This window comes from Rhipicephalus microplus, chromosome 9, assembly GCF_043290135.1.
Source record: "Rhipicephalus microplus isolate Deutch F79 chromosome 9, USDA_Rmic, whole genome shotgun sequence".
Classification (NCBI taxonomy): domain Eukaryota; kingdom Metazoa; phylum Arthropoda; class Arachnida; order Ixodida; family Ixodidae; genus Rhipicephalus; species Rhipicephalus microplus.
Genome location: NC_134708.1, coordinates 80,242,777 through 80,314,865, shown reverse-complemented (window position 1 = coordinate 80,314,865; position 72,089 = coordinate 80,242,777). Strand labels below are relative to the sequence as shown.

At 45.2% G+C, this 72,089-nt stretch overlaps 1 protein-coding gene across 1 annotated transcript; it reads left to right on the top strand.

Annotated features, from left to right (window-relative positions):
• The first annotated feature begins 34,921 nt into the window (after nucleotides 1-34,921).
• LOC119164701 (uncharacterized) lies at nucleotides 34,922-59,033 on the top strand. The gene is made up of 5 exons (XM_037416916.2): nucleotides 34,922-35,102; nucleotides 45,262-45,403; nucleotides 54,534-54,673; nucleotides 56,676-56,781; nucleotides 58,537-59,033. Exons 1-5 carry the CDS (start codon nucleotides 35,048-35,050, stop codon nucleotides 58,895-58,897), a joined length of 804 nt encoding a protein of 267 aa, XP_037272813.2. The 5' UTR covers nucleotides 34,922-35,047; the 3' UTR covers nucleotides 58,898-59,033.
• Nucleotides 59,034-72,089: the final 13,056 nt, after the last annotated feature.

Here is a 72,089-nt window from a genome sequence, read left to right as displayed (position 1 = left end):
CAGTGCATTATCGCCATCTCCGTAGAGTACGCTACAATACAGTCAACGAACCATCACCATGTAGTAAACGTAAAAGAAATGAAAACTCTTCTTAACATCCCGCTACTTGCCATTCGCCGGAAGCAAACTCCCATTTCACTTGTTCATAAAATATAATATCACAACGCCAATCTTCGATCACTGTTCGTTCACCCGCCGCCATTCACATCTGCTCGTAGGGATCCCTGTCACAAAGTGAAGGTCCCGTTTTCTAAAATTGCCGCGTGCACACAATCATTTTTTACCAAAACCTCAGTCGATTGGAATAGTCTACCGTGCTCTGTAGTGAACATAAGCGACCAATTTTTTTTGAAACGCGCTCTTGTGAACATGATCTAAAAATGAAAAGTTCTGCCATTTTTTCTTTTAACTTTGTACTCTTCTTGTTTGGTGCTATGAGCTCATGCCTTTGCACTTTTTCCTATTATCGGTATAATGCCTTATGTACTCAATCGAGTGATACGTTCTGTGTAAGCAGTTTCAATTGATGTTATTTTTTACTTACTGTATTTATTGTGCGTTGTTGCTGCCCGAGCTTGATTGATTGTTGATGCATTTTATTGTTTCGTCCTTCTCTCATCGTACTTGTTCCGCGTTTCATATAATACTGTCCTTGCCCCTCCCGTCTATAATGCACTGTAAGTACCTTGAAGTTGTATAAATAAATAAACAAAAATAAAAAAATGGGCAGACCCCTCATACAGTGGGAATCGATGACATGCGATGCACGAATGAAGAATGTCACTAAAATCAGCACGACGTGACGAGGTGGAGGTAAATTATGCCGTAAGTAACTTCTATGTGATGGCCCCGCCGTGGTGGTCTAGTGGCTAAGGTACTCGGCCGCTGACCCGCAGGTTGCGGGATCGAATCCCGGCTGCGGCGGCTGCATTTCCGATGGAGGCGGAAATATTGTAGGCCCGTGTGCTCAGATTTGGGTGCACGTTAAAGAATCCCACGTGGTCGAAATTTCTGGAGCCCTCCACTGCGGCGCCTCTCATAATCATAGGGTGGTTTTGGAACGTTAAGTCCCACATATCAATCAATTTCTATGTGATGACTAACAAGTTTGGACGTGTCATTTGCCTTCGTATTCTATTCACGTCACCTGATACCAAATTTGGTATATGTGGAGGTAGCGAAACGGTCGCGAGCGTGCAATGTTCTACATGACATGCATGTCTAGATTATCATGTTTGGACGTGTCATTAGGGTTAGTTGTCCATTCACATCACGTGATACCAAACTTCCTATAAGGGTAACTAGTGAAAAGGCTGCGAGCCCGCTATAAGCTTAGCATGTAGTCATGTTTAACGTGACACGCATAACATGATTATCATGTTCGGGCGCTTCATTTACCGTCATAGTCTAATCACGCCATGCAATACCGAATTCGGTATATGTGGAGCTAGCGAAACAGCGCTGAGTGCACGTAGCGTTGATGCGCGCGCACGCTGGGCGCAGCGACGCTACGCCAGCAGACTTCGAGTATTCTATAGTATGACGCTGGGTGCGACCAGCGTCTGTCGGCAAGGCCGGGCGGTAACCGGCGCAAAATACGACTCAATGCGTTTCGCGCCGACGACGTTTCCCAGACAGCACCGCGTCTGCCTAGCTCTGTGACGGAGGCATGCCGGGTGCGCTCAAACTCGCATGCGTCAATGCGTCAAGGCAACGCAGCGTGGCACGCGCCTGCGAGCATATGGCAGGCAGGTCGGGGCCTGACTTGGCATTGCGGCCATGACAAAAAAAATAAATAACTAATATTTGGCCCGAATCTACATGTTACACTCCAAATGTCGTCGAAAAACGGTAGTCTTGCGTCTGGAGAGAGTGAACAAAACGTTTATTTGATGTTCTGCGCAAGAAAATCGGTGAATGGTATTCTGAAGGCACTGCGTTAGAGTTCCTCGAGCGTGTAACGGAGGCGAACAAGCGCATCAAGGCACGTTAGACACGAGCGCCATCTGGTAGTTATCCTTGAAAACGAAGGCGTGCGCGACCGCGGAGAAAGATGCGCGCCAGTCTCTGGGGTGATAAGGTGTAGAATGCAAAGCGACGGGCAGGTGCCACCACCATGCCGTCGTAGCAAAGCGTTGGAAACACCTTCTTGAGCATCGCGTTGCACTGTCAGCGCAGCGCGTTAAACGCTACAGTACTTAGAGTTACTTGTGTGTGCCTCTTCTAGTATAAAGAAAGACATATAAAACAGACAGGCTGTTAAGGCACCTCGGATATGCGCAATATATGCGTTTTTAATTGACAATCGCACAACAATGAACGGTAAACCTTGAGCAATATTGGTGGGCGCTGCGGATTGGGTGGGCCGTTTGGTGCCGTTTGAAGTATCGTTAGGGCAGACAAACAGACAAATGTACAGACAGACAGACAGACAGACAGACAGACAGACAGACAGACAGACAGACAGACAGACAGACAGACAGACCAAAAATTTTCCGTCGAAGGTGCCCAAGAAAGACTATCATCATTAAAAATATTAAGCACAGGAAAGACTGAACCGTCAGTTCTCTTGAAGGCTGTACATGCATTATGGCTGTACAGCATTTCTTAGCGAACTTCAACGACTTCGCGTCTATCTATCTATCTATCTATCTATCTATCTATCTATCTATCTATCTATCTATCTATCTATCTATCTATCTATCTATCTATCTATCTATCTATCTATCTATCTATCTATCTATCTATCTATCTATCTATCTATCTATCTATCTATCTATCTATCTATCTATCTATCTATCTATCTATCTATCTATCTATCTATCTATCTATCTATCTATCTATCTATCTATCTATCTATCTATCTATCTATCTATCTATCTATCTATCTATCTATCTATCTATCTAGCCGCTTACGACATCTAGCTCTCCTGGCCGTTTCGATAATGGTATCGAAACCAAAATTGATATTGCATAACATGACTGTATGACGAGAATGACTGACTAGTCATTACAAGACAATCATGATATTATGTCATTAATGTCATGATTTACATTTAATGGTCTTCCTGCCCTTGCGGTGGTTTCGTTCACATGACATGCTGCAAAAGTGGTATGGTATGACATTACTGCATGGCGAAAACAAGCGACAGACCCTAACACGAAAATCATGACATGCCTGTCATGTAACAACATGAATACATGCCACGCTCATGATGTGCTCGCGGTCGTTTCACTAGCTTCGCATATACCAAATTGGGCATTATGGGACGTGAATAGATGACGAAGGTATGTGACTGGTGCAAACGTGATAAGCATGAGATGCGTGTCATATGACAACATGACTACATGCCCTACTCTTGATGCGCTGGCGGCCGTTTTGTTAGATTCACATATGCCCAAATCGGTATTACGTGACAGGAATGGATCATGAAGGTATATGACTGGGTCAAACATGGTAATCATGAGATGCGTGTCATGTAACCACATGAATACATGCTACACTCACGATGCATTCATGGCCGTTTCGCTAGCTTCACATGTACCAAACTCGGTATTACGTGACGCGAACGGACGACATAGGTAAATGACACATTCAAACATGACAATCATGACATGCGTGTCATGATACATGACTGCATGTCACATTGATGATGCGCTCGCGGCCGTTTCGCTAGCTTCACATATGCCAAATTTGGTATTACGTGACACGAATGGATCATGAAGGTATATGACTGGGTCAAACATGATAATCATGAGGTGCGTGTCATGTGAAAACATGACTACATGCCACAGTCAAAGTGCCAATACATTTAGACGTGACGCGGTGCGCGTGCTTTCCGGCGTTCATTTCGTCTCGTCACACCAGCGTTGCCACGCCAGGCGCCAGTCTTCTCATATACTGGCAGGCACGCGCCACGCTGCGTCGCTTTGACACATGAGCGTTTCAGCGCCTCCGGCGTACCTGCATCACGAAAAGAGGGAGACGCAGTGTTGTCTGGGTAACGCATCGGCGCGAAATGCAGCATGTCCCATTTCGTGCTGGTTGCCGTCAGGTCGCACCGACGGATGCTGGTCGTGCCTTGCGTTAGGCTATAGAGTGTCCGAATTTTCCTAACGTTGCGTCGCTGTGCGCAGCATGCGCGCGCGTCAATGCTACTACATTGGAGTATAACGGGCCATTCATGATGTGCTCACGGCCGTTTTGCTAGCTCCACACATACCAAATTTGGTGTTACTTGACGTCAATGGATGACGAAATATATGACTGGTGCAAACATGATAATCCTGACACGGGTGTTATGTAAAAAACGTGACAACATACTACGCTCATAGCGTGGATGCGGCCTTTTCGCTGACTACACATGTACTGAATTTGGCAATACGTTACGTGAATAGAAGACGAAGATAAACGACACATCCAAACATGATAATCACGACAGGGAAGTCATGAAGGGCGTCATTTAGCTTCGCCTAGTAACGTTGTGCTGATTTTGAAGTGACATATCAATCTTTCTTATTCGTGCTTCGCATACCATCGATTCCCCCTGTACGTGGCATTTGCCGTTTTTTTACCACATCTGTCAATATTTATTACTTACTGACAACGCTGGTTTTTTCGCTGCAACCACAGACAATTATAGGCCGTCATTTTTGGGACTTGTACTCGATGACGTCATAACTGTAAATAGAAGGACAGTCGGCCATTCCTTTAAATAGCAGCCGCGAGCAGCGATTTCGTTCTGTGGATCTTCTTACAACAAAATTGAGATCTAAAACCGGTGACACACTAAGTGCAGACTCACAAAGCACGTGTCTAAAAAAACATTTTTTTTTTGAAATTCATTCAAGTATATGGCTTTGACGCGCCTTAGGTCCTCGTTTTTGAGCAAGTACAGCCCCCAATCATATGGCCTTGACAGACTGAAAAGCGTGTCTGCGCCACGTGATTGAGAGGCTGTACGTGCGCAAGATTTTGTGGCATGTACTTGCGCGAAAAAGAGGACTTAACTTTGACTTAGTCAATCACTAGAGCCCGAGTGAGTCGAGTTTGGCCACTTTACCATACTGTGGGGCACTTCGGCTCGTATATGTATGTAATTGGTTCCAGTGGTACTCCGTCTTGCCATCGCACTCTCATATAGCATAAAAGAAAGGCACTTAAATGGCAGTAAAAAAACCCGAAGTCAAAAAATTGTTATAAATTGATAAGTACCATTTTGGCCATTCAGCAAATCGAAATAGTTTCCATGTGCAAGAACGACCTTTATCACCTAACATATCTGCAACAACTATGAAGGCAGGTAAAAGCTTAAGACAATGGTAGCAAACTGCGCCGCAGAGGACAAACATCTCAGAACGGCGTACTGAATGCACTAGTAATTGGGCAGGCAGAGGAGAGGTAGCAAGTGAAACATCAAGAAGTTCTGAGAGAGCACTTTAATGAACATTGTTGACGGTGCTGCAGTTATAAAATATCGAGATAGTTTGTACACATGGGAACAATTTCTTCCCAAACGGCGTGGCTTAAAACAGCACAGCTGAGATTTAAATATTTCTTACAATCTTAGCAGGAGGTTACCCAATACCTCAGGTACAACACATAAGAGTTCTGGGACTCCGAATATCCGAGAACGGACATAACGGGGAAGCAATAAAGTTCCTGGATAACAACACCCAACAAACCATTCGAATGATTCGAAGAATCGCCAACAAAAACTACGGCGTGAAAGAACACAACTTAGTGCAGCTCATCCAAGCCTTCGTCGTCAGCCGCATAGTGTATGTGACCCCATACCTCAAGTTGCAAGTGGCGGAAAAACAAAAGATAGAATGCATAATTAAAAAAGCATATAAGCAAGCCCTCGGATTACCGATCACCACGTCTAACGAAAAGTTCGAAGCGTTAGGAATGCATAACACGCTAGACGAACTTATTGAGGCTCATATGATAGCGCAATATGAACGACTCGCGCAAAGCAACACGGGAAGACACATCCTGCACAAACTTGCAATAACGTACGCTGGTCAAAGCGGCAATAAATACGATATCCCAAAAGAAACCAGAGAGCGCATCATAATACCTCCGTTACCCAGAAACATGCACCCCGAACATCACCGGGAGCGGAGGAATGCAAGAGCGAGAGCACTGCACAAGAAGTTTCAACATGACGCGGACGTGGTATATGTAGATGCAGCCGAATATACAGACGGTCGACACATGGCAATAGTCGCTTCAAATCAAGCGGGCCACCTGCTTGCTAGCGGCACCATTAAAACAGGAAATTCGGAAATCGCTGAAGAAACGGCCATAGCGCTGACGCTTGCGTCCACAAGGGCCAGCGTCGTAATCAGTGATTCTAAAACCGCGATTCATAACTTCGCTAACGGAAGGGTCTCGAAAGAGGCGTTAAGAATCTTAAATAACTTTCGCGGAGAGCGCGACGTTTATGTTATATGGACGCCCGCCCACTCCTCCCTCCCGGGCAATGAAACCGCACACACCCTAGCTCGAGAGTTAGCGAGCCGAGCAGGGGCAGGAATGACGCGGAGCCCGCGTGCGGAGAGAGACCGCATGTTCAGTTACAACGAAATTACCAAGCACTACAGATTAGGGAGGCAGCATTACCCGCCACCACACTCCTCATTAAATAAGCAGCAGGCGACAGCGTGGCGCCTATTACAAACAAACACGTTCCCAAACCCAATCGCTTATAATCATTGTTACCCGGACCTCTACTCAGACAGATGTAAACACTGCAATCAGCGGGCGGACCTCAAACACATTATCTGGGCTTGCCCCAACATCGTGAAGGGGCCAAACACATACATGAATACGGAGCAGTGGGAGACCGCGCTGCTAAGCTCAAGCATCGAGGACCAACTACAGGTCATCAGGCAAGCCGAAGATGCCGCTAGGGCCCAAGGACTCCTAGCTGCCATCTAAGGGAGGGGAGTCAACTCCTCTAACACTTGCCGTTTCAATAAAAGTTGTTTCTTTCTCTATAAATTGATATACGCTCTTTTGGTTAGTGAACATGCTGCCAGAATAATTTCGCAAAGACGTGCTATAATAAGGAAGTTACAGGCGTTAGAACACTGCTTTCAGCTGGTTTCAAATTCTCGCGCCGCTTCACCACCCTTCTACCTCCCAGAGAGAGAACGCATAGCCAGCCGGCCATCGTGACTGGTTTAGACCAATCGACAAGCTGCGTGCAAGTTCTAGTCGCCGATCAGCAATTTCGCGCCACTGCGCGTGAAAGGAGAATTGGTCAGGCGAAAGAATGGAGCGCGGGAATGCTTTTTAGAGATGGAGGCTCTGTGTGGCACGCAGCGCTGCAGTATTCGGAAAACGGGATCGCCGCGGTTAACTCTACGAACTGCCGAGCTTATTGGCGGGGAGGGGCTGAGCTTGTTGACTGGTACTTTAAAAACGTGAGTGACTCTGGCTATGCTCGGAAAGGTGAGATAACTCATACAAATAAAGATTTCGGATTGTAGCGGCAGAGAGGAAGACGTGACGACGGCCAACGTGGTCATGTCGTTGTGTCGCCACTTTATATTACTAAAGGTGATTTTGCCGAAGCGGAGCGGCGGTGGCTGCTACGTCCAAACCGCCAGGCGCGTCAGCACGATATTTATTTTCGCGCAGCTTGAGCTAGCCTCAGCTGCGTGAGAGGCGTGGCGTGGTGGTCAGGAAATGATGATGATCATGCACTACAGGATGAATTCATCATCCTTGTGAACTCTTTGTGAAAACTGATGGGGAAGTAAGACAATTTATATAGAAAGCAAATCAGTGAGCATGGTCAACGAAAGAGGCGTGATACGGAAGCATTTATTGAATGACTCAAATTCGCACTGCCCGTTATCACACACTGATAAAATATTGCTGGTTGAACGCTTGCAGCAGACTAATAAGGACTTGCGGACGGACGAACAAAGGCTTATGCGTAGGGCAGTTTCCTGCAGTGCTACCATCAGATCACGCGTCAAATTTGGAATGTCAATTTCCGTTGCACAAGAGGATGTGTGAGGCAGATATGACATCGATCTCGGATTGATGGAATCCTCTGCGGGAGCAATATTCGAATACGTGGCCTCTTTCCCATTCTGCCTGGTGGTGATGACTGTTGTGTTCAATTTGTCGTGAGGACAGATCATACCTTTTTATTTTCTGTTGCTCGTTGGTCTGATTTATCCGGATGTTGGGCAGATCCGGCAGTATTAAAATCCACAGAATGTTACGAGAAGGACCTATGGGCAGTTACAGCATCAAAATGGACACAGAGAGGAGTGTGACGGTAGGCGGCAAAGAGATAGAGTGACAAGGTCTAGAAATTTGCAGACACAAAGTAGAATAAGCTCATATCTGGGCTGAATATCTTAGAGAAAGGGGCTTCTGTCCTGTGGCGGATGCAAAACAGACTGAAGGTAACGGTGACAAAAAGGTGAACGCACGCAGAATGAAACTGTTCTATTGAACTAATCTCTGCTGTCGCCTTTTGCGATATTTTCGTTACTTTTCATGCTGTTACATGAGTCGCAAAGAACCAACCAGCCAATTAAGCAAATAATTTAGGACACGTTGTTTAGCGGCAGTTTTCTTTATGTTTGAGGACTTTTTTGATGAAATGAGAATAATTTCAAGCATTCAAATTCTTGTCCCCCTTATGCATATTTTTTACTAATGACTGCGTCACAGGAATTGGTAGCTCAGCTTGCACCGAGTTGAGCAAAGATGAGTCACCGCAGAGCTGCTTTGTTTAACTAGGCTTTTACGCTCTCACCCGTCTCTTTCTCCCCCCCCCCCCATGCTATTCCGCACTTTAGTATACTACACGAAGCTATGCTCGCTTTCTCTCCGCTATTTACGGTTTACGGTGTTGGTCTGCTGATCAGAACATGGCGGATTCGATGCTGGCCGTGGTGGTCATATTTAGATGGTGGCGAAATGGTATAGGTCCGTGTACTGTGTGATGTCGCTGCACGTCAAAAAACCCCAGGTGTTGGAAATTTTAAGAGCCCTCCATTACGGCATCTCTCGTAATTATCTCTTGGTTTCCGGACATGAAACCACTGATATTATTGTCTCTCCTCTAGGAATGTGACACAAAAATAGTGCAAATGCCAGTACTAAACACACTGGTTCACTGAATAGGGGCCATACACTTTTCAGCTTTTCTGGTTAGCCATCCATACCGACCTAGGGGACTGTGAGTGGGTACGTGCAAGTTAGTGATGGTGATAATGGTCTACCTGCGACACACCGCAAACTTCGATAATAATGGCTCTGCTGTAAAAGAAAGAAAACATAAATCTAATGAGATGCATTTGTCGAAATGTAGTTATCGAAGGCTGACGACGGAAATTGTTCGAGGGCCCTGCCACGGTGGTCTTGTGGCTATGGTACTCGGCTGCTGACCCGCAGGTCGCGGCATCGAATCTCGGCTGCGGTGGCTGCATTTTCAATGCAGACAAGAATGCTGTGGGTCCGTGAGCTCAGATTTGGGTGCACGGTAAAGAACCCTCAGTAGTCAAAATTTCCGGAGCCCTCTTCTACCGCGTCTCTCATAATTATAAGGTAGTTTTGGGACGTTAAACCCCACATATAATTCAGTCATCAATTGAAATTATTTGGGGAATATTGGCACATCATGCCCTCATTGCATCCCTAGATAGGCTGTGGAAACAGCTAAACAATAAAGCGGTCATAGATAACGACGTAGCTGCGACGCCCGTATGTGCATGTAGTCGAGAGGTCTTGTCATTGCAAATGGGAACGCCTTACGTTTTGAACGGAAGAACGCCGTTGTTTCTGTTATCCATAGGAAACGTTGTGTGGAAGTTCGCCTGCTGATAAAGTGACAAATTACAATAGCTCACTGAATCACTACTTTACTGAAGAGCTTTATTATCTTAAGTATTAGACGTCGTAATAAGGGGCGCCTCAACAGCAGTATTATTAACGTACTTAAGAAGTTGACTTCGTGCACAATAAATGAGAAACAAGAACAAAACAAAATCAGTTCCTATTATCTATTTAAATTTCATCATACAAAAAAAAAGCATTCTATTCTAGTTTGTATACGAATACTTCTGTTTCATTTTTTAAGACAAAGCAGATGTGAGTACAACCGTTCAACACAGTGAAGAAATCAAATTAAACAAAATACATGAATGAGCTTTTTTTTGAACTGCTCAGCAGCGCAGAGACATGTCAAATACATTCCTTAAATATAGCTTTGCTGTTTAAAAGGGAAGCTTAAAACCGCCAAGAATTGATATGAAGAACGTAACATTGAGGGGATATTATCTAAGAAATTAAATCAAAAGTTGTACGGCGTTCAGGAGTGACGATGACAACAACAACAACAACAACAACAACAACAACAACAACAACAACAACAACAACAACAACAACAACAACAACAACAACAACAACAACAACAACAACAACAACAACAACAACAACAACAACAAAAATGCGTGCCCTAACATTTAGTCAATGTGGACTATCTAATCCAGGACTGATAACGCGATCACAGATAGCGCGGTCGTAACCCAGTCAGCTGAGCAAACGCAATTGCGCCGATGTTCGCTCCAATGACAAAACGTGCGGATGCACAGTTGGCCAAAATTGCCGGTCGTAGCGGCGAGAAATAAACATAGCGTTTTTTAAAAGATATTTTAACATAGCTCTTTCGTGTTCTCGGTGAGGGGACCAAAGAACCAATGTATATTAAAGCAAAGACCTGACCAAAGTTTGGCATGCTGTCAGTTTGCATTCCTTTGTGAAATTACCTAATTTGCTCCAGAAATACCAAAATTTTCACAGAGCGTTGTTGAATAATTAGACATGCCTGCACCATTTCAAACTTGATATAATATATAATATTCGTTGCTATACTTGCCCAAATGATTATATCATTATATGGTGCGCCGTAGTAGAAAATATTTATATACGTGATTTATAATACATGCGGTGTCTTTATGTCACAGAACGTTCTAATTTTCACTTCCCGAAATACTGCATTGCACCACGTTTTTGATCATGTTTTTACGTCTTTGAGAATGTGCAAGAACGCCTACACATTCCTTTTCGTTGAACTGTGGCCACTGCAGCTGCTACAACTTAAGCTGAGGTGACGTAATGATACCACACAAGAATATCGTAGCTGCTGGTTATGTGTGCAAGGTGTGACGGGATAAGCTGGTAATTAGGTATTGTATAAATAGCGAGGAAAGGGACACACAAAAAAAACAAAGGAATGGCAAGGTTATGTGTACGAAAAGTTAGATAGTTATATATAATTCACCCTTTTGATTATGTAATGAGGTGCACCGTACATATGGTCGAGGGACAGTTGGTGATATGTGAAGTGCTAGTTTCAAAAAGTGCGCGAGTGGGATGAATACGCACTTTGAAAGCCAAGGAAGGTGACGGCGAGAATTTCATTGTGAGGGCCGTAGCTGGCAAAACGATGGGAGACGCCGACGTGGAAATTTGGTGCACGAGCAGCAGCAAGACACGTTAAGCAAATCAGAAACCACCACATGATTCGCACAGCCCAGAAAACAGTGGAAGAAATGTAGAACGAGGAGACGGGGCCGAGACTTGGCAGTGATATTAAGAGGATTTAGCGGCTGAAAGTTGTCTCGTCCGCGATATCCTTTCTTCAACGACCACTCACTGATCGGGACCCCGCTTGCAGACTTCTCTTATTACTCCCAAATCTTTTACTTATCTGCCAAACTTTACTTCTCTATATTTTGACACCTGTGTTTTTGAAAAGAACGACAATAGGAATGTTTTGTAGATTCCAGCCAGTGGAACAGGGGTTTTGTCGAGACAACTACGAAGCAGGCGTCTTGCTGTACAGCTAATCCTATACACACGCTCTTTTCGCTGCTGAAAGTTGCTGTCATCCTTTGTTCGCGTTGCACAGCGACACTGGTGGAGGTGCTGGGCCACAACGCTGCCCTATGCTCCACACACCTAATAGCGGCCGTTCATCCAGCCCAGAGGTGCCTATTGAAACCCCTGTTCATCGATTCAGTCGTTGGTCACGAGGCCTTTCTTCAGAGTTCAACCCCTTGCAGAAGCCCTCTACCAGTGTCGCAGTGCAACGCAGTGTAGCAGCCATTGTTGCAGTGCAACGCGAACAAAGGACGACAGCAACTTACGGCAGCGAAAAGAGCGTGTTCAGAATCAGCTGTACAGCAAGCGCTTCCTTCGTTGTCCCGAAAAACCCCCTATCCCACTAGCTGGAATATGCAAAGCATTCTTATTGTCGTTCTTTTTCATATACACACGTACCAATATATTTGTTATTCCTCCTTATTCCTTCCCTTTACAGACTGTCTATGTGTTTCACTCTGATGGAGACATTTGCGGGGCTCCCTTTCATTTTTTCTATTCGACGATTTCCTGAAACACCCTGTTGTCATACTGTACCCCTCACTGCTATGCCATACATTGTCTTCACTGAATGTCGCCAAGTGACGACATGAGATGACAGAATACGATGCAGCATACCACAGCCCGAGCTTCTAAAGTGCTCCACACTTAGAATGCCTTTGGAGTTATACTATGATGCCAACGAATAACACTAAAGAAAATGTCTAGTAACAACAGCACTAACAATTCGCAAATTGTTGATTTCCCCGAGTCATGATGATAGCATGGCTCTGGTGAGTAGTAGTCTCTAACATTAATGCTTCTTATTATCCACTTGAAACCTCTGTCTGTTACGTTTATATACTGTGCTGTCACTGTGCTGTACGTTTCACAGTCCCGTAAAAAAAGCAATAGATAATGCCATCCGTGCTTTCTCAGGCTTCAGTGTTTTGTTCACAAAACGAACCACTCAAACCAATGTATGCCCTTTATATAAGGATCACGAGGCACTAGAGTTTGATCACGTGGCATTCCTCAGCTAGGGCTTAGTTTCTTAGGTCAAAATAGACAAATTATCTACCATTTCGCTCCCATAAATCACTGGGGACGGGTTAGTGGCATCAGAACTCCCACACCAAGCCACTACAACTTGTAGGAGCACACATAAATGGGTGATCACGTGAGCTATACATAGTCGTTTTTGAAGGTCACCAAAAAATGTCAACATTGCATTTCCCGTGGGCGCACAACGGTCACAACTAGGCTAACTGACTGACGTGTATTTCGTCGGAGCAGCGCGAGTGACAGATCTTGTGAAAGAACGAACAAAGCTACCTAACTGATTTTGTGTAGAAAAAAATCCAAATACACTTAGTAAATTTCCAAGTATTTCGGGCGAAAGCCTGTGGCTATTCGTCTAACTCTACTGCAGCAACAAGACGTCTGACAAAACTGCGTTGGTGTACGTGTCGCTGTGCCTTCTCTTGATTGCTGAGAGGATGTAAAGGGGATAGGTCAGAGCTGTTCCGGCGCAATTGTTGATATAGGTCACGATGCCATTCCGACATTGAAGAGTCAGTGAGAGGGGAAAGGCCACAACGGGAACCGTTCCAAAGATAGGACGAACGAATGGCCGGACACGGCAAGTATGAGCCACTAAATATTTTTGCCCTAAAGTAGGGTAGAAGATATCGAACAACAAGCAAGCAGCAATGAGTAGGTGAACAGCGCTATCAGGTGACTCACCGAACGGGACGCGAAATCAGTCAGATAACGGGGAAAGTATCATGCACATTATGATATACCTGATCATTGGTGTGAAGCTTCAAAAAGGTCTAAAGGTAGTACGGAAAAACTGAAAGAACATACATAGACAATAAAAAACACAGAATCGTTAAAAAATACCTCACGAATAAAAAATAACGGTTCGTAAAGACGCGTCGCAAAGACTAGTATCCTAAAAGAACTGAATTGTAAAGAACTATGGGAAAATGCAGAAATGGTGCGTCAAATCAAAACTGGAACTCAATGTGCATTGTTTTACGATCAGGTTGCAACTGTTTGCGCGCGAGAACAAAGCCTAGTGCCGTCATGCGGAACATTTTCATTGCTGTTCAATGTTTCACACCTGCCATGGCACGTTAATCATCATATGCAAAACATGTTTACCAGCATCAAATGAACTTCGATACCACAAGGCTTAGTCACCACAGAGCGTTGATTCTGCTTCTTTTTTTTTCTTTGCTGCCTACAGCACACTCTTCTATTTCCAATAAAACTTAGCCAGGAGTCAGCGCTTTCCACTGTTCTTTTTACCTGCCTGCTTCTATTTTACCGTAATTTTGGTAAGTAATCCGCGGCGTTGGTATTTAATACAGTAAACCATAAACATTGCTTCTGGAGACTAGCGCATAAACCTGAAGTGCAGCGTTTTTAAAAGCTATTTTAAATGCGAAACATTTCTTAGTGAATTTCGATGACTTTCAGCGTATCTATCTATCTATCTATCTATCTATCTATCTATCTATCTATCTATCTATCTATCTATCTATCTATCTATCTATCTATCTATCTATCTATCTATCTATCTATCTATCTATCTATCTATCTATCTATCTATCTATCTATCTATCTATCTATCTATCTATCTATCTATCTATCTATCTATCTATCTATCTATCTATCTATCTATCTATCTATCTATCTATCTATCTATCTATCTATCTATCTATCTATCTATCTATCTATCTATCTATCTATCTATCTATCTATCTATCTATCTATCTATCTATCTATCTGTCTATCTATCTATCTATCTATCTATCTATCTATCTATCTATCTATCTATCTATCTATCTATCTATCTATCCGTCTACGACTTTTAGCTCTCCTGGCCGTTTCGATACTGCTATCAATACCAGACTTGGTCGGCCATATCATGAATGTATGACGAGCAGAAGTGAATAGTCAGAACATGAAAATCATAACATATATGTCAGGAATGTCATGATTTACATTTCATGGTCTTGCTGCTCTTGCGGCGGTTTGGTTCACATGACATGTTGCAAAGCTCGTAAGGTATGGCATGATTGCGTGGCGAACACAAGCGACAGACCCTAACATGAAAATCATGACATGCGTGTCATATAACAACATGACTAGAGGCTACACTCATGATGCACTCGCGGCTGTTTCGCTAGCTTGACATATACTGAATTCGGGATTACGGGATGTGAATGAATGACGAATGTATTTGACTGGTGTAAACACGATAATCATGAGATGCGTGTCCTGTAACAACATGAATAAATGACACGCTCATGATGCACTCGCGGCCGTTTCGCTAGCTTCATTTATATCAAATTTAGGTATTAGGGGACGTGAATAATTGATAAAGGCCTGTGACTGATTCAAACATAATAATCATCAGGTGCGTGTCATGTAACATGAGCACATGTCACGCTCATGATGCGCTAGCGGCCGTTTTACTAGCCTCACATATACCAAGCTTGGTATTACAAGACGTAAATGAATTACGAAGCTAGATGACCGCTGCAGGCATGATAATCATCAGATGCGTGTCATGCAAGTAGATGACTACATGCCACATTCGAGGCGCCAATACACTCCGACGCGACTTGGCGCGTGTTCGTGCCGGTGTTTGTTTCGTCACGCCATGCCGGCAATGTCATGTCAGTCGTTCATCCCGCCATATCAATGTCATTCATCACGCCATGCCAATGTCATTCATCGCGCCAGGCATCCCTCCATCACGAAGAGAGACAGACGCAGTGCTGTCTGGGTAATGTCATCGGTGCGAAATGCAGCATGCCGCATTTCGTGCCGGTTGCCGCCGGGCCGCGCCGACGGACGCTGGTCGCGCCCGTCGCACTTGGCGTCAGACTATGGAGTGCTCGCGTTTTGCTAGTGCAGCGTCACGGCGCCCAGCATGCGCTGGCGTCAACGTTAGGTCGAAGTACATTGGGCCCTTGAGGATGCGCTTGCGGTCATTTCGCGAGCTCCACATATACCGAATTTGGTGTTATGCGAGTTCGATGAATGGTGAACGTATATGACAGGTCCAAACATGATAATCAAGACATGCGTGTTATGTAAAACATGACAACATGCTATGATCATCGCACGCTCGTGGCCGTTTTGCTAGCTCAACATATACAAAAGTTAGGGTTGCGTGACGTGAATGAATGCCCAATGTAAACGACACGTCCAAGCATGATAATTATGACATGTGCATTATGTAAAACTTAACTACGTGCTAAGCTCATAGCATTCCCGCGGACGTTTCACTAGGTCAACCTGTACCAAATTTGGTATCAGGTGATGTGAATAAATGAAGAAGGTAAATGACACGTCCAAACATGATAATCTTGAGATAGAAGTTACATATGGCATTATTTACCTTCGCCTAGTAACGTTGTGCCGATTTTTAAGTGACATATTAACCTACCTCCTTTCGTGCTTTGCATATCATCGATTCTCACTTTACGTGGGATCTGCCAATTTGTAATAAGTTCACAATGCCCCCAGTGCCTCAGTGTCAGTTAGACTGAAAGCAATCAACAAGAAATCATGTTTCATTTCGAATGGGGGCCATGGCACGACTAAACGCCCAATGCTCCCTTCATAGACCGACACATTGCATGAATACCTATCAGCTATTATATATATAATTTTCATAAAACAATTTTGTAGTAAACAAGTATACTTATCTCATTTTATATCCAGAGATTTACAGCATTGGCGAAGGAAGGTGCGAAAGAAGCACAGGCACACAGAAGGAAAAGCTGATGGAGTACTTAGATATTAAAAAAAATTGGAAATAAAGAAAGTTAGGAAATTTATAGGAAATATACACTTGCAGACACAGGTCCTTAGGTTGGAATGAAACAGAAAAGCCGAATGCATTTCCCGGTTGGCCACCATAGACGCGGGATTAGCGAAGGGTTAGCGAAGGAATTAGCGAAGGGATTAGCGACGCGGGATTAGCGAAGGGATTCGCGAAGGGTAGCCTCGTTCGATATGCATCAATCATATCGAGTTGAAAAAGCCTAAAAATACCTACTAAGGCTAATTTAGCGCCGAGTAAGCTCTCGTAAATTTGAATGGCGAATCCAACCAATACCCGAGCGATATCTTTCTTTCTTTAATTGTTTTACTTCTGTTGTAGCAAAAAAGAAAAATCAGTTATCACGGTGGACTGCTGCGTGGCACCTGAATGTGCCCGGACTAAAAATGCTCTGTTCCCAGTAGAAGAAGTATGCATTTTCTACACACATGTCGTAGCTCTCTAGTGCCTATGGTGTTCGAATGCTGAGTGACGCGAAAGTAGCAGAACCGAATCCCGGCCCCGGCGGTCCATTTCGATAGATAGAGGTACCTGTATTAAAATTTAGCACCACGTTGAAGAACCAGAGGTGGTAGAAATTTTTGAAGATCTCCACTATAACGTCTTTGATAATCACATCGCAATTTTAGGACGTAAAGCTACAATTATTATCACAACGGAGCTGTGAAGTTTTGCGTTAGGCTCATTCCCGTCACCGAAAATAGTAATTGAAGCCACCTTTAGCATATTCGGTAATGAAACTCAGGCCGTGTGCATGAGAGGCAGATGTTCCACCAGAAATGCGCACCGGTTCTTCACTCTCAATCGAAAAAAAAACCCCTACACTTGCGTCATGCAGTTCAACGTGAGAAATGGAAGTCAGGTTGAGTAGAGGCGCTGCGATTCTGAAGGCAAATGAAAAAAAAAGGAGGTGGATGGGCAGGAATGGTAGGGTGCCACAAAAAAGCGTATATATGCTAAGCAGCTCATATCATGGCAATGTCACGCATAGCACAGTTTAACAAGGGGGTGCGACATGGAAGCGAGGAGGAGGAGCAGGAGGAGGAAATGAAAGGCAGGGAGGTCAACCAGACGCACGTGCGGTTTGCTACTCTGCACTGGGAGAAGGGGCGAGGGGATTAAAGGAGAAGAGAGAGAGAGGTGAAGGGCAACATGTGTGAGATGTGACCTTGTCCATTGCACGCTTATAAGCGGTCGCGTAGACCGGTCGTCTTTAGAAAGCTTAGCAGTTCCCGCGTCGCTTTGCTGGCTTGTGACGCGTAGAGCCATAAACCAAGGATCATCTCTTCGGAAAAAGGTCTACTGTCTGGTGTCTCTAACGTTTCGCGTAGCAAGTTGCGTTCGCTCGCAAAACGTTTACATGAACACAGTAGATGTTCTATTGTTTCGTCCATGTCGCACGATTCACGTTGGGAGGTATCCGCCATTCCTATACGAAAGGAGTACGCCTTCGTAAAAGCTACTCCTAACCACAGGCAGCACAGTAAAGTTGCATCCTGGCGGGAGAGGTCCGATAGAACTTGGTGCTTTCTCGATGAGTCCAATTTGTGTAGGCGGTGATTTCCGACACTGGGGTCACTCACCAAGTTTCTGACATAGTGTTAGCGAATGAGTGAAGGCCCCTTGCAGCGTCGGTTCTCGACGATGGAATCGGTGTTATCTGGGCGTCCGCGTGGGCGGATCGGGCAACATTATCAGCAAGGTCGTTACCGACAATACCACAATGTCCCGGTAACCGTTGGAACACCACGTCATGTCCTTTCGATAAAACTTCGTGAATCACCTCTCTTATTTCATTCACTGGTTGTTGATGCTCCCTTTGTCGTAAAGCTGGTTGCAAGCTCTGAAGGAATGCCTTGGAGTCGCAGAACAGAGCCCATTTTCGAGGTCGGGCTTCCGCGATATAAAGTATAGCAGCACGTAAGGCGGCAAGCTCCGCAGCTGTGGATGTTGTCCTATGCGATAGTTTGAACTTTATAGTGACCTGGTACGTCGGAATAACAACAGCATCTGCGGAGCTGTCAGCAGAGACCGATCCATCGGTGTAAATGTGGGTCCTGTGGCCGTATTTTTCGTTGTGTAGCGACAATGTCACCTGTCGTAGGACCACTGTTGAATGACAGATCTTGTTCGTTATTCCCGGAATAGTGAGGCAAACTTGTGGTTGTTGTAGGCACCACGGAAGTGACGCTGGGCTTGTTGCTGGAGTGAAGCCAAAAGGAAGGCATTCTCTATGAGAAGCAATAATCTTTGAAAACGTCGCTTGTGGTCTTTGAAGTGGCAATACTGCAACATGGTGACCAGCAACTCGGCAGAGGAGTCTTATGTGGGCTCTCAAATTGTCAGTGGTGATGTATGTTTGAATTAGATGCTTTCTTGCGGTCATAATTGCGCCGTAGGTTGAGGTGCATCGCGGCAAGCCTAAGCACACGTGTTGCGCTTGTCCTTGTAGACTTTCGAAGGTGCGGATGTTTGTTTTGCACGAACTTGCCAGTAACGGCCAGTTGTAGCGCAAAAATCCCAAAAACAGTGCGCTGTACAGCTGCATCATTGACCTTATCGATGTGCCCTAAGATTTTCCGCAGAGGAACCGCGTTATATGGACGATGGAAGTTAGCCTTCTCTTTAGGTATTTGCAGTGGGCACTCCACGGAAGGTACCTGCCAATACTCACACCCAGGAAGCGATGGTTCTTTTGGTAATGATGATATATGGTGTTTTTTGGCGCAAGGGCCATTTGATGGCCAATGAGCGCCAGTTCATGGGACAAGGAGTGTGGACAATGATTGTGATTAGCGGCTGTATAAGGGCCATAAAATTCCTCGCGGTAAGGCGGGTAAAAACATACAAGCAATAAAATCATGACTATGCCGTGAAAGGTGTGTGTGGTGCGAATAGATGACAAAAGTTGGTGATAATAAAACTATGGTGGACATGTATGGCATTAGCACAAGTGCCTCACTCGTTCATACCCTTGCGTCCAAGGGCCGTGAGGCAAGTGCTTTGTTGTGTAGCTACCGCAGTGAAGACCTCTCTGGAGAGGTCGTGCTACGGAATGTCCGGGTATATGATATGAAAACTTTGAATTTCTTTTAAAAACGCTAACAATGATTGATGACTAAAAAGCGGTTCCCTACCGACGAACATTGCAGGGTGTAAAGGTATATGTTGTCGGTAGGGTAATGGAAAGTGTTGTCTTCTAAGAGTGTCTAAATGTTTACATTGGATTAAAATGTGAAGAACTGTTAATGCCTCACCACATTTATCACACAATAGTGGATCACCACCAGACAAAAGATGTGTGTGTGTCGTGTATGTGTGTCCTATCCTGAGTCTTGTTAGTGTTACCTCTGTTAGACGTGATTTTCATACTGGTGGCCAATGGCCAAGGTGTGGCTTGGTAACGTGTAGCTTGTTTTGTGTGTGTCTGTCCCACTTGCTCTGCCAGTTGTCCCTGACCTTTCGTTTGAGAGACGGCTTAAGATCAAGGGCTGGAATTGGTATGAGTGTAGTGGCGGTGCCCTTGTGGACGGATGCAGGAAGCTGATCCGCCATCACGTTGCCTTGAATCTCACAGTGCCCTGGCACCCAGCGCACTACAACATGTTGATTGAGTGTGTAGAGTGTGCATAAAATGGAGTAAAGTGAGACGAGGATAGGGTTTTTTTGTTTTTTAAGACTGTGCAGAGCCGTTACCACACTGAGGGAGTCTGTATAAATTACTGCCTTTTGTATTTGTAATTGTTTGATGTGTTTAGCTGCCACAAGTATCGCGTAAGCTTCCGCTGTGAAGATACTTGTGCCTGGATGTAGAGGGCCTGCATCCGAAAAGGAAGGGCCAACAGCAGCGTAGGACACAGAGGAGTTAGACTTGGAGGCATCTGTGAAGAACTCGGGACGTGTGTATTTGTGTTGAAGTTCCAGAAAGTATGCTTGGATATGGGCAATAGGTGCATGTTTTGTAACTTCTAGAAAAGACACATCGCAGTCTATAGTCTGCCACTGCCACGGTGGCGGGTATGCTACAGGAGCCATTAAGCTGTGTTCAAGAGACACTCCAGTGTCCTCAGCTAGACCCTTCAGGCGAACTGAGAAGGGCTGCCTCATCGAAGACCTGTTTTGAAACAGAATGGAGCTCGAAAAATCAATAATACCAGAGTATGAGGGGTGCTTCTTGTCTGCTTTCACCTTAAGAAAATAAACAAAGGACATGTAAGTTCTCTGCAGATGAAGCGACCACTTATTTGACTCAACGTAAAGGCTTTCTACGGGGCTGGTGCGAAAAGTACCCGTAGAAAGGCGGATGCCCAAATGGTGCACAGGGTCCAGCATCTTCAAAGCACTTTGAGTCGCAGAGTGATAAACAACGGCCCCATAATCTAAGCGGGTGCGAATGAGGCTTCTATACAGGTTCATGAGACATTGCCTGTCACTACCCCACGTAGTACGTGACAACACTTTTGTAACATTCATGGCTTTTAAACATTTCGTTTTTAAATACTTGATGTGCGGTACGAAGGTCAACTTGTTGTCCAAGATTAAGCCTAAGAATTTATGCTCGGCTTTGACGGACAGACGTTGCCCGTTCAGTCGAAAGTCAGGTACCGAGTGCATGCCTCTCTTTCGAGAGAACAAGACACATGTGCTTTTTTGTGGGTTAAGTCGAAATCCGTTTTCATCTGCCCATTTGGAGACCTTGTTTAAACCCAGCTGAACCTGCCGCTCACACATTGCTAGGTTGCATGACTTAAAGCCAAGCTGGACGTCGTCGACATATGTGGAATAAAACATGTTGCGGGGGACGGACAGGTGCAAGGAATTCATTTTGATAATAGAAAGTGTACAACTAAGTACACCACCTTGCGGTACTCCCGTTTCTTGCACAAATGTTTGGGAGAGAATACTGCCCACACGGACACGGAATTTCCGATTGGACAAGTAACTCTCGATTATGGAAAGCATTCTACCGCGCACACACAGGTGAAACAAGTCTCTTAATATGCCAAAACGCCATGTTGTGTCGTAGGCCTTCTCGATATCGAGAAACACAGAAAGGAAGTATTGTTTATGGATGAAAGCGTCTCGGATCTGTGCCTCGATACGCACCAGATGGTCGGTGGTGGATCTACCCTCTGGAAACCCACATTGGTATTGGTCAAGCAGATTGTGTGTTTCAAGGAAATATAAAAGTCGACGGTTTATAATTTTTTCAAAAAGTTTACTAAAGCAGCTGGTTAGTGCAATGGGCCTATAACTTGAAACTGAGGAAGGGTCCTTGCCCTGTTTCAAAATAGGGATAACAATAGCCTCTTTTCAGGAAGCAGGGATGGTGCCAGAAAGCCAGATAGCATTGTATAGAGAGAGTAAAGTTTTTTGCGTTTTGAGCTGCAGGTTTTTCAACATTTCATATGTAACACGGTCGTAGCCTGGGGCAGAATTACTGCAAGAGTTTAGTTATGTTTGTAGCTCAGCTAAGTTGAAAGGTTGGTTGTATGCCTCGTGATTTGCACACTTGTATTCTAGTTTCTGCTTCTCTATCTTTGCTTTATATATTTGGAAAGCTTCAGTATAGTGTGACGAGCTAGACACTTGCTCGTAGTGTGCACCGAGGGAGTTCGCCTGATCTTCCAGGCTGTCACCCTGCGTGTTTACGAGTGGGAGTGAGTGTACTTGTCTTCCTACTACCCTACGAACCATGTTGCAGACTTTAGCCTCTTGTGTATATGAATTCATCCCTGATAGAAACTTGTACCAGCTTTCTCTTCTGGCCTGCCGACGCGTTCTCCTGCCTCGGGATTTTATTTTCTTAAAGCTCTTAAGGTTTTCCGCTGTCGGCGAGTTTCGCAGCAACCTCCATGCCCTGTTCTGTTCCTTTCGCGCATTCTGACACTCAGTGTTCCACCACGGGACGTGTCGTTTGCCGGGCAGTTCAGATGTTTGTGGAATGCACTTGGCTGCTGCGTCAGTAAGAAAAGCCGCGAAGTACTGCACAGCTTCATCTATACCTAATGCGCATATGTCAGCCCAACTTAAGTGAGTAATCTTTTGAAATTGTTCCCAGTCGGCTTTGTTTACCAGCCATTTGGGAACATATGGAGGACATTCATATAGTATTGGTGTACTCAAAGCTAAAGGAAAATGGTCACTTACATATGGATTATTTATGACTTTCCACTGAAGTAATGATACAAGTGAAGGAGATGCGATACTGAGGTCTATGGAAGAGTAGGTTTTGTTGGCAAGGTTGTAGTATGTTGCCTCTTTCCTATTCAACAGACAAGCACCTGATGAAATGAGGAATTGTTCAATGAGACGACCTCCTGCATCACAGCGAGAGTCACTCCACAGGCCATTATGTGCGTTCAGGTCCCCAAGGACCAGATAAGGTTCAGGTAGTTCGTCTATTAAAGACTGGAATTCAAGTTTTTCAAGACGGTGGTGCGGAGGTATGTACAGAGAGCAAACAGTGACAAGTTTGTTTAGAATAACTGCTCGGACAGCCACCGCCTCGAGGGAAGTTTGAAGGGGTAATTGTGTGCATGCTATACCTTGACTTACTATAACCTCTACACCACCGGATGGTAGCATGGCATCATCTCTATCCTTTCGGAAGATTATGTAGTTACGTAAAAAGTTTGTGTTAGTTCGTTTTAAGTGTGTCTCTTGTACACACAGCACTCTTGGAGGAGTTCTTGTAAGTCATCGAGGTTTTGAAGAAGGCCTCGGATGTTCCACTGTAATATTTCTGTCTGCATATTTAAACAAGAGAGATGCTGCTGTGTGTACAAAGGGTATCCTGTGTTGGAGTTAGCTTGTTAATTCAGGTGGCAGGACGATCGTCCGGCCCCGTTATTGGTTTTTTATTTTTTTCTTGGCGCGCTCCAAGGAGCCGCGCCGCAGTTTTGGTACCAAAGGTACCGTTGCGTTCATTGCCTCCTCAGAGGCACTGGGTGCCCACACATGCGAGCTGGTGGTTCGGATTTTAGGCCTCGCCTGGTGAGGGGAGGCCTTGAGACCAGAGGACCCTGGAGTCTCCGGCCTCAATTCGCTAGGAGGCGGAGTAGACTGAACTACTGCCGCCTTGGGGGCAGGCGCCACAGCCGACGGCTCGCTCTGCGCTGGCTGAAGGAGTGGCGAGGGCCTGTGCGGCGCTGCCCCCTGACGCGCCGCATCAGCATATGTAGCGCCATAAAATGGTGACACTCTTCGTCTTGCTTCCTTGAATGTGATATTTTCTTTAATTTTCAATGTGATGATTTCTTTTTCTTTTTTCCAAAATGAGCATGACCGTGAGTATGCGGCATGATTTCCGCCACAGTTCACACAGTGTGATGGTTGTTCGCAATTGTCAGAATTGTGTCCTGATACTCCACATTGTGCACAAGTTTGGTGACCACGACAGCTTTGTGAGCCGTGGCCATACTTCTGGCATTTAAAACAATGACGTGGGTTAGGTATGTATGGTCTGATCGACGTCTTAGTGTACCCTGTTTGGATACTTTCTGGAAGATTACTGGAAGCGAACGTGAGTATTAGGTGTTTTGTTGGTGTTACCTTGTTGTCTCTTCTAATGGTGATCCTTTGTACATTGGTCACATTCTGGCTCTTCCACCTCTCCAGAAGTTCCTCTTCAGTCAAGCAGAGCAAATCAGCATCAGATACTACTCCACGGGTTATGTTCATGGATCTGTGTGGCGTTACAGTGATGGGAGTGTCACCAAAAGTTGAAAGATTCTGTAGTTTTTCAAACTGTTCTTTTTCTCGAACTTCAAGGAGGAGGTCTCCGCTGGCCATTTTGGTAACTTTGTACCCAGCTCCAAGAGTTTCTGTGAGACATCTGGCTACTACAAAGGGGGATAGAGTTCTGGCTTGCTTGCTGCTTATCTCACTGTGTATAACATGAAAATGGGGAAGTTTTCACTTGATCGGTTGAAAAATCCTAAGTCTTCGGTGCGTACGCGCTTTAAGGCGGTACGATCACTTAATAAGGGAAATGCTCTATGCATGCCAGTTTAATTTTCTTCAGAAGCGTTGGCGGCCACCCACCACGGAGCCCAACGAGGGGACGCTACAAGTTTGCGGGTGCTAAAACCTGCAGACGCCAGCCGTACAACGCTACTATAACCCAATGCGCCTAGACCAAGGTAGGCTATTTGCACAGGGTTAACCCTAGCTGCCAGGAAGTTTGGAAGTAGGCAGAAGAGAGTAGAATACAAGACAGATAAATAGTGAGAGATAAAGACGAAGATGTAGGGAGAGAGAGATAGGAAAAGGCGACTGCCGATTTCTCCTGGGTGGGTCAGCCCAGGGGTGCCGTCTACGTGAAGCCGGGGACGAAGGGGTGTGTTGCCTCTGGCGGGGGGCCTTAAAGGTCCAATCACCCGGCGTCGGGTCAACACCCAGGATCCCTTTTTCCCCGAACACGGCAAAGCCACGCACGGCTAGGCGTGGGAGGGAGTAGAAACTCCCCCGTTAGCTCGGGTCCGTGGTGTCACTACACACCAAACGCCTACTTGCGCAGGCACCCCTGCGGGGGGCTCTTTTGGTATGGAATATTTGATCCATTGATGGGAACGGGGTAATGTGTCATGGCTCTGCAAGTAAACGCAACCAATTCACATTTCTCCGTTGAGATGGAAAGACCTTGCTTCCGGAGATAAGGCATGTCAGGGTGGCAGCCTGCTGGACTCTTGCACTTTCTTGTAGACGAGTTACAGCCGAATCCATAGAAAGATATCGTCAGCATATATGGATTTAAGGATAGTACTGGGCAGAATTTCACGAAGACCTACCATCATGAGGTTAAATAAAGTGGGACTTAATACGGCGCCCTGAGGGACGCCACGGGTGGTATTGTAATTGGTGGTAGGTCCATCTGCGGTTTGTACAAAAAAGGACCTTTTCGTCAAATAATCCTGGATTCATTGGAACATCCGACCACCGACTCCGACAGCTTCCAACGAGTTTAGGATGGCTTTATGTGTTACGTTATCATAGGCCCCTTTGACGTCGAGGAAGAGTGCCAGTGGTATGCGCTTGAGGCTCTTCTGTTGCTGTATAAATGTTGTGAGATCAATCACATTGTCAAGAGATGACCTACCTCGCGAAAAACCCGTCATGCAGTTTAGATATACGTTGTAGCACTCGAGGTACCATTCTAGGCATGTAAGTATCATCCTTTCCATGACTTTTCCTACGCAACTTGCGAGGGCAACGGGGCGAAACGATGTTAAATCAAATGGTGACTTTCCTGGTTTGAGTAGTGGCACAAGTCGACTTATCTTCCCATCTTTGGGAACAATGCCCGCCTGCTATGAGTGGTTGTAATAGCATAACAACAGTCCCCTGACCTCCTGTTGAAGGTTGGCAAGAGGGGCTAGGTGATGCCATTGGGTCCTGGTGAAGATGATTGTCGGGAAGCGGCCAAAGATGCGTCAAGGTCAAGTTGTTCTATAGTGAAAAGATTGTCCATTTCGGAGATGCGAGGTTCAGGGATAACACTCTTAACGGTGCGAGTGGACAAGGCAGACACACCAGCGATTCGCGCACAAAACTCATTTGCCACTTCAAGTTGGGTGCAGCCTAAATGTAAGGCTAAAGCCATGAAAGGATGTCTTTGTTGGGGAGTCAAGCGCATGCCACGAATAGTGCTCCAGATGCGTGACAACGGCTTTCGGGGATCCAATGATTCGCAGAATGATTTCCAGCGTTCCTGTTCAAGTTTGTCTAAACGTCATTGGACTTTTTTCTGTATGCGTCGTGCCAGCCTCAAGTCGCATATTGCTTTCGTTTGTCTGTATCTCCTTTCCCCCTTCGGCGAAGCGCACACAGTTATTCCAGTTCAACGTCGAAATATGAACGCTTACCGGTGAACGGAAGGAGACAGGAAGCTTCCCTCATTGCCTCTTTGATGACATCCTCCAAGTTCTGGTCAGGGTATTTACGGCATGTATTTTTCATGAGTCGCTGAAGTTTGGACCAATCGATTTTTCGTATTGTGGTCCTGGGAGAGGAGTTAGTAAGACCCCTTATTCGTATATAAGTTGGAATGTGGTCACTCCCATGCGTTTTGATGTCTAAAAACCAGTGCAATTGCGACCGGAAGTTTCTGGATACCAGAGTCAAATCGAGGCAACTGCTGTACGTGAGGCCCCGCAGGTATGTAGGACTGCCATCATTTAAGAAACATAGAAGAAGAATGGCGACTTGGGCTAGTTGGTTGTAATTCATGGTAATAAGGGCTGCAGCGCGAGCACGAAGGTGCTAGAAGAAACAGACGAAAGGCGAGGCACGGAAGGCAAAGAGGACAGCATGAGCGCTGACTACCGACTGAATTTTATTATTCGGAGCACACATGATAATATATACAACAGGCAACCTTTTAACAGCAAACGTGAGCAACGTGACATATTCTGGGGAATGGTCTGATAAAAAGAAGGTACAATAATACAATGGCTAACCCTTATCTAAAAGCGCGAACTCTTTGTCATGCAAGGCCACCGAAGGTTGACTGACGCATCCGTCACTATGTTTTCTAATAAAATACGCTTCAGCTATTTCACGAGTTAACTTGTCCATGTGGCGTGCCAGCACACTCACGCCCGGAAATCGAGGCTGGCACCCGCAGCTTTTGCAGTGCAAAACAAGGTTTGAAGTAATTCCTTTGCATATGTCATTCATATGTTCTCCTAACCTTTTATTGATGCACCGCCCAGTTTGGCCTATATAACAACGACCGCACGTTAAAGAAAGCATGTAAACAACACCAACTGCGCAATCTACAAATTTATTTTATGTGTTTTACGGTGCATGTCCCACTTTTTTTGGTGATTCCACCAAGTCGCTCATCCGTCATTCTGCAAATCTGGCTTACTTTGCACGGGGCTGATAAAACTACATCCATAGTGTAACGATGCAAATTAACAGACTTCTGTCAGCGGGATTTCCGAAATCTGTAATTTCTTCAGTGTGCGAAGCTTTGTTCCAAAAAATCAAACAGAAACAAGAAAAGGCAGGAGGAAATAAAGAGCGAAAAAGAGTTGCAGTAATCCCATACTTCCACAATATATCTCATGGTTTGAAGAAGGTAGGCTCGAGATATGTTGTGGATGTAGTTTTATCAGCCCCGTGCAAAGTAAGCCAGATTTGTAGAATGACGGATGAGCGACTTAGTGGAATCACCAAAAAAAGTTGGACATGCGCCGTAAAACACATAAATAAACTTGTAGATTGCGCAGTTGGTGTTGTTTACATGCTTTCTTTAACGTGCGGTCGTTGTTATATAGGCCAAACTGGGCGGTGCATCAATAAAAGGTTAGGAGAACATATGAATGACATATGCAAAGGAATTACTTCAAACCTTGTTTTGCACTGCAAAAGCTGCGGGTGCCAGCCTCGATTTCCGGGCGTGAGTGTGCTGGCACGCCACATGGACAAGTTAACTCGTGAAATAGCTGAAGCGTATTTTATTAGAAAACATAGTGACGGATGCGTCAGTCAACCTTCGGTGGCCTTGCATGACAAAGAGTTCGCGCTTTTAGATAAGGGTTTGCCATTGTATTATTGTACCTTCTTTTTATCAGACCATTCCCCAGAATATGTCACGTTGCTCACGTTTGCTGTTAAAAGGTTGCCTGTTGTATATATTATCATGTGTGCTCCGAATAATAAAATTCAGTCGGTAGTCAGCGCTCATGTTGTCTTCTTTGCCTTCCGTGCCTCGCCTTTCGTCTGTTTCTTCTAGCACCTTCGTGCTCATGCTGCAGCCCTTATTACTAAGAAACATAGGTCGTGCTTGAAGGCGAATGACACGAGGCTTCTTCCTTTAGCGTTGATAGTCGAACTACCCCAGATGAGGTGATGTGCGTTGAAGTCTCCATTTATAACCCACGGGCCTATAGTTGTTGCCAGTATGTCTCGTAGTCGGTATTGATTGAGATGTGGGGTTTAACGTCCGAAAACCACCATATGATTATGAGAGACGCCGTAGTGGAGGGATCCGGAAATTTCGATCACCTGGGGTTCTTTAACGTGCACCCAAATCTGAGCACACGGGCCTACAACATTTCCGCCTCCATCGGAAATGCAGCCGCCGCAGCCGGGATTGATCCCGTCGTAGTCGGTCTTGTTCAAACCGTACGGATGGTGATATGTAGACGCCAATAAGTGTGAATAACACTTTTTCCTTTTTAACACGTAAGCAGACATATTGATTGCCATCATGCGGTTGAACTGCGTGTTGCACATATGTGAAATCTGTGCGAATGTAAACAACCACCTTGCTGCGTTCCTCGCACGTTGAAGAAACGAAAGATTCATACCCTGATAGTTTAGGAGGTTGTTGCTCGTTTGGTTCACATATAACTATTACAGAAATACGATTCATGAATATATACTGACGGAATGAAGAGATTTGGAATCTCAGGCTTCTTGCGTTCCACTGTAGTATCGACGCTTCTCGGACCTCGTTGCGAAAGGAGAAAATTGGTCGAGCCATGGGTGCTACTGGAGACTTGCAAATACTGGACTTAAGCATCCAGTACTTGTAGTGTACTCTGATTGAGTGGAGACTTCAGACTGCTGCACAGCTTTCGCATGGCATCCAGCAGTGTTAGGAACATTCTGATGACTTCTGTGTCCTCCTCAGACAGCTTGTCAACGGCTGGTTGGAGGGGTGTGATTGTCGATGTGCGTTTGGAATTTGCAGGTGGCTATGATTTCGGCAATGAAGGCCAAACTGATTCATCTGCGACATTGCTGTTTGTTGTTTCGTTGACCGCGCTGGTTGCCTTCGGTCTGGGAGGCAAGGGCGGTGAAAGAGAAGGGTGGTGGAGTGGTTTTGTCGATGCAGCGTCTGCGGCATTCTTTTATGAACTGAGGCGACGATTTGGAAGCGAGGATGATGAAGAATGGTACAAGGGTGTGTGTAGGTAAGGCTAGTCGTTGAAGTTGCGACTGTTTCGCAATTCCAGACACCAGTCTGCTACCCGAGCTTCTCGAAGGGAATATGCGTCGGAAAGCCAAGCAGTGCGGGCAGCCTTGACGACTACCAGAGCAACATCCACCGTGTCGTAAGCCTGTTCTGCGAGTTCGGGCAGATGTTTCGGCGGACTGATTCTGAGCTAGAACAAGATCCATTCGCACGTTAATTGGAAGATGCTACCGCAACAGCTCACGCAATATTATGTGTGTCCGAGAAGTCCGGCTGGTCCCCAGCAAGGTTCTGCAGGTGACATAAGAATTGGGTGGGACATTTGTCCCGGAGCTCTTTGTTGTTGAGGAGTTAATCTAAACGTTTGCACGCTATAATTAAAAAAATTGAAGAAAGAAAGGAATGGGGCAACACAAGCGCAAACTCGCAACTGTTTTTAATGGCATGTTCCTTCTTTAAGTATCTCCTTAGGACACCAGTTTAGGTGTCCTTAGTATGCCAGGAGAAAGTTCAATATTTTGTTGTTATCACTAATAATATCATAGATTAAAAAAACTTACAATAATCACAAAAATTATACGGATCTGGCACAACCTATACTACTGGCGTTTAATTCTGTTATACATATACGCTTTTATAGGGGATGATGAGAGCGCGAAGCGTTGAAGTATAAGGTGTGTGAAACTAATGAAATGGTGAAAGAAAATGCACGAAGCGTGTAACTGACTTTTCTGAGTACATAATTTAGTACAAAATAATTTTTTCAGCGTTATCAATAACGCAGGCTTCGGTACTGACGTCTCAGAACCTAAGCAGCGATACCGCACTATACATGCACTATTCTACACACACACGACAGGTTTCGGTGGGCTGTGAGTGAATTGAGAGAAATGACCCGGTAGAGCTTAGCAGGCACGTAGCAAGAAATTTTTTTTCGGATAGAGGTGGGTCACCTTAACTTAGGAGGGCCCCCGCTTAAAATAGTCATTTTTCGCTCTCTGTGCCATGGCTAAAAAATTTGGGGGAGGGCGGGGGCACGGGTCCGGTGTGCCACCACCAGGCTACGCCCTTGGAGCTTAGAAACGTACGAGGAGATATAAATATAAGAGAACCTTCTAATACAGCTGTTATCTGCACACTCACTCTGATGTGTTTCTTCAAAATTCACCGAAGCGCTTACTGTGCAGTTGTGTTTGCTCACATTCGCGATGATAGAGAGTCAACGGGGCGTGCCTTCTGTACGAACAGAGACGAGATACTCCAACTGTGACCCGAGAGCTCTGCTGCTACAGCGTTATGTTCTAAGTTCAGTGCTCGATAACGCGTCGCCCATTAAACCTGCTTCGTACGTGCTGCCTGTATTCAGCTCAATGTAGTATCACCAGATCTTGTGGACAGACTCCTTGTGAACACGTCTAGAAAAAGAGAAGGCACCGCGTGTGACGGATCCTGCACGATAACCTGTTATCGGCCCTACACATTGTTGTTTTATTTCACATAAGCATTGTTTTTAGGCATTTTTAGCTTTATGCTACTTCTACGAGCATTTCAACGAATTTATGTTTATCGCGGCTAATTTTCAATAATTTGGGGGCTTTTTTGAGCAGTTGTATTTGCAGCTTTGGTTTCACTTTTTCTGGCTGACAGAGTTGAGGCGACTTACGGTACATAAGAACAACCATCAGTTATGTGATACACCAGCTTGAGACAATAGTTCACAGCTCCTGCAAGCTTTGCTCCACTGAGAGCTATACTTGTTGCAACATTTTCCACGCTCTCGTACAATTGAAAGCTTTGTACGGCAGTACACATATTTCTACCGGTGCGTAGAAAGACACCTAGTTGCTACTTTCTGAAGGGAAAAGAACCGAGTACAAAAAGGTCCCACAAGCAAGACGGCAGGACTTGAAAGAGAGAGTGATAAAAAAAGGAAATATATGGTTGTAGTATGCGCAAGCAGCCACACTAGCTATGTGCATGTAAGAGTTTAATTTTGCCCCCGCCCCCTCATTCGCTTTTAGCGACACACTAATCTTCATTCTTATGGGCACGTGATGCGAGACCACCATAGTCTCCTATTTCAAACTATCAACGAATTTGTACGGCTAAGTTGATTCCTAACAGTACCGTTGAAGACATGAGTAGCTTGCTTGCCTGCTTGAGCAGTCCAGTGTTGCGGAGTTGTCACCCCGCAATTTGAATGACTCGGGAATCATTCCACATTATCGCGACAACGGAATGAAATGAGAATTAAATGGCGTCAAAGCTTGGAGGAATGGAGTGGGAAAAGAATTACGTCTTTTACCGAAAATAGAGCAGCTGTTCATCTAAGTGCTGTTATTCAATGTTCAATCTTTTAGAACATTAGTAAATCAGAGCCTGGGGTTTAACAATAAAGCAGCATTTTTAAAATTGCTTGGCTGATTACAAGTGCATTACATTTATATGCGACGCCTTACCACAAGTTTTTGCGTTATGTTAACTGTGTTCCTCTGACGTTTAACTATTTTTATGTAACCATGGTCGAGCGAAACTATAGCCACATACGGAGCACAGAGCTAGTGACCGAGTACTGAAGGTGTTCGGAATATCTGGCGTTCGGAAGATCAAGCCCTGAAGATCAGACGTTCCTGAATCTCGAGCTTAGAGCCGGTCATCCCGCGCTCCCACTGCTGCGGGGTGGGATTGTTGAAAAACAGGAAGTGGATCCATAGTAGAGAACATCTTGTTTATTAGACGCTGGATTAAAAACTAAAAACAAAATGGAATGCGGGCGCGCAATCTGGCCCCGCTCTAGTCTTTTTCTTCCTTTTCGCTGCTCTTCCGAATAATTTAACACGAATCAATTCGTTAGTACTTTTGTAACTTCGCTTGGTTCCTACGATTCGGCACATATTCGTGTTCACATCGCCAAGAAAATATGACACTTGGGAGTATATTTCTACGCCTTTACTAGCTACTACTGTAATGTCTTTTTCCAATTATTCATGTAGGCCTGAGTCCAAACTCTATCGAAGTCGAAGACTGCAACGTCTTCTCTAGGTTCAGCTTTAGTTAGCCAAAGCAGAGGGTAGGCGGAATGTAAAAGTGTGAACGATCTGTCAGCTTTAAAAAAAAAGAAACCATGGCGTCAGCTGGCGTACAAACAGATGCATTATCTCAACAGATCCTTGAAAGGAGAAACAAGGTATACTCGCACGTTCGCTCTCATTGATACCCCACTCGGAAGGGTCGAATACTCTATGCACGGTTTGATCTTTACCCCACGAGCAGCTTAGTTCCTGACACACGGAAATAACTTTTGCGACAAGAAAGACACTGCATACCTGTGCGCAGGCGAACACAAAGTTCTCACCCAATTCACGCTTGCGAGGTACGCTTAACAAGCGTGAGTGCTGATGAGCAGTGCGGTCCTGTGTTCCGTATTGGATGCGAATGCTCAAAGTTCTCGAATGGTGGTGCACTGTTCCTTATAATACCAGCAGATCTAGAGTGTTTTGTTCCCAGTAACGAAATTGTAGTTTCCTTCATATTCACAACCGCTCAAGACGCGGGGCTGTTTAGTGTTCTTGAACACTACTTTTGTAAACATGAAAATACGCTATGTTATCAGTTTAGTATTAGCAAATTTAAGCTTAAACAAATGAAATATCACCATTCATTCAAACATGCTCACCATGCAAATGCAGTGGGAGAACTGCGGCTACATGGGAATTAGTAGGGTGGTTTTGCGCCGTGAGATATGCCTCCAAGTTACTAACTCTCGACCTCGGTACTATGTTTTACGTAATTTTTTAGTTCTTAATGCATATCATGGTACTCTATTTATGTTGGCTTTCATTGTTAACTCAATGAAACTATCAAGATGCATTTCCTACCTTGAGGAATTGAAGGAACGGCCTCAAACGGCCCCACCATTCCCAGAGTGGGAATGGCTTAGTTTTTGTCATTCTGAAGAATTAAAAGAAACGAAATTGTGGCGAATCCTAATAGGCCGGATTGCAATTGGAATGGAATGAAGGTGCCCATTCTGCCACTCTGTAGCACACTGACTTGTAGTATTTAAGGTTCTCGGCACGTACGGGAAAGCTTGGGTCTCTTCTTGAAATCCTTAGCTACGTGCACTGACCCCGCTATACTTTTTGACACATTTCCGGAACAATCACGAAGTCATTTATAACAACTTAATTGAACGGGTGCTATATATGCGCACAAACTGGCTTTCAGAAGACGTTTTCATGAGACGTGCGAGTATTGTCAATAAATACTGCAAGGTTATCAATAAATCAGAAAACTATAACGATGCCGACGAGAGTCGTTACATTCAGGTCGTCATGCCCAGTACGAACAGCGTTCCCCAAAATTTGTTCACAGCCACCGTCAGCGTCACAAATGCGTTTTTAATGCGGCAAGTTGGAAGTGGATGTCGCGATTCAGATAACTGATCCTATAATACACTGTTTAATGGGAACTTCATCAGTACAGCTTCTATTCCAAAAGCTGAGTTTGTAGAATATGTTCATGTATTTCGACACTAAGCGACGTTCTACAGGACTAGCGCTACTCTTTTACCATGGTCATTCATTCGTTAAGTGCTATAGGAACTTCCTTGACAGGAGGGTGATAGTCACAGTGCTAGACCGACTGGACAATCATGCAAACGCCGGAACAAGAAGTTGAAGAGAACCAGAGTAGCCTTGAAAGATTTAACTGACTCCCCTACTAACACTGTTCGGCATGTGCGGTGGTCAAACTTTTTTCATGTCCTTCTGTCTATTGATCTCTCTCAATGCTCATTGGGACAACCTTGTCGCTGTCATGTACTACACGAGTGCACCTGTTTAAAGTATAGCGTACTCGTTCCACTGACGCGCACATCTCGAGCACCCCGTGTCACTGGTTATCCACGGATAGGCAAATTTTCCCCCTCTGAAAACACGACTGTTTGCAGTTGGCGGGAGCGTCAGAATGGACGGAATTCGACGCCATCAATTCCCGGTGACGCGTACCCAAATGCCGTTATCTTCCTTTGTCAGTCACCTCTATTGTGTCTCTACCTGTTGCGCGTTCGAAAAAAGGCACCGATAAGCTACCGTAAGCGACGTCGCGCTATATTTCGCACGCCACGGCGCCGTCCACGAGACGTCACCTGTACGCGAGGGCAGGGATGCACTGAACAAGCCGTGGCCATATCTCCCGCCTCACCGTGCTCCCTGCCTATCGGAAAAACGACACATTTAAAGCGCGGCGACCATATCGCTACCTGGCACTGTCTACGAGCAATCTGACACGGCGGTCTCGTGTCCTTCCACTTGTCAAGCAACGCCCCATTCCAACAACGATTTCCAACATGGCGAGCTGGAGGTTTACGACGCTCGCGCTACTGCTCATTGGAGTTCAATCAGGTAAATAATCCACAACAGCGTTTCGAAGACAATCATTTATCCGAAGAAAAACGCTTATTTCTTTCGAGTACTGCAAAAAATAGTAATTAGCGAACCTGCAATCTTTTTTCGGAGATGAAACACGGTAGCCCTACACCTATTCAAGTCCGCAATTAGATACACTATTTGGTGTACCCGATGGGTAGTGCATTTTACGGACTTTCCCAAAAACGCGGTGCCCAAGTAGATAATATGGCCAGGGGCCGATTTAACATTAGTTCTCTTTCTTAAGTGAGTTTCTTGCTTGGTGAGCAGGCTTCGCTAATGACATGTGCTCAATCCAATGAATGAGATGTTTTACAGCAAAAGCTGTTATGAGATTACAACTCGGGTCTCGCGCAGTTGTCCGCCGCCGCCGCCACCACTGGTATCCGTAACCAAATCGCACGAAATCAGAAAAAAATCTAGCATAATTACCACTATGGGGCTCGAACCCAGGTCGGCTGGGTGCCAGCCCAGTATTCTAGCACTGAGCCACGCTGGTCCAAAAGACATGTTGGAAAACTTGCCTTAGGCAGGCTTGATGTCGGGAGAGTAATCGCGTTAATACGACTTATAAAGCGTTCTAAAACAGTGAAAGAACAAACAGTCGTAGCACAATGTTAATAGCGTAACGAGTGGGTCGTCCAATGCTTCATCCCATTACAAAAGCTTGTTTTGTTCAGCTAATAACTGTGGCGCATACCCATTTCAGGCATAATTTCTCACCGCTAGCAGCCACTGCATGAACAATTGGCCCAAAATTTCTCGCAGTAGTTTAGCGGATACCATGCTTCTCAGAAGAATGACGAAAATTTTCAATAATAATAGTCTAACGAGTATCAAGCAAAGGTGCGTGCAGCAGTCACCCAATGAGTGTTTAGAAAAGGCTTTGAAAGGCCGCTCTTCTAGCTTTCGCTCTGACTGTGCTGCACCTTCTGAACAGGCCTGGAGATTTTTTTTTTCTCGAATGCTTCCAGCTTAGCACGTTTTTGTGACAACCGCGCAGATGTCCGTGAAGGAGAGGTGTTATTAAATTGTGTAAGTGTATGGATGGTGACGGCACTGCGATAAGTCACCATTTTTAACTATATACAAAAAAAAGCTGCGCATCTGTCACACGCACTAATACAAACGTATTTGTTAGCTCGAGAACTGGTTTAACTCGAAGATTTAGCACTGTCCCAGTGAATTCGACTAAAATAGTCTTTACTGTACTTCAACCATCTTCCCTATCATATTACCAATACGTATTTTATTGTGCTGTTTTATTCACTCTCACAATGGATATGCTTGCTCAACTGCAATATGAAAGGCAGCTGCGTTGTCCAACCACTGCGTTGCACTTTTGACATATTATCGCAAACTTGGATATCCGTCTGCTCTAATTTGAGCAGGCGCGTACCAGGTTACGCCTTAAGAGATTTTCCCATCTAAAAGTATATAGAGGTGCATATAATTCAGACAAATACATGGTTTGCCAAGCACGCAGAAAATATTCGTGGTTGAATTATGTGTTCTTTTTTGTGTACATTGCCCAGAGCTGCAGAGGAAAAAGAAAAAGGCGGTGGAGGTTGTCGTACCATGATACACACTGCTTTCATTAAAGGCTCGTGTACGTGTACAAACTGTTTAATAAAAACTTCTTGTGACAAATATAAAATCAAACGCAGATTCATGCAGGCGAAAAGAGATCGCGCAGTTTTTGTTCGGCAGACGCTTTTTAAGATATGCTATTGGGAACCAGCCCATTTACAAGCACCTGAAAAGGACGAATATGACCAAGTTAGTAACTTGTCATAAAATGATATTGAACGTCAGCAAATGCGGAGAACCGCGAAAAGCGTTCCCGCCTGAAAGCCCGTTGACGTCGTAGCCTGTTGCGGTAATACTAGGTGCATCGCAGCGAAACCTATAATCTAGAACCGTTGAACATGTACTCTGTTTACTATAGCACTCGACATCAGCATATTGGATGACGTACTTATGTAACAAGAGTTCAGCTACGCTGTTACCAGACTGTAGTTTGTTTTAGAAAATATGTATAAAGTGCGTAAATGTTTTATGTGCTTTTTTATAACAAACTAGTTCCGAGTGAAGCGAGTTTCCTGTAGTTTCAATCGTTTTGTGTCTTGTCCCCACGCGCTGCTTTACGCGTAAGCGATAGCTAGAACGAACACCTCGTGCCTGTCAAGCCACAATCGCGCATGGGACCAGGTAATTTGACTCGCATTGACTGAGCACCAAAGGAAGAGATAAAGGGATGAAAAAAAGTTGACCCAAGAACTTTTGTTTCGAATGACTGCTCTTAGTGACCCCAGCTCTGAACCACACACTTGAATAGGTTCATATTATTAAACTGTTGGACTAACAGTCGGATTATAAAATCAGCATGTGAATGAAGTCGCAGAGTTTACTGAACGTGCCGACACGACCGTTGGAATAGGCGACGTCGGGGAGTTGTCGGGCTTAAATTTCATCTCGTGACGTTATCGAAAGTCGGTTCATCGTTCAGCATGAGATCATTTTATGTACTGCAGAATTGGAAATGTAGCCGCACCATCAGATATTCCACTCTTCCAATTCTGTATTCGGCAACGGAATACCTACGCACGTGTGGAAACCAGGCGTACACCCATCGCGTGATAGGTCGCGTGTAATGGGGTTCATGGAAGCACGTTTCTTATAAAGGGAAGAGGGGGCGCTGATGTTTTCCCGAATGGTAAGCGTCATTCTACCTTGACACAACTATTACTTCCTCCATCTTTTTTATTTTTTTTCTTGCATAGTTGAAAAATGAACCTAACCTTTTATATAGCTGCCACGAACGTGGAAGTCCATGCTTTCACTTACACTTGATTGTTATTGCTCTTGGTACCACACTTAGGTGCTTCATTCATTGCAAAAATGAACACCATGTGTGCCGGGTAAAGACCGCTTTTTCATGTTCTCCTTCGTTTTTTGTTTGTAATGGCTTGTTACCAATGCACACATTTATTTTTTCGAAGCCTAGTCAACAAGCCATGTCCACAGTATTTTGGGTATTATTTGTTAGTGACAACTTTATGTGCCGTAGAGGTTTGCATACATGTTTGTAGCACTTACAGTTAGGAAGTCCAGATTACTGTTTATTAAAAAAAAACACCCTCCGCAGCGTACAGCGCGTAAAAGTTCTTCTTTTGCAGTATTTACTGCAAACAAATTTTTAGAGCACTTGAAAGCTTCAAAAGGTTTTCTAATAAGGGACTAGATTTGAAAAAATGATGAATAAAAAAAATCTTTCAAAACGAATATCCGAGTGGAAGCGTAGATGAAAAACCTGAATGTTTAGAGTGCAGAGAAACGGATATTCTGCCTCAGAGAGACAGCCATCCATTGATGGCAAAATCTCTCGAGACAGTGAGGATAAAAAAGTCGAACTCCGTTCAACTGAGGTGAACAAACAAGACTGCGGCACTCGGTGAAGAAGTATCTCAACCGAAAGTAAAAAAAAAAGAACAGAAAGGAAGTCGGAAAAACAAAACAGAAGAAGGCAAGTGCTTTCACACTTGTGATGCCTTGTGAAAGCTTTCAGGAGTTCAGTTCATGGTGTCCTACTGTTTGCTTCTCATTGCTGACTGCAACAAACGTGGCAACAGTAAAATTTGAATAAAATGTACATGTAGAGCTGTAAGTTTTTCAAAGTATAACTTTGAACGAGAATAGCATGAAAATGCCATTTTACAATAAGCTGTTTGTTGGAAAAAAGCAGTACATGACATTCGTGAGCATACAAGCCTCCTGAAGAAAAAAAAATAAAAATTCCCGGTGGTTGGTTGACGAATTATTGTACGAGCTGCGGTTGCAAAGTTTCTTTCGGCGAATGTACAGACCTCTGTGGAAAAAATGTTGACAGTCGAACGTGTAGGGTTATGGAAGTGAATGAGATTTTCGGTTTGGCTAAAGGGCGTCAGTGCTCTGTCTTTACTGTGCAGTGACGAGGAGACTGCTTTTCTCAAAAGGAGGTGTAGGCTGGAGCGTGGTGTAACTTAATTGGATGTCAGCGTTCCTCGGTCAAAACAGTTTGTGGCTTAGATGTTAGCGTCATTTCTCTACTAAAGAATAACGCTTAAAGCCCAGGCGTTATCGAACATCTTTCCCCACGAAGTATTACCAGGCCGGACTCGCTGCAGTGTCGGGTAGTTTCTGAGATGGGAAACGCCCCCGCTTTGTTCGCTTAACGATGGGAGCTGATACGAAGCGCATTAGAGACAAAAGGGAAGGATAAGTAATGGCTTTTGATTGAAGACCATGGATAAGTAGGACCATTGAGTGTGCTATCGTTGGGAAGCAGTTACGATTAAGTCTTCCACAATGCTGTAGCGTGAATAAAGACAATGAGCTTTGCAGCTCTCGCTGGCCAGTGGACGGGACGACACCCACATGAAGTGAGGGGCGTTTCGGTGCCGGAATAAAGCACCGCCTCGAACCAGGAAAAGAGCCAGGCCTAGCGCGACACGTAGCCTCGTATGAAACATTTCACTGGATACATTTCTCTATTGCATAACTGGAGGGGTGTATATACGACCCACCGGTCGCGAGTTAGATCCTGGTCATGGCGGTCGTATTTTGATGAAGGCGTATGCCAGGAGCCTTGCTCTATACATTATCATTGGACGTTAATGGAAGCCAACTGATAAAAATTCCCGGGGCTGTCTAATATGTCTTGCCTCATATTCATTGTTTCGGGATGGGCAGTCTCAGATATGATTATATAATAATGGATAAATGAGTGGATGCTGTAAGTGTCACCCCATAAAGAGCTGTGTCCTATGAGCCATCAATCAAAACTTCGATTTGGCCTAATCTCTAGCCTGTGTAAATTAACTAATATTGCTTGGAAATGTTACTTTTTAGTTCAGATATCTGTAACCTACGGAGCGCTCTATTACCATTTTGCATGACATCATGTTGTTTGTCCCCACTGCTGCACCAGTCATTATTAGACAACCCTCTTACGTATTTCGCTGACATGCTGTAATTTTCCCTGATATCGCTAAAACTGAAGTCTCTAAAGAACTTAGCGCAAAAACGAATCGCGGGCCTGACGGCTCAGAAAGTAGTAGAGTGCTCTTAATCAAGTTCAACCTTCCAGCATTGTTGAACACGCCCTGAATCCTTGTAGCTGGTTGCCTTTAAATTGTTATGCTCTGTGATTATGGCTGCATTGCTCAGAAAGGAAGTGCTCAACCTCATGGTTACCAGCAGCACACGATAGCACTCAGCCACCACGTTGGATCGATACGTAGATAGAGCTGGCGTCATGTGCTCCGATTGTACAACAGCGTTCCTGGCGTGTGTAGAATCTGATAGTGCATAGGCGACCGTCTGACTATCAGGCCGACGATAACATTCCTAACGTTTCTTTTCCGATTGCACAGCGGCGCATTGAGCAGCACTGATAAAATGATAACAGATATAGGTCGGTGGAATCGGCCCCCGTCAGGAAGCACTAAACACGTGGCAAGATATCGTGGTAGACTCGACGCGGGAATTGCGCCCCTGACTAGCCTCGATTGCCAGGCTTAACATTTGCTTGTAAGAGCTAATTCGCACAAATCTCACGGCGTCTACAATTGAAAAAAAAAATAGTATTTAGCAAACACTGTACAGAGGCATTGCTGGTATATACAAAACAGTGCAAAATAAAAAGGACTGAAAGTAAACACCACCAGAGCGCTTCCTTTCAACAGAAAATTTTTATTGAATGAACATAGTAACGTAATATTACTGCGCACACGCATACAAGTCCAGACAGACTTATGACGACACTCATGGCTAGATACAAGCTGACTAATCTTAACAGAGCTAATTATTAGAATACCGTAAGGAAAATTCGTTATCCTGGATGGTGCTTGAAGACTGACCGACACTGTCATACCCTGACCTGTGTATTCTGTGGGCTTCTGATTTCACGTGTCGATTGATCATGGTGGCGGAAACGAATACTCGTTCGAGAAAATTCCGTGGTGCATCCGCAATCTCAGAAATGCATTGGCAAGTGCATGCAGAGAACACTACTCCTCCGAGCATTTGGATGCTCCCTGAGTCGCGGGTATACGCATCGCCACTATTGACCAACGTAAACACGTCCGCACGTGGAGGGTGTGTTTCAGGCAACACCAGCGGCACAAGACAAATATATTCGTGTGCGTTATGAAGCGTGAATTTTTCACAGATAAACTCTATTTGAGCCCGTTTTTGCACCACTGCGCAGGCATTTCCCACCTTATTGTTGACTGTTGAAACAACTCCAGTGCCGTGACGCTGGACATATTCTACACAGTCAAGACACAGAAGTTCGACATACCTTACGAGCCGTAGTTTCTGAGTGAGGCACCTGCCTTCAAGCCGTATCCGGTTACCTGCAAGGACAGCTCGATCGTCTTAACAAAGCGGACCCTTTTGTTGTAGCAGATGGTTTGATTGATAATGATTGATACGTGGCGTTTAACATCTCAAATTCACCTTTTGTATGCAGTGACTTATCCTGGCGCACCCACGTCACTAATATCACATCAGCCTCTAACAAAATATTCAATTTCATAAAACGTAACCTCCGCCATACTTCACAGCACGTAAAAGTAATCACTTATCAAACACTTGTTCAGCGAAAGCTTGAATACGCGTCATGTGTCTGGCATCCACATTAGGCATATCTCACCGTAGCATTAGATGCGGTTCCAGATCGAGCGGCCAGATTTATTGATTCCGCGTATTACCTTAAAATTAGTGTCACGTCACTGAAACCACAAAGCAATCTTTCACCTCTCACCCATCGTTGCTGTTTCGCCAGCCTATCACTCTATACAACAAGTTATTTTTCATCCCTCTTTAATCACCTTACAATTCAAACGCAGAGCGCACATCTAGCTACCTAGGTCACTCGCACCAAGTGTCACGTCCACGTGCATGAACCACAACTTTTTCATCCCCATTGTTTTTCGAACTGCCTCAGAATTAAACGGACTTCCCGAGCCTCTACAACCTGCCCGTCTCTGTATCTAAAGCCTCTGGTGCATGATATTGAAGCTAACAGTGAGTAATAAAGGTTACAGGGGTGTATCAATAACACTTTAGAATACCAAGTTTTTTGCTTTGTATAAACTTCTGTAAATGACAATTTGTATTTTTTCTTCGTTACCACTCATTATGTAATACCCTCTAGGGGTCTTCAATATAACAAACTGAAGAGAACTGAATATGATGAGAGACAGCGTAGTGACGGGCTCCGAAAATTTCGACCACCTGGGTTTCTTCAACGGGCATCCAAATCTGAGCATATGGGCTTACAGCATTTTCGCATCCGTCGAAAATGCAGCCGCCGCAGGCAAGATCAGATCCCGCGACCTGCAGGTCTGCAGCTGAGCACCTTATCCACCACGCGACTGTGGCGGGGCTGCAGCAGATAGTTATGTCGCTTGGACTAGTTGGCGAAACATCTTTCACCAATAAAAAAAAGTAAGGCGACGTCCTGATAACCGTCGGGGTTTAGCGTCTCAGAACGCTATTTCGCTTGGGCTAGTTGGCTAGACTACTGGGGCTGGTATCAAACCCGCGACTCTCAGGTCATTAGCAGGACACCGCAACCACCGATTCACTGTGGCGGTTGCGTTTTTCATAACCATATTGTAGTTTTGAGAGGTTAACCCTTTCAGACGCTACCTATAAAGAACTGTCTGTAAATTTGTGAATTCGATAGAACAAAATATCAAAATACTCAGTAAATGTCACAAAAACGATATTGCCTTGTTTCATTATTTATCTGCTTCTTCTCTTCTTACGTCATTGATGCTCAGTTCTGGTATAAATCAAATGTAATCTGCGGCTAGAAATACAGTGCAGATTATATTTTCGGTATGTGAATTTTGAGAAATGAATGGATGGATGCGAAACTTTACTGTAAGTTCTGAGGTGCACGACTCAACGCGCGGCGGGCCACTCTCAAGTTGGGACAGTCAGCCCAAGCTTGACCGCCGCATAGTGGGCCCTCTTGCCAGCATACAGTTGATCCCCGACATTAGGGTTCTTGATAACAGATAGCAAAGAAAAATTGTACTCTTCACATAGAAGCTGCAGGAAGCGGCATGTCGAACGATTCATCCAATGTGATAGTGCCCCCAGAAAAGTGATTTTATACAGCGGTACACTACAAAATGAAGGGAAATGAAAACAAGTTCAGTTGTTAGAAGGTTCAGTTATTTCAAACCTCGACATTTCTCGCCATTTCTTTCGCCCTGCTTCTTTCAAATAGCAAGAACAACTCGTGTACACGGTACTGTACTTGATGTGTGAAAGGGTTAAACCCCAGCAGCTATTACATTAGTCTTCTCTTGCCAAATTCATCACGACGTACTTCACGTAGCACTTGTTCTCACTCTACACTTCTAGCGCGACGAAATCAGATCAAAAATTTCAAAGGAATATTCGGCCGGCTTGACTGTACCGGTCGGTCGCCCTGCAGATAGTCACGTTACACGCAGTGTGTGGCGCAGCCGGGAAGACGATGACCTTTGTGTCCCACACTAGCGGCTGTATGCAGGAGAGGGCTCCGGTTGGCACATTTCTGCTCACACATCGACCGCTTTTCTTAGCCTTTGTTATTATTGCTGGGAGAAGAAAAAAAGGCCGCCCGCATTTTACCATAGGGGGAACTCGAGTAAATGCTTATCAAAGTGGTGGGTTTAACTCGTGAATGTTGCATGATTGGGCATGGTTTGGGACCCACCGGATAGCGCTCATCTCTGTTAGGTGTGCGGGTCGAGGCGGGTAGCGGTAACCGTTGGTCACGCTCATCGATGGTGTGTGACCACGTACAAACAAGTCCTTACATGATGCGCACACCAAGTGCGACTTGAATGGCTCTAGCAGTCTCTCGTCGTCATCGTTGCCGCTGTTAACGTTGTCGTTGACGCTGTCCCCTTCAAATCAACGTTGATAAACGTGCTCGGAAGAACCCACAGCGTGTTGGTCTGCTTCGCTTTGTTTTTGATGCTCCCAACCAGTGTAAGGTCGTTGTCGAAGCGCAGTCAGTCGCATACCTCCCAGCTGTGTTCGAAGCTGTGATATTGGAAGTGTCGTATCAAAGGAGTAGCCGGCAGCACAAACTGCTTGGCTCGCCCCGCCCCTTTCGCAGCACGCTCGCGTTCATGAGCAGTTGCCATCTGTTGGCATCTGTTGCTTTCATCGCATTTACTAAAGTCAAACAAAGCGCGAAGTCAAGCGAAAGAGGGGAAGGAAGAGGGGATGAAAGGGCAGAGAGGAATGAAGAGGAGAGACGAGCCGAGCATGCGCAGTGGGGGTGTGGACGCCAACGACGAGTGACAGGGTGCGTCTAAGAGTTGCTCCGCATTTAAAACTGTTTTCTCCCGTATGCGCGCAGGGAAAACCCACAGTTGAATTCTGTAATACAGGTTCTTTATGGTTTGTGCCGCCGAATAAGGCAGACGAACATGAAGTCATTATGCATGATTTGTTTCTAAAAATTGGCGTAACCAAATATTTTCTAGGGTCAATGATGCGTTCTGACTTTGGGCGCTTGAAGCTGCTTCACTTCGCCAGACTCTTCGCTGAGCAGTCCAACGTTTTGGCGGTGAAGTGAAAGGTCACTATAGAAACAAGTTTTAGTAACACTTTTTTCAAAAATGTACTGTGTGAGCACAAGTCAGGCACATCAATGACTGCCGAAAAAAAGTGACCTTGGCTTAAATAAAACCGCTCATTGCATTCATGCTGCGTATGTCTTCACTTCATTTTGTAAGCTCGAGACTTCGAACCTTTGAAAGGTTATGGAAATGGCCATTCAATGCGCTCATAAAGAGACCATAAACAGTTCAAAGTTGCTTACTCAGACGTTTGAGTGCATGAATCAAGAATATCATTATGGACAACAGCGGCTGTGAAGAAAAAGAAGCGCATGAAAGAGGTATGATGTCTTTACACAGCGCACAAAGCAAGCGTATTCACCTAGTGATAATATCAGCACTTGTCGCGCATAACAATCACCACAAGTGTGCAGCATGTGTACGATGCCTCTTAATTACTGTTGTCAGATGAAGCATTAAGTCCTCGCTTTGTTTTGTTTTCACACTTTTCCTTATAGCGCTGTGCATCGACGATGTGGATGAGAAGTGCGACGTGATTAAGGCTACAACCTGCTACTGGTCTCAGGCCAAGGCTCATGGTGTCGATATCTTGGTTCCAAAAGCGTCTGCAAAAAACTACCCAGATGACGTGTGCCGCTCGTAAGTATAGGTTTTATATTAGGCGTTTTTTTCTCAAAAAAGCAAATGCACTGTAACTGATACTGAGAAAAACACTTTTTTTTCTACTGACAATATGGTTGGGCCTGCTCGAACAAATTTTTTCCGGAATGTTCATCATCACTAAATACCACAAATTTATATTATGGCTAAAATCTACATAGCGAAATACTGGTAGTATTGTGGAGTGGAGTTTGTAATTGGCTCATTTATATCGAAAAAATCATTTGCACATGAATTAGCTAGCGAAATAGGTGTAAAACGGTTCGAATATACAGTAAAGAAAGATTTAGTGATAGAGTTGACATCATACTTGTGCTTCCGTCACTGCCATGCTTCGACGCATGGGCGTAATGACGATTACTAGACTTGTGAAAGCAGAGGGGGAGGGAATGATGATGCGCAGCAATGGTGGTCGCGCCTCACACAGGAGTGAGATCGACTATAAGGACCTTCACATGTAAAACATAAAAAAAAGCGTCTGGGAGAGAAAAGTAGAAGCCTGTTATGAAAAATCTAAACAGCGATTTTGTGCTCTAGACTATAGTAATTAAGACGTAAGCTGAAATGAACCAGAGTGCATGAAGTGGCACAGTCTCCGTTCGCGCGATCCCAACATAAACCTTCTAATGACGTGTCCGACGCTCTATTCATTGCGTTAAGATGAAAATGCCTTCCTCAGTCATGTCACTGACCATTTCTGTACGGAGTACTTGCCATCGACACTTAGCGCCAAGGCGGCGAGTGCAAGACACTCTTCTTGCTTAATTTGAAGGTTGGGCGGCCCAAAACCTGCCGACAGATTGTATTGCTCATGAAATACACATATCTATTGATATTGATACTCTTTAGTTCACTTTCATGCATTTATTGTTGCGTAAAACACCTGTAAATTGCCTCTATGCATGAGCGTGTTCTAAGAGCTCAGCCAAGATCAACGCCGGCGAAACCACTTCAGCGAAATGCTACTGCGGCGCGCTTGCGAAAACGAACAGTGGCTAAAACGTGCTCAGTTTGGGCAGAGCACCAAGCTGTCGGGCTAATCGCGGAGTCCACGACTGCAAATGGTTCTCATGTGCCGCAGCCGCAAGAGGTGCTGACTGCATCGAAGCTAAATGCAGTTCGTGCCTAGCCTGAAATATGCTGCGGCTACGTTTTCCTTTGTGTTCAGCACGTTAGTTCACTTGTTGTTGTGCGAGATAGAAGTGTATAGACTTCTCATCAACTTTGTCTAAACGAAGATACTTACTTAGATGAAATCTAAGCGAAATAATGCCCTCGTACTTTTTTAAAAGCAAGCAAAAGGGATCTCTTACTAGACAAAGTGAATTTCATTCCATTGAACCATGACAAATTGTCGTTATTTGCATCGATAGCAAATGGTAGGCGACAAACAAGGTTGATTTTTTGTTCACATTCATAGCCATCTACAGTATGGCGGCACCACATTGTCACGAAACAAGCTTTTCAAAGCTATCATGGTGATAATGTGTTTCTCTGATCACCTGAGAAGCGCATTGCCGCGCCCCTTTAGTACAGGTGCGAGGTGAGAGCGCTGAGTTTTTTGTTCTCTGCGTGCTTGAAAAAAGCCCAGTTTCAGCACAGAGGCGAATTAATGAATGTTTTAGCAGCAAAATAGTATGTCATAATAAGAAAGACTATAGCAACTCACGCCTTTAACACACCGAAGTACTAGAGCGAGCGAAGTGACCTTCATGCAATCTACGGTTTCAGCTCAAACACTCTGATGAAACTACAACTTAAATACGAGCGACATGTTCAACTATTATTGATTAAGACATGATCATGAGCATGAACCTGTAAGCCAAAGTACTCTATTAAAAAAAAACGGGAGTCAAACGAGAGCCATGACTGTCTTACTCTTTTTGTGGCAGCCGTTTACCCACTTTTTTCCTGGGGGGAGCCACAATATTGTGTTCGGCGCTCTTGGACAAAATAATTGACTTTCTATATACAGGCGAAGGAGTGATAGGTAAATTTAAAGAAATTGAGCTTAGAGACCTAAAACAAAAAAAAATAATGAAATGCTGACAGCGAAGGAGCTGTGTTCGTTGCACATGTTCTTTTTTCGAGTAGGACACACTTTGCGGCTGCTACATTGAAGTAACAATTAGAAAAAAACGCGTAAATTAGCATTTTATTTTTCAACTTTAAGGCATTTGCTTGTATAAAAAGGTTGATTGATACGTGGCGTTTAAAGTACCAAAATCACTATATGAATATGAGAGACGCCGTAGTGGAGGGCTCCGGAAATTCCAACCACCTGGGGTTCTTTAACGTTCACCTAAATTTGAGCACACGGGCCCACATTTCCGCCTTCATCGAAAATGCAGCCGCCGCAGCCGGGATTCAATCCCGCGGCCTGCGGGTCAGAAGCCGAGTACATTAGCCACTAGACCACCGTGACGGGGCGGGGTTTAAAGTACCAAAACCACCATATGAATATGAGAGACGCCGTAGTGGAGGGCTACGCAAATTTCGATCACGTAGGGATCGTTAAAAAGCACCCAAATGTGATCACATGGACCGGCAGTGTTTTTGTTTCCATTGAATGGTATAAAAAAGTTGAAGGCCATTATTATTTATAGCACAAACAGTTTTTAGATATTTGAAAAAAATGCGTAAAATGTCATCATCAGATTTCATTGGCCATAAGCAAATGCTTGTGAACGTGACCCTGGTCATTAGAATCATTCGGACGGATGTATTTTCTCGTCCTGGTAAAACCTTTTTAATGCGAAGCCTTTTTAGTGAACCTGAGCAACTTTGAGCGTTTCTATCTATCTATCTATCTATCTATCTATCTATCTATCTATCTATCTATCTATCTATCTATCTATCTATCTATCTATCTATCTATCTATCTATCTATCTATCTATCTATCTATCTATCTATCTATCTATCTATCTATCTATCTATCTATCTATCTATCTATCTATCTATCTATCTATCTATCTATCTATCTATCTATCTATCTATCTATCTATCTATCTATCTATCTATCTATCTATCTATCTATCTATCTATCTATCTATCTATCTATCTATCTATCTATCTATCTATCTATCTATCTATCTATCTATCTATCTATCTATCTATCTATCTATCTATCTATCTATCTATCTATCTATCTATCTATCTATCTAGCTCTTCTGGCCGTCTCGATAATGGTACCAATAACAAAATTGGTATTGGGTAACATACCTGTATGACAAATATAATTTACTAGTCATTACATGAAAATCATGACACGTGTTTCGTGATTATGATGATTTACATTGCATGGTCTTGCTGCTCTTGCGGTGGTTTAGTTTACATGAGAATATGCAGAAAGTTGAATAGTATGACATGACTTCATGGCAATCATAAGTGACAGACCCTAACGTGGAAATGATGACATGCATGTCATGATTTTGATGTTATGAGTAATGAGTACACGCCACGCTCATGGTGCAATCGCGGTCATTTCCCTAGATTCACATATATCGAATTTGGTCTTACGTGACGTCAATGGATGACGAAGGTATATGACTGGCACAAACATGATAATCATGATGTGAGTGTCATGTGAGAACATGAGAACATACCACGCTCACGATGGGCTTCCGACCCTTTCGCTAGCTTCACATATACCAATTGTGGTATTAGGTTACGTGAATGGACGACTAAAACAATGACACGTCCAAACATGATAATCATGATATGCGTGTCTTGTAAAACATAATTTTATGCTACTGGCATAGCGTGCTCGCGGCCATTTCGCCAGCTCGACATATACGAAATTCGGCAATAAGTGACGCGAGGAGACGACGAAGGGAAATGACACGTCCAAACATGATAATATTGACATGAGCGTGATGTAAAACATCGCTACATGCTACGCTCACGGCGTGCTCGCGTCCGTTTCGCTAGCTCCACATATACCAAATTTGGTATCACATGACGTTAATACACGACGAACGTAAAGGGCACAATATACCCCGACATAACGTTGACGCACGTGCACGCTGGGTGCTGCGACGCTACGCTAACAAAATGCGAGCACCATATATTAGGGCCAAACCTCATAAGCGCGAAAATGCACGCGACAGCGACGAGCGACGCTATGAGCGACGAAACAGGGCGTTCGCGTGACGTGTCGCGTGCTCGTTTTCGCGCGATCGCTCGGTTCTCCAGATTTGGAAACCGTTGCTCATCGCCCGGAAGTGCTGGGCTCAAGCAGCCAATAGCGAAATACCGGAAAAGACAAAGACTACATAGGTGCACGTGACCCTGCCCGAGTCACGTATGCGCAACAAGAAATAACGCAATGTTTATTACGCATGTGCATATAAAAAAGTGCTGCAAGGCAATAATAAACACTTTCCGTTTCAATACACAACAATATATCTTATTTTTAAATTGCATACCGCTCGCTACGCGGTTTTCTTGGTGCGAGTAGACGGCCTCATGCCAGCAACAGTGGAATTCGCTCGCCGAAGCCGTCGCGTGAATGAGGTTTGCCTGCGCTAGCGACTGATCGCGCGAAGCCGATCTACGTCGCGTCGCTTGTCGCTGTCGCGTGCATTTTCGCGCATATGAGGTTTGGCCGTTATAGTCTGACGCCAGGCGCGATTGGTGCAACCAGCGTCCGTCGGTGCGTTCCGGCGGCAACCAGCGCGAAATCATTTCGTGCCGACGACGTTACCCAGACAGCACCGCGTCTTCCTCTCTTCGTGACGTAGGGCAACGCCTCCTGTGTTGTAGAGGGATGCTGGTCACGCTCAAACGCTCATGCGTTATAGCCCGTGTTAAGGGTCGGAAGGAAGGTCGCTGCAGGATACGAAAACAAACAGGTTTATGGCACTATTTACACATATTTACAGCAAAGAAAGGTTAGGGGTTTCCCAAACCACGAGCGTGGTGGTTGAACGTTACATAGTTCAGAGCGAATGCGACGAGGTGCTGTGCCAGTTTAATACTAGCGAGACAGCTAGAATAGCGGTAGACAGGCTGGTACAGACCTCAACTGTATTTGTCGTGACGTTTGATCTTGCAGACAATGTGGAAGTAGTCAAGAACACCGGAGAAATCTCAGGAAAAGCAGCGAAAGCAGAGAGTGAGAAGAACAGTGCGGTTGTAGGCAGCTCCCAGCAAGGCGAGCGAGATTTTTCGAAAGGAAGCAGCTGCACTGTTCCTAAGAGCGTCAAGCTGTCCGCCAGTCTAGAGTGTGAAATAGTTGATTTTTTTGAAAATCATTTAGACGGCGCGGCGTCGACAGCTGACGAGTTCAGTGAGAGTGTTAGCGACCTTGAGCTGCGAGCAGTAGGCTCAGAGACGAGTCGCAAGAAGTGGTGAATACGCAAGAGACGTCGGAAAGCCGCGAGAGAGACAAAAAGTACTACGCGGGTAAAAGAAGGCACAAAATCTTTTAGCGTAGCAAGTAGGACTAGGAGTTCTGGATCGGCATCAAAGCCGGTTTGCATGCGTGCGAGCAGCCGGGCCAAAAGTAGAAAGAACGCCGGTTCGCAAATTGAATCACCGAGGTCATCAGGCACCGCTGCTGCTTGAAGGGACGACGAAAGGGTCCGCATTTGAAAGTCGGGAGCTCGCCTTTGTCTGCCACATTGTCTGGGTAATGGCTCAAATCTTCGACAGCGTCTGGCAGACTGGGCGCCGAAGGGATTGAGAGCCTCCCCAGTAGACCGGCTTACGCACAATGGCGTCTTCCCAGACAAATTTTCGGGCCAAACTTAACACCCCGCAGTGCTGCGTGCTCCGGCGAGTATATGGCAAGCAGATCGGCGCCTGGCGTGCCATCTGCGGCATGATACGACAAAACGAAAGCAGGCGCGCACGCGCGCCGGGTCACGTCGAAGTTGTAATGGTGCCTTAAATGACGCATCTAGAGATGATAGTCATGACATGCGTGTGATTTAAGGTATGACTATATGCTACGCTCATAGCGTGCTCACGGTCATTCGCTAGCTCCACATATCACGTCACGTGATACTAAATTTAGGACCACTTGACGTGAATTGGCGATGAAGGTAAGTGACTCATGCAAACACAATCATCATGGCATGGAAGTCAGGTACGGCATAATTTAGGGCTTACTTTTAAGTAACATATCCACCTTCCTAGTTTGTGCTTTGCATGTTTTCTATTCCCACAGTACGTGCCAATTTTTAATAATGGCACAGAATTCTCGTCAATTCGGTGAGATGTTTTGCCGCGACCCAGTTCATTTAGGCGATCGATGCACCTGGCACGAAGCATGGCAGGTGTGTGACGTGTTGAAGCTGAAGAGCTCGAGCTACGGTCCGTGTGCTGTTATAAACTGGTTTGCTACACCGTCACAAACGAAGGATCAGTTTTGGGTCATTCTCATAGCAAAAAAGAAGGTCACGTGCAAGACCCTCAAGATGGTTCGAACACCTGTTATGTTGTGAACTAAGCCACGAATTACAAAAACTGCTCATTTCCCGCTTCTGCTATGCAGAATAGTTCTGCACTCGTATTCACCAAGAGAATAGAAATGCATAGATGTAATACACACGCTTTTAATTGTTTTATTGATTCATCAGTAATTCAGAATTCTGTTAACATAGACATTTTCCAGTCCCGTGAAACTCGAACTAAGGAGCTATTACTATATCAATGGCACGAACCCGCCAGCTACTCTGTTATGCCTTGCCCCGCCGCGGTAGTCTAGTGGCTAAGGTACTCGGCTGCTGACCCGCAGGTCGCGGGTTCAAATCCCGGCTGCGGCGGCTGCATTTCCGATGGAGGCGGAAATGTTGTAGGCCCGTGTGCTCAGATTTGGGTGCACGTTAAAGAACCCCAGGGGGTCGAAATTTCCGGAGCCCTCCACTACGGCGTCTCTCATAATCAAATGTTGGTTTTGGGACGTTAAACCCCACATATCAATACTTTGTTATGCCAGACAGAGAAGTGACAAACCTTGATGAAACCGCGAAGCGGCTGTAGTTTGTGGAAAGCAGAAAGTCTTCCGACACGCAGAAACACATCGCCTTGCCTCTGAGGTTAGATGCTTAACAGTTTCTTTCGTCGCGGACGCTGAAGACTATTGCCACCTTTTATACTGCTGTATAGCATAGACTTGAGGGATAGCCACTGCGAACACTTCTGGCTGCAGGAAGGCGGAAGAGTATTTTCTGCGTATTTATTTAAAGAAACGCAAACGCATCACGTCGTACGCAGAATTAGTGGTTCAATAGTGTATTTTTAGGCACTTCTCAATTATCCTTGGCAGAATCTGCCTCGACACACCCTGATTCTGGCCAGTCTAAAGTAACAAAGTGACCGCCATTACTGTCATTTAAATCCAGTACATACGATAAATAGCAAGCAGTTATTGAGATTCTAAAAACGGGTTATGCAATATACATTCCTGAGATAACATAACCATAGGGGGCTATGTTTTTCTTTGCTTTTATTAGATTTGTAGTAATTATCAGACAAAAAAGAATATTTAAAGTGTTTGAAAACGACTCCTGGAAAGATGTGTTTCATCTGCCTTCATACAATTAGGAGACTAATCCTAATAAAATAATTTGAATATGCCAAAGTTGGGAGCAATATCTGCAACAACTTTAATAAAGTGCCTAATGAAGAATGATTCTAATATGAAGAGAGCGAACCGATTTTTGACTGTTTATTAATGCAAGATACACGTAGGAAAATATAACACCAGACACTGGTCTACAAATGAAAACACAGCGCACATATTGATTTAGAAGCACAGCATGGTAATATAAAAATAGGGGAGGGGTATTATGCAATTGTGTCGGTTACGCCTACGTAGAAACAAAACTTGATGTAAAAATGAATATGCACACAAGAAATTGTCAAGCGTTCTATTTACGAAAAATTTGTGACGCAGAGTCAAGCAAGCATTTTTAGTTAGATAACACCACTTCACACCTTGGTACTACTTTCCCTCCGAAGTATAGATAAAGGCACTCAGGTATTACCTCAGCCGCTGGCTTTGCTGCGTAAACGGCGTGGCCTTTAGGCACTTCGAATGCTTGTCTATGTCTCCTGAACTCGGCAAGTTTTATCTGGTCCAACAACGACAGAACCTCGCTCTCAGCTCTAAAAATGGCAGCAATTTGAGGAAAATGTGGATCATCTCCCTTGGCCATTATTAGTTTATTTCCAACATGGTATGTAATATGCTGCGTAGTAACTGACTTTGCTTGCCATATACTACCTGTAGGTCGACACTCTTCTATGCACGTAGGCAAGTGGGATCTCTGCACAGGTTTCAAGCCTGTTATGGTGTGGCCCTGGTCCAGGGGAACATCACGAAACTCATAGCCTTGCCAAAATTGGGGACGCACTGCGAGTGTCTTGCAGTTGTTTCTGTTGTCCTATTCGGCCTGGCAACATTTTTTAAACCAGACCAAACCAAGCCGAAGACAATGGCAGAATTCCACCGAGGGTCTACTTGCTGTAATTGATATCGTAATTATCAGTACCATATCCGAGAATTGTATATTGTCAAGGAATAACATGGTTTTAGTAAGCGTTATGACAGCAGGCTATAACCAGACTCTTCATGGCCACTCAGTTTAAATAATAGAAAACAATTACGACACACAGCGTTATATGCTGTTGCACTAGGTCGTTTGTGTAATTGTGTTTTCTAACATTTTATTTTCGTTATAATATAATGCCTTTGAATATGTTAAAAAGTGCGAAAGCCTGAACTGCTCTGAGACTGCCGGAGCTTGTTAATTAAGTGTTGCCAGCACTCCAGTAATACCATTGGCTCACCCTCAAATGCCTCGGTGGCCGCAATTACGAAGTCGTATGTGAGAACGCTGAAGTCATGAAGGTCAGAGAAGCTCTGACCCCAGGCGAGAAGCTCTGTACTCCTCTGTATGTGCACTGGTCTCCTCGACTCTTTCTCCTTTTTTGTCTTTTGAATCGCAATTCTCTTATTTCTTGAGCGGGGCAGGAAACCAGACGATCGTCTGATTCACCCCCTGCCTTTCCTCTTCTTGCTTTCACTGTCTATAACCTGTAGCGAGTATAAAAACGAGTAATGGAAGTCTTCTGGTACATCTCATTTTTTTCTTGCAGAGAGGAAGAACTTCCCGAAGATTCTGTGTGCGAGGAATACTACAGCGCTTGCAAAGCACCCGAACGGGCACTTTTCGAACACAAGGAGAAAGGATACGCTTCGCTGCGCTTCCTTCTTCTCAACAAGACGATGTGCGAAGGTCAGTGCAACGCTTGAGAGTACTCGCTATTACACTTGAAAGGAAGTTTCCCTTTAGGAACTTTTCGTATAAATTCACGAGAACAGAGAAATAGATTGATGCTGACATTTCGCCATGTTTGGTTGTGTTTGTGGCGTTTAGTTTGCCATCTGCAAAAACACATTGCTGGTTTAGGTCACATAGTGGTATTTCTATTGAAGAGAAGGAATTCACAGGACTAAGCGATAGGGATATACCCACGTGCAAATAAAGAAGGTATTATATAAACATTCTGTATACATTGCTCATTATTATACTTGAAACAGGCAGAGTCCATTTTTAAAGCTCCGACGTACGATTACAATTTGTTGGCTAAAAAAAGTTTAAAAAGGTCCCATATTTAACGCATTGATCTCCGATAAGTGCATCTCCCAGAAATGCATCTTCGAGGTTGAGACAGTCGCACATTCCGGCCCCCCTTTTCAGGTGGCGAAACCGGTCTTGCAAGCCCCTCACAAACAAATGGCATATCATTCTTGTTTTTGGTTGATTGTAACAAGTGTAGCTACAGGGATTGAAATTTTTGATCAAACCGATAGAGACAGAACCCAACACTGTAATGGGAATGTGAGCCTTGTGTCGGCGCAGCAATTAAAACTGGCTGAACAGGCAAGCTGCGATTTCGTTGACAACAAAGCAGGTGTGTTGTGCATGGCCGCACATACAAATGAAATGAGCGACGTCGGCAAGAACGGCCACCGCTCGAATATGTCTGCACTGCCAGGAGTACTATAGTCAAAATCAGAAAAGAGTAATAGCTTTAGGCTGGACATGTTGTGAGAAGCCAGGATAAGCACCGGCCCTTTAAGCTGACTTGATTTCACGAGAAGGCAAAGGCTTTGTGACACGATAACTGGCATTAACACATGTAATGGTGCGTCGCAAAAGCGTAGAATTTCACCTGGGTCAAAACATGTAAGTTCCGCAGCGAATGAGTGGTTTACAAATCCACCCATTGAAAGGCGCTTAAGCATATTTAGTCATCATAATCCACGACGGCATGAACAGTGTGGCCAGATGAGCGGGTGTCTGTGTTGACTTACGAACGCATTGTGGGTGATTTTATAAATGGCTAAATACCGAGATACGGATTAGTGCACAACTAACAACTTTGCTGGGAGCAATCGTCCTAGAATAGTTGGAAACCGCATACTCGGTCGAGCACAGACGTGTTGTTCCTTGTGACACAGCTGATGTATCAACTGAGAACAGAAGTCAGGCTAAGAATTGAGAAAGCGATGCGAACATAGTCTGATTACGCTGTCGCGTTTTGCTCTCCATGGTGAAGCTAAACATTCTCGCAAATTTCAACCGCGGCTTTGTTCGTATGTGAGTTCGCCATGTCCGGGGTGTGCGGTAAAACAGATAGCCATAGTAGACAGGTATATGCGCCACCGAAGTTGGCTAAGACAATTAAACACCAATAGCACACAAAGACTCAAGGCGAAACTTTGCCCAGCAAACAGCTACATGCCGCAGTAACCTGAGTGGTACATCAAAAAACTATCATAATCAGGAATTCGGGAAAACGCACTGCCCAGGGCTTGCACTGAAGGGGAGTAAGGTAACAGTCCGACAAATGGTGTGCCCGTTACCACAGTGACGCCACTGTACCGTTATAATTTGTTGTTTTAGAAGCTGACGGTTACACTCCCACCCTAAAGCTTAACAAATTGTGTTTGATAAAGAGCAGAGACACAAGCCATCTGAAAGACTCACAAAACGTTCAAATGTGATAACCTTCTGAAGGGAAGGCCACCAACTTCGGTGTTTCATCAGTGCCCACGAAGCCAAGCTGGCTGAATTGTTGTGTCTAGATTCCTAGACGTGATATAAAATTCGATCGCTCATCATCAGCGTGTGGTTTGCGTGCTGACCTTATGTGTACCTGCGTAACCAGATTTCGGGAATGATAATGTGCGAAAGCCACGTTTATACGGCTCTTTCGTGACAACTGCTGCAGGTGTGAAGAAGCTGGGATTCTGCATCCGTAAAGAGCACATGGGCAACTGCAGCGCTAGGTTCTCAAGCCTCCACTACTCTATCGAGAACGCTGAGAACAATGAAATGTAAGTTTTATTCCGTATCGCTTGCAAAAAAAAATACAGGGCAATCCCAAACAATTGATATTTTTCCATCTGTAATTTGAAAGCAGAATGCATTTGACACGTCAATGGGAAGGGTTACAGGCTTAGAGTTTCCTAGAGTTTCCTACAGAATACGTTAGAGCGCATTATGGTGCTAGAGTATATTGGAGTTGCAACGCGTGACGTTTCCGCCAGCGTCATATTCGGATTTCTTCTCTTGGGCCCCCATATATCCTGGAGTTACTTTGTCGAAAGGCGAGGTTATGAATGAAGCAATTATTAAATGAAGTGACAACTGCGTTTGAAACCGCAAGCAACAAATATTAGATGAATCCACGTACAACTCATCGTTCCCGTGGTGTTAGAGATGTTAACCTTTACTGTAAAAGACCTTAACCAAGCCGGGTCACCAATGACGTTCTTTAGTCTATGGACTTCTAGACACCTGAAATGAAGGTTACCAGCTCAGTTACGCCCCCCTTTTTTTATGGGAGAGGAACAGTGAAGGACAAAAAGTAAATATTATTGAATAAGTCATGTCTGGAGAACGAATAGGAGGCGGTGTTCGTCAGAGTACCGAAGGGAACCTCAAGACTGTTGTAAATCCGTGTGTTGCGTAATTTATGGTAAATTCAGTTACCCAACATAATTTAGGAGCGCAGCTTAACACACACTTAATTAAACAATATTAAAAAAAAGTCGGGACGTGATAGGGATTCGACCGACGGTAACTAACTTTCTCTCGCACATGCCACTTCTTTAGCGCTCCTTGATCATGTGATATTTGCGACGACTTGGCCCTTAAAGATACCTTTAGATATCGCCATGTGTCGTGCAACGACAGTGTAGCAGCATTAAAATGCTTCCATCAAAGTTTTTTATATGACGCAATATCTTTGAGCTTATTCTCAAAGTGTTGCATCACGTGCTTGAGTACCTTATTAGGCGGTTTAGCAGAATCGCCCCTAGTGGCGACATGCTGCACAACTTTTCTTATTTGTGGGGTACTTTAAAGCCTCACTTTACTCAAGATTGATTGAAGTTTTGCTGCATAAATATTTAATGAGCAATACATGGAGAACGACTGATACAAACCGGTCGATATTCTTTATATATCAACACAAAAATTACCTGTTACTCACTAAAAAGATCAATGAAGAGAGAAACAAAAAAATACAATCGATCAATAAATCAGTCATGAATGACTGATTTATTCAGTCATTCATGACTGAATAATTCATGACTGTCACACATAATGAATCAATGAATCAATGAATCAATCAATAAATCGATCAATAAAGTAAACAATCAGTCAAACAACCCAATGAACGAACAAACAAAAGTGAGCCAGTAACTTTACTGGCGTTCGACAGTGCCTCAATTAGAACAAATTGTGCAACTGATATTTTGTAGAAATGTGTCAGAAGACTTCATTGATACACAATTTCGATTCCTTTTGCTATAGTAATTTGATTGATTAGCGGTTTTCAACACCTGAATGTGTTTTAGTCGAAGCTGTTGCATGCAATTACTCAGACAGTCTATGTTAGTCATGATTTTCGCAGGATCGATGTTCATTTTGAAGCTCAAATTGCGTAATTTTGTTGAGCTATATAAGAGGGCCATTCCTGATGTTGATAGTTCATTGTACCAGTTGGTCACATTTCATTTGGGAGAAATTTTACCACGTCATTGGAGACTGACAATAATGCAATCTTACAAACATCCTCTACGCAGGGCTGCCAAGAATCTCAGCGATTGCCTCGAATACGCATTGAGACCCTGCATTGCGAAAGAGGTTACCCTCTCGGAGTACATGAAAGAATTGGCCACTGCCATCAACAACCTGTTCAAGGTTCCGAAGCATCCCCCGCCGACAACGACAACCTCGGAGCCCTCAACTGTCACCGCCTCCACAACACACAGGCCCATCACACCCACAACCGAACAGCCTGTCACTACACCAACCCACGAGCCTGTGACCAGTCCAACCGGGGTGCCTCCGACCACGTCAGCTCCGCCTAGTGCGGCTTCGACTTCGCAAACGGTTGGCGCTTTCGGCGTCGTTGCTCTGGCATGGCTTGTGCAGGCTGCATGAGAGTACAAAAACCTTCAAATCTCTAAATGAAGCACTGTGGTGCTACCACGGCCACAGCTAACATATCATCTCACCATTCTGTCCTCAAGTTTTTATCCAAGTTACCTGCCGAATAAACCTATGAAACTTCTGATAATGCACTGTGTTCTTTTCACTGGAATTGCGGCTACTGAAAAATACGCGTTGAAAAGAGCACAAGGAGAAGCTATGACAATAACACGCCCTGACCTCAAGGCACTTTCGCCACGAGTTTCCCAATCACACAATTTCCAGCAGCAGATATCGGAAACGAACTGCTGGGCTGCCTCAGAAATAATTTTTCTCCATAGCAGAGAGGAACAAGGCTCAAGCAAAACTCGCAATATCGGGCAGTGCACGCAAGTTTGTTCGTGCCGGGCCACCCGCCGACTCGATACGCCGGTAGAAGTGAGCTCTTCGGTGGGCCACCTCTACGTATCAAAATGCGCTCTTTGCTTTGCTTACTTGCTGGTCCTTATATGCTTGGACTCGTACCCACTATAGGGGATTGGCTATTAAACCGGCGGTTATTGTAATTGGGAAAACAAATTGGTAAATTTTGAAGAGGAAGAAATAATTACTGAGTCGGAAGAGCGGATAACTATGGGGTGACTTACGAATAAAGTAAGTAACTCACTAATTATTGAAAGGAATAAATTGATGGTACTTTTAAAGAACTAGAATTTCATTAGGTAAAAAAGTAAACAAAAGAGAAGTTTAACAAGCAAACTTTCTTGTGTCTCTGAGAAATTTACAAAGTGCTACGCAGACGCTCCTGTTGCTGTGGCAAACGAGATTACGGAGATCCTGAGGGGACTCTTCAAATAGCATATTTAACATACATGTTGCAATGCCCTCTGAACTAAGAGCTGAATTGGGGAGAGACCGGACAACCTGATAACGTTCGTCTATAGCTACTCTTGCGAAATTAGTCTCACAGGAAAGTTTGGGAAAGAATACTTGTGTTTCAGATGTAAAGCGGTTTTGTAAACTCACTGTCATACCATTTAGTAAATCAGCCAATTCTTCAGAGGTCAGCACAACGGACTCTATGTTGATGGATGAAGGAACAATTTTATTAGATCTAAGAAATCTATAGAGAGACTTTTTCTTTCTGCTTTTAAAAAGAAATTCATACAGGTTTTCCTCGTGTTAAGATTTCACCATAGAAACACTTCTTTTAAGCATAGCTTTGGGGTACTTATAATTGCTCCAATTAGTAGGGCACTGGTATTGAGTTTTTTTCATGCAGCTTTGCTGCGCCTGCACTCACGTTCACAATTAGAATTCCACCAGACACTTACATGTTTCCCTTTTACAGAGTCTATGGAGAATTGTGAGTTTTTCATAGAGCATTTTATTACCCAACACATACTCATGGCTTTAATGTTGCTTTCGGAGTTATTACAAGAAGCCAAAGCTGACTGCATACATTTTTTAATTTTTTTACAAAAGATTGAGTCTGATGATCCAATGTGACTAAGGAGTATTTGACGTCAATCTATATTGGGTAGTGATCACTATTAGTGGTGGTATCAACCACTGCCCGAGAAGAAATGGAAGGCTAGAAGAGCTATCAAATGACAAGTCTAACGCAGATTTGGCCTTAACTCGAATAAATGAGGGTTCCTTAGAATTTATACATGCATAGCCGTTTTTACTAATTCAGTTTCTCAGAGTTTCGCCAGATGCGTCTATACGAAATCCACATGTTACGTGAAGTGAGGTAATATCGGCCATAAATAACTGCAGAAAATCTGAATGGAGTCCAGAATACTTTCCTTGTTTACTCCAGTCGGAAAGTAGCTGTTCACGAATATAAATGACACGCAGCCGCCTTGAAGTACAAGTTCCACTACTAGAACTTCTTAATCAGATGATATTGCCCGGAAGACAACGTTCACTCTGTGCCAAAGTTTGGATAACATACAAAATGCTACTCCTGCTCCTCGTGTTTTGCTATCAAACGAAAACATTTACACTTTTGTAAGTAAAAACTTTTTCAGACGATAACCAAGGTCCTTGCAATACTATAACATCTGGAGATTGTTGAAGGATAAGGTCTTCTTATCTCCTTATCATTATGATCATCCGACTGAGATCCAAGGGATGAATTATTTAGACGGATAAAGTTTTGCACGCTTTTGGATAGTTACTCCGATATACGATATAGCTGTGAAGGAATAACTTGAGGCATGCTCTCAGATTTGTTAAGAAGCAGTGTTTCAAGGGAATTTTCTACTGCTCTCTCCGTGAGTGAAGGATTTCACTGAGCCATAGCCGCATCCATACCGACAGCCAGTCGCGCTGTAACTCCTGCGTATCCTTGAGTCCTGCTCTGTACTTCTGCCAGAACTACCCTGCCGTAGCAACGCCTTCTTTCGAATATGTCAATAAATTGCAGTTTCTCAAAGCTAGCAGGACAGTCAGAATGGTAGGCTTTGCAATTAGTTTGACAAAAGCAGCACGACTCCTTATTAGACTTGCAGTCGTTAGCCTTATGATCGGCCTTACAGATGCGACATCGGACATTAGAGTGACAACCGTTTATGCTATGTCGATACCTCCAGCATTTACCACATAGAAGAGGGCGTAGGACAAGCGGTTAAACACGATAGATTAAAGGCCAGGTCATGATCTCTGAAGGACGCGATGTTCCAGCAATTGTGACGATAACCGCCTCGGAAGGAACCCTCACGTTATTGACAAGCCTGTTGCTACGATAGACGGATACCACATCTGCCTCTGAGAAATGATCCAAAATTTCCGCTAGAGTTAAGCTGACGTCTACTTCATGAACTAAGCCTTTACAACAAGCAAGGTGCGAGAAATGAAACTGCTCACCGAAGATGAGGTAAAACTCCTATACTTAGAAGGTCCTGTGGTGCCATCATCACCATCATCATTTCTCAATCACCGCGCCGCGCCTCTCGCGCATCTGATGCTAGCTCGAGCTGCGCGAGGATTAGAACAAGCTAGCGCACTTGGTGTGTCGGACGTGGACAGCCACCGCGGCTCCGCTTCAGGCGTGGAATAAAGTGGCGAGAAAAGACACGACCACGTTGGCCGCCGTCTCGTCTACCTCTCTCGCTACATTGGTGACCACGGACACACGAACAAGCGACCGGCGCTGCACTACTGCCACCGAGCTACGCGGCCATGCTCCAGTCATCACAAGCCTGGCAGCCTCAATTCGACCCGCAATTGCCCCCGTTCCGGACCTCTCGCCTAGAGTCGTGGTTCGAGGAGTTTGCGGCGGCCTTGTATCACAACCGCATCTGGATCCAAGAGCTCATGTATGAGGTATTGGAATACCATCTTCCACATGACCTCAAACACCACCTCACATACTTCTCCTGGAGCCCTCGCCCGTACGATCACTTGCGAGATGCCGTGCTCAAGTTTTACGGCCTTAAACATGCTCCTCCTCCCAAAAATGACACAACTGCACCTGGCTCATCACCTTCCAGGACGCCTCTCGCCCCACAGCCAGTCCAGACCATTCCCCTGCCGGCAACTGGCCACATAGATTCGACATCGGCCGCTGCCCCGTGCACCGTCGCATTCGCTACAGAGACTTGGTTGGCTGAACTGTCTGTCCCTGGCGATTCGACGACCTCAGCTGGGCCAGCTGACCTTCCTGCAGACTCCCCGCCTGTCCCGGCACCTCTGGAGGCCCGCGACACCACTCACACTATGGACCCAGAGCCGACTGTGACACTGCACGCCATCAGTTCCCCTGCACACCGGTACCTGCTGCTCAAAACATCATGGACTGCCAGCACCTACTAAAATCATCCTCGATGTATCCTACAGAAGTTCAAGCTTCTGAGCATGCACGGCTGAACGTGCATGATGATGTGACGATGTCAGGAAATCCCGAGGGCCGCACGCCTGGCTCACCACAGGTGGAGCACACCGTGCATGCCCCAACAGATGCGCAGTTAAACCATCCGCCTACTACTACGTACGCGTGCTTGAGCATTTCAACGCCGTCTACGGCCCATGACAACTGTGACGCCACATACCCGCCGCTCGATCTCGCATCACCAAACGTCGGTTCTAGCTCGAACAACGCGACGACTCATCGGCGTACGCCTATGCGTTACACGTCGTCAAAGGTCGGAAAAAGCAATCTATCAGTGCCCTATGAGCCGGCTCGTTATCACTGTAAACCATGTCGCACTTCATCGGTCCAAAGCGCACCGTTTCTAACTTATCTGCACCCTACTCGGCCGACCAGGCGGCAATGTGCCACCGGAAGCGACGGTACCAGCACGGTAAACACACTACCAGGGTTGACCGCACTCCCTGTCGACGTTCCCACCAGCTCCAACAAGGAATTAACACTAGACCCTCTGGACTGGTCGTACTACGCTCATGCTACAGTCCATCTTTTAAGCATCAGTGTCCGAGTGCGCGCGACAATCGACCGCACCGAAACGGCCCGTGTGTGTTCTCGGCCCTTGAGCATTTTTCGCCTTGTCGTTGGTACTCGCTATCGACAAAAGTGTCCCTTCATCACGACTCTCGCCCGCTCCTTCCAACAGCGTGCCTGCGTAGCCACCCTCGTCCGCTGCGCCATTCCCAGTGTCGCCCGCCAGAGACCCGCTGCTTACCGATGGCCCATCAACGTTGACAACCTGGACTTTCCAAATGAACACTTTATGGATTGTCATTCATGTATATAGCTTTTGTCACTATCTTTCTTTTTTTCATATGCCTTCACATCGCGCAAAGCGCTAGGGGGGGAACGCTGTGGTGCCATCATCACCATCATCATTTCTCAATCACCGCGCCGCGCCTCTCGCGCAGCTGATGCTAGCTCGAGCGGCGCGAGGATTAGAACAAGCTAGCGCACTTGGTGTGTCGGACGTGGACAGCCACCGCGGCTCCGCTTCAGGCGTGGAATAAAGTGGCGAGAGAAGACACGACCACGTTGGCCGCCGTCTCGTCTACCTCTCTCGCTACAGTCTTTTAAGCAAGCCTGGTCGGGAGAGTATACCATAGGATGCCACCACGCCTGAACAGATGGACCTCAGTTATCTAATAGTGAGAAGTCACCAGGAGTAGTTCAGACTTGATCGCCTTGGGGTTCTTTATTCGAATAACTCCTCCATTCGTTGGCACCACAGCCACAGGAACGCTGTGGATTCCGTTCCGCAGATAGAAATGCAGTGAAATATCTTGTGAAGGAGCGGAAGCAGATCAGAGGGAAACCTTCTGGTCCGGAGATGACAGAGACATCAAGAAAGGTATACTTTAAACAAAATAAGCTCAAACTGAAAAAATAACAGATACAAGAAACTGCCGGTTACAACACTGCAATCCCAAAGGAGTGTACCACAGCTTTGTCACACAGCGAAGCGCGAACAGCAAACAGTCAAACGCGTCGCCGTCTGTTCACGTCACGAACTAACAAATTTGATGCATGGGAAGCTAGCGAAACATGACTACTTGCTACACTGTGAGCGTAGCATGCAGTCATGTTTTACATGACACGGACAGGAATATGATTATCGTGTTTAGACGTGTCATTTACCCTTGTCGTTCATTCCCGTCATGTAATAACAAGTTTCGTATATGTGAAGCTATCGGAATAACCACGAGCGCACCATTAGCGTGGCGCGTAGTCATGGCTTACATGGCATGCATGCCATGATTTACACGTAAGCCTCTCACCTGTGTTCACCATGCAGCCATACCATACCATACTAGTTTTGCGATATGTCATGTGAACAAAACCATCACAACAGCAGCAATACCATGACATGTAGAATCATAACATTCATGACATACATATCATGATTTTTATGTTATGACTAGTCACTATGCTTGCAATACAGTCGTGGTGTACCATACCAATTTTTGTATACATCTCATTATCGAAACCGCCAGGAAACAAATAGTGGGAGGCGGCTAGATAGACAGATGGATAGACAGATGCGAACAAAGTCGCCTAAGTTTCGAGAAATGCGTCGCATTGAAAAGTCTGTTTTGAAGCAGATTCCGAGCAGGAGGAACTGCATTCTCGAGCAGGTTTGGGGCTGAGCAAATTGAATTTTTTGTCACTTCTAGCGAAACACGTCAAACATTTTCCACTGTGATATTCACACTGTGACTTTTACGGTGTTCAGCGCTACGTTGGGAAATGTAAAAACGAACATTGAAACTTGCGCTCGCCGAAAAAGAATGCAACTCAGCGTTAAGATTTGGTGTATTTGGTAGGAAACACTGCGCATTACAAAGCAATGATAAGTTACACTTTTTCTTTCTTCAGTAGTCTACCTTAAGTCAGACTTTGTTTTCTTCTGAAATACACCCGGTTGTGCTGCATGTGTGACCGTTTGATTTGAATGCAGTAAATTATCTTTAATGGTACCTTAAATGAACACAATACTTATGTTACCATTGGGCTACTAAAACATAATCAAAATACAGATGACGAAAAAGAAGACAATAACAACCCAGGCCCTTCTACTGTTAAAGATGTGAGGAGTGAATGTAGGTTGGCTGATTTAGGCCTTCTGCAATAATACGGCAAAGTTACTTATCACATTTTTTCAGTGACATGACAGGGGTACTTGGTTTTCTAAAGTGTAGATGTGCTTCAGTGGACCACCTAAATATCCAGGCGCGATATAATAGTAAAAATATAGGTCAAGATAGGGGTGCAATACAATACCATGACAATATTTGGCCGAGTTTTTACTCACAGAAGTTACCAGAAAGATGGAAAGCCAGAATGCTTCTATAGTTCTGAAATAAAGGTACTTAGCGTCGAAAAGAACGGAACTGCAACGATAAAAAAAGTTAAACTGCTACAAACAAATTGATAGCTATTTATAATAATATTTATCAGAAAAACTCAGCAGTTGCCACGCTTTTCTTGGTAAGTTTTACAAAAACGAAACAGTAACAAAAAGCCCCGCCACGGTGGTCTAGTGGCTAAGGTACTCGGCTGTGGACCCGAAGGTTGTGGGATCGAATCCCGGCTGCTGTAACTGCATTTCCGATGGAGGCGGAAATGTTGTAGGCCCGTGTGCTCAGATTTGGGTGCACGTTATAGAACCCCAGGTGGTCTAAATTTCCGGAGCCCTCCACTAAGGCGTCTCTCATAATCATATGGTGGTTTTGGGACGTTATACCCCACATATCAATCAATCAATCAATCAATCAATCAATCAATCAATCAATCAATCAATCAATCAATCAATCAATCAATCAATCAATGAAACAGTAACAAATATGCTTGTATTCAGAGCAGCCAGAAGATTATGCCAATAATTTTCAATCGTACGCCAAAAAAGCAAAAAAAAAAAACAGGCGCTCTGCTGTTTTTCGTGGTCTCCGGCACTGCCGGATGGATGAATGGATGAATTTATCCGGCTGTGCCATTCAAATCGGGCGGTATGGTGCCCTTAGTCATTACGTATCTTTGTGCTCCTTTCGATACTCAGCCCCGTTATTTATCCATACGCCCAGGAGTTTTTGGCGTGACTTCCTGTATCTTATACTCACTGTCATTGTTATCTTTAAAACTCTTGATAGCCAATTTTCCCTGCTGAACTTCAAATTTCACCTATCTCCCTCATTACAACAGATGTCTATCAATCCCTGCAGATCTTCCTTGTTGTCGGCTATTAATATTATATCATTTGCATACATCAATGCTGGTAATGGCTGTTCAATGTGTTTTTCTTGCTTGGCAAAAGAAAGGCTGAATCTGAGTCGACTCCCCTATGTAGTGGCTTCTAGTCCCTGGAGATACAACATAAATAACAAAAGTGACAAGGGACATTCCTGTCGAAGCCCGCGTTGTATCTCTATGGGTTCAGATACCTGTTCTTGGCATTTGATAACTACCTTGTTACTTTTATAGATGTCCTTCAGAAGATTAGTTATTCCATCTTCCACCTCTGGTGTGGCCAGTATTCCCCTCAAGCCTTCTTTAATCACACTGTAGTGAAGAAGATGAGTGCTACTCAGAAAGGCAGGGGGCATGACTGAGTCGGTGAAGAAGACGACGTTTGGTTGGCTGGGTACTCAGGCTAGTTCCGCCATTACCGCTTGACGTGTCGTGACCGCTCTCCTGTTTCATAAAAGAGTGCCACTCTAAAACGCCTCAGTATAATTGGTGGAGGTACTGAATAACGCCTAATCCTGGAACTGCGGAACCGTACGTTGCCTCCAGTTGCTACGATGTCCACGGATGACGATCAGCAGGCGGCTGCCTCGGCTCCAACTACTGCAGCTCCTGTCTGTCTCGGCTCCTTTCGGCAACGCGATCCGCCTATTTTCAGTGGAACCGATGACAAAGACGTGGGAGACTGGCTCGATGAATACGACCGGGTGAGCAAGCACAAGTGGGACGATACGCACAAGCTTACTGTCGTCCAATTTTATTTGACCGACATCGCCAGTCTATGGTACCGTAATCACGAGAGAGACCTCCCCACCTGGTCGGACTTCCGAATGGCGTTTGCGGACTTCTTTGGCCGTCCATCGCTTCTCAAACTACGGGCCGAACAGCGCTTGCGTACTAGGGCTCAGCAGAATGGTGAGAATTACACCAGTTATATCGAAAATGTGGTCGACCTTTGCCGGCATGTCAACTCGGCCATTACAGAGGCCGAGAAGATCAAACACATCTTGAATGGCGTGACTGACGACGCATTTTATATGCTTGTTGCCGAAAGCCCGCAAACGGTAGCGGAAGTGATCCAACTTTGTCAGAGCTATGATGAGCTCTGGAAACAGCGTGACACCACTCGTCGTGCCAGCGCGCCATGTGCAACAATCTCCGCTTTAACGTCGGCTGGCGCTGCTATAGACCACTCCACTTTGCTTCTCGAGATCTAGCAACTTGTACGAGAGGAGGTCGCACGCCAGTTGTCCCTCGTGCCTTATACCTCCGAAGGTGCCCCATCTACTTTAGCACCTTCAATACAGCGAGTAGTCCAGGAGCAAGTGCCGAGGCGCTACCTACAGCTCACGCACCACCCATGGCTGCTCCATTGACCTATGTCGAAGCACTGAACGGAACCCGACGTTCGCCTGTCGCGAACGGCCACGTTTCTTTGTCGCGAACGCCTACGTCCACGCGCCCCTTTGTCGTACTGACTGAGCCTATGTACCAGGCTGCCCGTCCTTTCTCCCGACGACCACCTCCACACTTTCAGAACCCTTGGCCACTCAAGACAACCGCCCCATATACTTCGCCTGTGGAATTGCGGGTCACGTGGCATGATTTTGTCGACGGCGTGAGTTTTTGCTGCGTCACGACGTCAGGCCCAACAATTATGATTTCCCACCACGACCGGAGCCTGCTGTATATGGCGAGACTGCCACCATGAACACATTTTCATCTCGCCGGACCTTCAACAGACACCGGTTGCCTTCACCTCAACGCCGTTCCTTTTCCCCTATGCTACGTCAACCTCGCCCTGTCCTTGAGGAAAAATAGGAGCTGCAGTTCCGAGGGCAAAAACTGCGGATCTTTCGAACTTCACAAGACCTTGTTTTTCGCCGTCAGACGTCGTTGCTGTCTCGGTTGAAGGTATATGTGCTTTTGCATTGATCGATTGGCGCCGCAGTGTCTGTAATGACAGAAAAACTTCGCCGTCGACTAAAAAACGTCACAATGCCTCTTCACGACTTCGCTTTGAGCACTGCGAGCGAGCAACGAATTCGCCCTTTTGCTGCATGCACAGCACGTGTCGTTATTGCTGACAATATTAATGTCGTCAAGATTGTAGTGCTCCTGCACTGTTCCCATGACATTATATTAGGCTGGGACTTTCTCTGCACTCATCATGCCGTCATCGACTGTGCTCGTGCCGAAGTGGAGTTCGCACCGTTATGCGACGGTGCTTCACTCGACTCGTCATTTCACCTTCAAAAGTTTTCGTTGCCGCCGACACTTCGATACCCCCGTTCTCGTCCACCCTAGTTCCGCTTTCCTGGGACGTCTCTAGTGGCTCAACTATTTTTTTAAGCCTTCTGAAACCACTGTTCGCCGCAAGTGCTTCCTGATTCCTTTCGCCTTTCTGAATGTTCACGATGAATCAAGCGCAACTTATGTTTCAAATCCGTTTTCCTCGCCTTACAAGTTACTGTGCCAAGAGTGCCTGGGCTTTGCCAATGACATTGATCCCTCGAGTGCACGTGTAGTTCCTGACCACTCGACAACGCTACCTATTGACGCTGTTGATTGTTGCACGTCATCCTCTTCCCCATCATTCACCGACGCAATTTCGCGCTGCATCAACACCAACCTTACGGCCCAGCAGCGCACCCACATCATCGCCCTCCTCCAGCGCTTCCGCGCCAGCTTCAACCACCAGCAACTGACTTTGGGCTGTGCTTTCACAGTATCTCACGAAATCGACACTGACCTTCACGCTCCTTTACGGCAACGTACGTATCGGGTATCGGCATCTGAGCGTCGCATAATCGCGGAACAAGTTGACGACATGTTGAAGCGAGGTGTTATTGAGCCCTCTAACAGCCCGTGGGCCTCCCCAGTTGTTCTAGTCAAGAAAAAAGATGGCTCAATAAGATTCTGCGTCGACTAACACCGGTTGAATAAGATCACGCGCAAAGATGTTTACTCGCTACCTCGTATACACGATGCCCTTGACTGTTTACAAGGCACGGAGTTCTTCTCGTCACTAGATCTGCGTTCAGGTTATTGGCAGGTTCCCATGGCTGAGGCTGATCGCCCCAAGATGGCTTTTGTTACCCCTGATGAATTATACAAATTTAACGTCATGCCATTCGGGCTCTGCAATGTGCCTGCCACTTTCGAGCGCATGATCGACAACATTCTCCATGGCCTGAAATGGCAAACATGTCTGTGTTATTTAGTCGATGTCGCGATATTTTCAAGCGACTTTTCAACGCATCTTCAGCGGCTCGAGACAGTGCTTACTTGCCTCACCGCCACCGGTCTACAGCTCAACTTGAAGAAGTGCTGCTTCGGTGCTCGAAAACTCCTAATTTTTGGCCATGTTGCATCTACAGATGGCATTCTTCCGGATCCAACGAAACTCCGTGTCGTTGCCTATTTCCTAAGTCGAAGACCTTAAAAAAACTTCGCAGCTTCTTCGGTTTATGTTCATATTTTTGTCGTTTTATTCTCAACTTCGCCTCCATCATATTGCCCTTGACTAACCTTTTTGCCGGCATCAACGACCTTTCTAGTTGGTCGTCAGCTTGTGATGATGCATTTGCCACACTCCGCCACCTTCTTACGTCACCTCCTATGCTACGACATTTTGATCCTCTTGCCCCGACGGAAATACACATTAATGCTAGCGGAGTTGGCCTCGGTGCTGTGCTCGCCCAGCGTAAACCTGGATTTGATGAGTACGTCGTCTCTTACGCCAGCCGTGCACTCACAAAAGCAGAAGCCAACTATTCACTCACCGAAAAAGAGTGTCTAGCCATCATATGGGCCATAGGCAACTTTCGACCCTATCTTTATGGGCGCCCATTCAGCGTGGTTACAGATCATCATGCATTATGTTGGCTCTCCTCGTTAAAAGATCCCACCAGCCGGATCGCCCGTTGGCCGCTTCGACAACAAGAGTACGACATCCACGTCGTTTACCGATCTGGCCGAAAACATTCCGACGCAGACGCTTTATCCCGATCACCTCTACGATGTAGTGACAAGTCACCATCTTCGCCTGCCCCCGACGTATCTGCACATAGTGTCGGCGACAAGCTACAGCAGCAACAAAAAGATGCTTGGATCGCTTCACTTATCAACTTGTTGAGTTGAACTCCCTTGCAAAATATCCCTAGAGGTATGCGCCGTCAAATACAGCACTTCGTTAACACAGATGGTTTGCTATACAGACGGAATTATCTCTCCGAAGGACGCCAATGGCTCCTAGTCATTCCCAGGCGTCTCCGCTCAGACACATGCGCCTCCTTTCACGCCGACCCACAACGCGCCCATGCTGTAGTGTTAAAAACCTACACCCGTCTGTCCCACCGCTACTACTGGCGTGGAATGTATCGCTTCGTTCGTCGCTACGTACGTTCCTGTCTCGCTTGTCACCGCGGGAAGAATCCCACTCCAAGCACTACAGCTCCACTACAACCCTTACCTTGACCTGCCCTACCGTTTGACCATGTTGGTATTGATCTGTATGGACCTCATCTGATTACACCGGCTGAAAATCACTGGGTAATCGTCGCTATCGATCACCTTACGCGCTACGCAGAAACTTCACTACTCTCTGCTGCATCAGCCTGTGACGTCGGTCGTTTCATACTGCATCAGATCATTTTATGTCACGGTGCACCAAGTGAACTCCTGAGTGACCGAGGGCGTGTGTTTTTGTCGGACGCTGTCGAATCGCTTCTCAAGGAATGCTAAGTCTTTCATCGCACCACAACCGCGTATAATCCTCCAACTAATGGCATTACAGAACAATTCAACCGTACATTAGAAGATATGCTGTCAATGTACGTCGCAACCGAACACACCAATTGGGACAGTATTCTCCCTTTGGTAAGCTACGCGCACAATACTGCTGTCCAGACAACTACTGGTTTCTCTTCATATTTCCTCCTTTTTGGTCGCGAGCCCTCTTGCAGGCTAGACACCATCTTTTTTTACCACCCGGATGTTGCCGAGTCGATGACAATGGCACAAGCTGCTAAATACGCGGAAGAGTGTCGTCAGCTTGCCCGCTCCTTCACAAGTGCTGAACAGGAACGCCAGAAACACCACCGCGATAGCCCAACGCCTCCGGCTTCTTATGCATCAGATGACCTTGTCTGGCTTCACATCCCTTCTACCAGCCCTGGTTCCTAAACGAAACTAATGTACAAGTATGACGGACTTTACCATGTGGTTAAACAAACTTCAGCCGTGAATGACATCGTGGATCCGCTTGAGCAGCCCTATGATCAACGACGCCGTGGACGTGAGACCGTCCACATAGACTGCCTAAAAACCGTATTACGATCCTTCTATAGTCTCCTGCCCATGATTAGGCAGGATGGCTCTTTTCCGGAGGGGAGGAAAATGTAGTGAAGAAGATGAGTGCTACTCAGAAAGGCAGAGGGTATGACTCAGTCGGTGAAGAAGACGACGTTTGGTTGGTTGGGTACTCAGGCTAGTTCCGCCATTACCGCTTGACGTGTCGTGACTGCT

Excerpts from the sequence above, each read along its gene's own strand:
- LOC119164701 (XM_037416916.2), top strand. The coding sequence starts at position 35,048 with ATGGCGAGCTGGAGGTTTACGACGCTCGCGCTACTGCTCATTGGAGTT. Across the intron at positions 45,404-54,533 it reads CCAGATGACGTGTGCCGCTC|AGAGGAAGAACTTCCCGAAG; the intron begins GTAAGTATAGGT and ends TTTTTCTTGCAG. Across the intron at positions 56,782-58,536 it reads AACGCTGAGAACAATGAAAT|GGCTGCCAAGAATCTCAGCG; the intron begins GTAAGTTTTATT and ends TCCTCTACGCAG.